A 72,089-nucleotide genomic window follows, 5' to 3' on the forward strand; every position below is an offset into this window, starting at 1 on the left:
TCACACTAACAATGGTCGAAAGTATGATATCGGAAACGAAAGAAAGTAACAACTAAGAAAAGAAGCAGAAGAGTAGAATGGACGAAAGAAAGATAAAAAGAACGCAGTTCTTATATGGAATAAAATTTGATAAAAGCAGTATTATTTCTGAACAATAGCATAAGAAAATGGAAAGTCAATAAAATTCTTAAAAATGGTAACAAGATTAATCTTTATCAAGATTAATAATTATTGTTGTACGTGGTATGCGAAAAACTAACAAATTTACTTCGTTGGGGGCTTCAGCCCTATAGCCCATCCCCTAAATACGTCACTGAGTAGTAGGAAAAAATAGAACATTTCATGAGTTCCTAAAGGTATAGAAGTGAATTCAGCATGTTAATTCTTCGTTAAGAATAACTTCAGATATGTTCAACGTTTGCTACGATTCCGCTCTTAAGGAGGGCAACGATACAATTGGTTCAACAACCAACATAATTGTTAAAACTTCTCTTCACTTACAAAATGTCGAGTGTCAGGATTCTGATAAGTTGTAGGTTTAAAATTTGGTATATAAACTCTTAATTAACATAAAATGAATAGACATATGTTTTAGCGTATTCCAAAATTCAACTCCTAAAAGTGGTGTGGGACGGAGGGAAATTTAGAAAATATTCAGTTTTTTTGTTCTTCCATTCAAAGGTAACTTCGTCTCTTATCACCGTATATTATTACTGTTATGTCCAATGGGTTCTTCAAAATGTATATTCTGAACGGTATTATGTTATTTTATTAATATTTTATTAAATTTAGAGTACGCATAAATGTATATTTACTTACAATATGTTCTATGCAAGTAAATATATGGAAAAAAATGGTACAGTAAGTTCACATACTTTTACACCGCTAGTTTAAATTTATGTGTAAGTGGATATTCTAAATTTAACTCTATTATTAATATCATAAACATATTAAACTTTTAAATGTTATAAACAAATTAGGTTTGGTAAGTGTTAGAAGACACATGTCTCACCATCTATCAGAAGACACATTTGCGCATATATATTTATGTTCACAATATTTGCAAGATCCTGACCTACTTTTATAATTTAGCACGTAACATTGCCACACACGACCTTTCTTCCTACCTATTTCTAGAAATTTCATGCGTTAATTCACATGTAAGAGAAGTCCGAGCACCTTTTCAGAAATTCGAGTCAGAGAGAGGAGACAGACCGACGTCTATTACTAACGGTGGTTTGGGGTGTATTGATAGTGCTTCATCTCTGTTTCTAAATAATTTCTAGATTACTTTACAAACTAGTTCCTTTTCATCATTTGTAAATTAGTACTTTGCTACTGGAAATGGAACCTAAAATATCATATTATTAGTTAAATAAAGTAGTCAAATAATTTTAAACTTTTTAACCTCCAAATTTCTTAAAACCTAGAAGTAAATTATAATATATTAAAATAAAGTAATTAAATATGGGTCTTATAATTTGGAAGATAAAGTAAAGAAACGGAAATAAATTCCTTCCCGGGAATTTATGGGCCAGGGAAAAAACCCGGGAATGTTTCCATTTTTTATATATATATTATATGTTCGAGATTTCCCTGTTCCTCCTGACCCTATCCACACCTTTACCTTTGTAGATGATACTGCTTGCCTTGCCTGTGGGAAATCTATTCAGCATATCAATACTATACTTCAAGAGGCAATAAATAAGTTCTGTGACTGGTGTAATACTTGGCGACTCCGAATCAACTCCACTAAAACACAGGCACTTGTCATCATACCATCAGGACGTACCAGTACGGTCCGACGCAATAGATCTCTTTTACATCTTACCATAGCAGGCACACGCATTTCCGTCACACGTACAGCGAGGTATTTGGGTGTTATCTTTGATGATCACCTTTCATGGCGTGGACATCTTCAGCATCTCATATCTCTAGCGCAAAATAAACTAAATCTTCTGAAGAGATTAGCCGCTACTTCATGGGGCCTTCAACAAGAGACTGTGTTACATACATACAAAGTCTTCATACGACCATCTATACTTCATGGACACATCGCATGGCTTAATGCCAGTAACAAATTCTACACCTGTCTACAGATAATTGAAAGACATGCATTACGCCTGGCTTATCGCATCAAACTGCCTAGTCCTACCCGGCTACTATACGGTGGTATTCCATTTCCACATCTTCTTCTTCATTTAGAAAAACTGCGTACCAGGTACATCACTACTCGTTGGAGGCAAGGCCATCCCATCCTTCGCAATAGTATACGTATAGATGCTGAACAAGACGTTCCACCTCATCTACAACCTACACCCCTTCAGCATTTAATTATAATGTATGTTCTTTCACATCCCGACGAACACATAGACGACTGTCTATTAGCATATCAACCACTAGATTTATCACCCAACATCTATCCATCTTTTGCACCTTAATTCGCAATAACAAGGGCATCATACTGTCTTTCATTATGTGTCGAGTCGCCCCGGCACGAGAAGATAACCCTTGATCTGTCTAACTAACCAATATCACTGTGTTGTGGCGTCTGATTTGCACTGCATCTTTTCATGCATACATCATGACAAATAGTGAACATACGATGAATGACGATTATAAATCAATTGATGCATAAATATTCCCATCTAATGGATGAATAAAGATATCAAATAAATGAAATAAAACCTCTTTGCATTTCCACTTTATCCTTAATTACCCTACACTTAAATTCACTCCCAAGAGAAGGTATTCCCTTCTGCGGGTTTTGCATGATAAAAAAATGGCTGGTGTTGAACTGACACACAAGTAACACGCTAAAGAGGTAGTCATTTTGTGTTATTTCAACACCTCATTTTTTGCTGTGTACTTCTGGCGTTTTCTAACCCTTGCTCCCAAAGTAACAAAGAGGGCAATAATTACTATATTTATTTTTTATTTTTTTTTATTCAAGAAGTACTCAATGTAAAGAATTTATATACTCGAGGTGTGTAATTTGGTTAAAAAGAAAGTATTATTTAAAGGTAGGAGAATACATAAAAGAATGAAATGAAATCTTTCAGCTTTACGTACCACAGTTATGCCGAGCTATAGGCTATAGGAGACTATGATGATGAGAATGAATAAAATGGTGGAATAAAGAATGTGGGAAGAAACTAAAAGATTCCTCAAGAAATCCCACGCGCACGGTATTTGTCCACCACAAATCCAACATGGAACGAGCTGAGATCAAATCAGGAACCGCACCTACTAGAAATAAACACTCTACCTCTGAGTCACTGTGGTCTGTGACGGAATCCGTGTTTTAGCATTTTGAAAAGTTCCGGAAGCGGTGGCTCGGTGGTAGAGCGTTCACTCCGGTGCTTTGGGTTCCTGGTTTGATCCCAGCTCGCGCCGTGTTGACTTTGTGGTGGACAAATACCGTGGTCATGGGTTTTCTCGGGGTCTCCCGTTTCCTCCCACTTTCTTCATTCCATCATTTCGTTCATCTCTCATCATCACCGTCTCCTTTAGATTAAGCGGCATAATCGTGAGACGTAAAACTGAAAGATTTCATGTTTTTCATTTCATTTTTTCAAAAATTCCTCTTCGAAAGAGAGAATAGGGGCACTTTATACGGCACTTATTCCAAAATTGGTCATCCGCCTAGTTTTTGGCTAAAAACGTAATAATTGTGAACAGGTCTTCTCGGGCTAGCAGCCAGGTGAATACTGTTATATCTTGCGATAAGACCTGTTCACAATACGTCGCCAGGAAAGCTTCAATAGATACGTAACAATTGGTTCCAAATTTTAATATTTAATTCACATAGTATTGCCAAGCAAGCGTTAGCGAGGGAAGGCGGGTTATAGCTGTTTTCTGTCTTTATTACAGCTAAATGTGAAGCGGGACCTGTTTTGCTGCCATGTTGGTTATGTTACTTATTCCAAGTTTCTTTACAGTTATTTGCTTAGCACTTTTTCTACAATTTATTTTTATATTTATTAAGCCATAATTTTACTTACTTTTAATAGATTTTCCTAATTATCACCTTGTTGTTTAACAAACTGTAATAATGTTACCTCTTATCCAGAGCTTCGTATATGTATACGTGCAGCCATGTTTACAAAACAAATGTGCATTACATTCCCACAATCCTAGCATGCAGTAACCTTGCACCAACTAGTTCTCTCCGCTTGCCAAATAGTTCCACGTTTAGAACCACTTAAATAAGAAAATAAACACAACTTTCCCTCTCCTTATATAGTATTAAGCACACAAACAAGCAAATTATTCATTTTCTTCCTGGTACATACAATTTCAAATTTTTGCTATAGAGCGTCCCACCCTTAGATTGCAGTACAGGAGTAAATGGCAATGCTTTTCCTTATGCCCATTGTTGCCAAACTTAGCCTGAATTTTAGAAATAGTTTCTTTTACTAGGTATGAATAAATTATTGTAGAACATTGTATTCTCTACCAAAAAATCTGTTTTTCTCACATCGAGAAGAATTTTCAAGTATTGAAATACATTGAAAGAGTGAAATCTTGCTAATGGCAAATTCTAACGTCGCGTTAAATATATCACGTCATAAGTTCGGAACTCTAAGAGATACAACGTTGAAACTTATACAGCTATTAACACCATATTCGGTGCCAATGTTGGAAAAGTTTGCGTTCAAAAAAACTTTTTGAATTTTAAAATAAAAAATAAAATGTTAGAGAAAGTGCGTATACTATTGTAATGCAATATCTAAAAAGTTGGCTAGTGAGAAACTTTTTTATTTTTCAGGTTAGATGGGGGTGCAAAGGGAGAAAAATATTGAGAAAGGATTGAAGTTATTTTTAAAACAAATTGCAGGTCGATATCTTTCTTTATTTAGGTTTTATGACTTTTAGTGTTAAGAGTCAACTTTCCAAAGCGCGCGCATCTGACCAGAAGAAAGGCAGTGACAAATCTTGCCAATGTTATTTTCCTTATGTTTGTTTTAAAGTTACTGATGTAGAGTATTGTGCTATACCGATGAGTGTTTACTGTTGATGCTATGCAAGCACGAATCTACTGCTTAACGGAAGCATATTCGCAAAATCGAATCCTGGACCTCACCTACGATAAACATTGCGTCAACTCCACTCAATCTTAAGTTCCACTACTTACTTCCCTTGTTTTCCTTGAGTTGCACGCACGCAAGCACGTACACACACACACACACACACACATATATATATATGTATATATATATATATATATATATATATATATATATATATATATATATATATATATATATATATATATATATATATATATATAATATGGCAAATATCTATTAATAATAAATCTCATTCCTGGTGATAAAAAGCTATTAGTTTTATAATTGATTCATTATGGTTCGCATATAGTCCTTAATGCTGTTTCAGATGCTGACAATTTTGACAATAAAAGTTGGTTTCGTTTGCAATTCCACTTCTCTTATTTACTTTGAATATACAGATGAAAATGACAAAAGCGTTCATAACAAATAACTTTATGATCTCACAAAGCAGAATGAAATGCCTCTTTATTCCCCCCCCCCCCCATGCTTCTTTAGGAAGTAGGGTTTGATAATTCTATTTGGTTTTGTTTCCTCGCCCAATGATTTGTATCTTGTTGGCTGTCACTATACGTGATTTAAAGTCACAACTTGCGCGTTTGTTTAGAACGGATATAATGGGGTTTATTTGCATTCTTCTTCTGTTTCCAGACTGATATTGTGTGTCTGAGGTGTCAGAAGTGAGTATAGAAACTAGGAGGTTCAGTTCCTATTCACCATTGCATGTGTCATCATTATCATCATCATATTTTATTGGCAGACCACTTGCTGCAACTCAGAAGCTTCCATGATCCACAGTCTTCGGTTAACCTCTTCGTCTTCACGTATGATTTTTCTATTTTGATATCGTCCAGTAATTGTAGTCTCTTTTCGTCCCCTCCCTCTTTTTCCTGCCACCATACCCTCTAGCACGTCCTTCATGATACAGTCTTAAACATCGGAAGTGGGGAGAAGCCGCCTTCACAATATACTTTATTATGTAACTTGTTTGACAAACGGAATTGGATTAGCGGATATTTTGCGTACACAGACGAATGAGCGTTCTCGTACGTCACATTTTCTCGTCACTTATCACTATTACCCTACTCCAGTTTTCACTCTTATCCAACTTCAGTAGCAGTATCTTACCCATTGTTATTCCTTAGTTTTCCGCACAATCGGTGCAGGAAATTTCTGTTTAGAGCTGTTTAGTCTGCCATTTATTTCAATCATATGTTTTCTATTCGTTTCATATGTTCTCTCGATTTCGTATTGCTTCCATCAAAATTTTATTGCAACGATTTATAAACCATCATTAAAAAAAAAAAAAAAACTTCTAACACAATTGTTAGACTGTTATTTCGTACCCTCCAATTCGCCGTTCTAAATTAAATTGCGCGATTGGAATGACAAAAGAGTTGAAAATACATGAATTTAAGAAGAATTTATTTACAGACTCATCACTCTTTCTTTCTTGTTCTTTCTTCGAAAGAAAACATACGGCGGAAGAAATGCGGCAACAGCGCGCTCCATTTACTCTGTACTGCAATCTAAGAGTGGGACGCTCTATAGAAACGGACGACTAACTTTGGAACTTAACCCCTTTATACCATATTCAAAATTGCAAGGTTTCTACTGATTTGACATTAATCATTGAAGTACATAGGGCATTTTTGCTAGTATATATGGTACTAGATACCTAGATATACAGAACAATAATCTTAAGTTGTTACCGAAACAGAATCCGCTTCGCAAATGATATGAGAGTGGAGCGTTGCCACCGAGTTTTTCTATCAACGAATAAAATTCGAGTTTTTCTATCAATTAGTTTCTATCGAGTTTTTCTATCAACGAATAGAATTCGAGTTTATCTATCAATTAGTTTCTATCGGGTTTTTCTATCAACGAATAGAATTCGAGTTTTTCTATCAATTAGTTTCTATCGAGTTTTTCTATCAACGAATAGAATTCGAGTTTTTCTATCAATTAGTTTCTATCGAGTTTTTCTATCAACGATTTCCTATGTTCAGTATGTAACAAATATTTTCTAAATTCTAGAGTATTAACCATACATAACAGCAAATGTCACAGTGATACTAATAAGGATAAGAAAGTGGCCGATAGTAGTGTGAATCGTAATGCAGCTAATCAATTTCCTTGTACACAAGACCGGAATACAAGTGACAGTAATAGGGATGAAAACGCATTAATTTCCAAATATAATAATATTTTAGTAAGATTAAAATCGTCAATAACCATGCATCGAAGAGTCCCACGAGGAGCAAGACATGCTATGACACAGGGCCGCCCACAGGGGGGATGTATGGCGCAAGCTGCGCCATTGAGAAAAATTTTGGGGGGGATTTTACTCTACTTTCGAACTAGCAATTTTACTGTCGGAATAGCATTAAAACACGATTTTGAGAAGTTAATTTTCAAAAATTTTCCGGGGTGAACCCCCGTACCCCCTGCTTCCATACTCGATGAATGAAGTACCGCGCAAGTAGCCGTATGAAAGGTTGGTTCGTTTTAAGAGAGAAGAGCCGCCCACAGGAGGGATGAATGGCGCAAGTTGTGCCATCGAGTAAAAATTGGGGGTAATAAAAAAAATTGGGGAAGAATTTTACTCTAATGTCGAATAAGTAATTTTGCTGTCGACAGAATAACATTGGAACACGATGCGATTTTTTTTAATCTCGAGAATGAATCCCCAAAGTAGTTTGACATAATTGTGAGCTAGTGGTAACAATACAGACAACAGCCAAGTTTGAAATCTAAATTTGAAGTGAGCCAGTGAGTGTTTGTAACTGTTGTCCACCAGAACTTGGCGCCTATTTTTGTGATTTCAATTCTTTTTAAGGCCACTCATACTTGGCTCTTTTACAGGAATGTTTTTTGTTGGATATCACTTCTTTTTGTAGGCTAATTTCGAGGATAACATTTTCTTTTGGTATCAAACTCAATAACTTGTAACTTGCGTCTTACTTTTCATGTACAAAAGAATGTAAAAAAAAAGAATACCTGTGCCATACACAGTGTGTAGAAGTTTTTATACCCTTCAATATCCTTATAGAACATATTTAGTATTGTACACTACCAAGACTACTAATAAAGTAATGCCATTTTTATAATTACCACTGCCCCTACTGCTACTACAAGCATTCTATAATACTAATACATTAAATGAAAACAACAACAAAAATAACAATTACTAGTACTATAAAAACTACTGCTACACTGGGCAATTGTTTTTAGAGGACTTGAGTTTTGAGGAGGGAAGAGATTATTAGTTTTGGGGGGGAGTGCGCCATCAGCTTTGGGGGGGATGGGCACCCCTGCTATGACAGATGCGCTATATGAAGTTCTTCAACAGATAGTCATATCTAATAATCTTGAATCTTGGATTAATCTCTTGTTCTTCCCCTACATAACACTTTCTATGCCTCCACCTTCTGCTAAAGCCACCAATCTTACTACATGGATGAAACAGATAATCCAACAATGATCAAATAGTTGCTGTGATGATATAACAAACGTAGCAAGTTTGAAGAGAAACACAAACTAACGTAACAAAATTACTAACAAATCATCCAATGACATCTTAATCAAGCACATAGAGAATAAACTTGCAGAAGGAGACGTGCATGGGGCATTTCGACTTCTTATTCAGAAGATACCTTAGTCCCAATAGATGCTGCCACATTGAAAGTTCTAAAGGAGACACATCTTGCACATCCTTGTGGGTTTATGTTACCTGACGAAGCAGATTTGAATACTAATGTTAAGAGAGTCAATAGTTCTTAGTTTCGTTTCTTTCTATCCGCTTGTTAAATTGTCCAGACAAACCGGAAAAGAATAGCGTTATGTCTACATATGTATAAGTTATGTTGTTTGTTTCCTTTGTATAATTTCCGTGTCATGTAAATCTGTGTATGCAACAAATTGTTTAAAAAAAGTTTAAAAACTTCTTAGTTACTTATGCTAATGAACGTATTTCTCTCAAACTGACACTTTTCTGCACATGTCGAGATTTTGGATTTGAGATGCCACAGGATAGTTTTCCACGTTTCAGTACTATCTCTTTCGTGATATATGAACTGAAGACCTCCTACTTTCAGGCAGTTCAGTCTCTAGCATGGTCATCCGTTGTAGCAGACTAGCATCTTAACCTTTCAAAGATAACCACCCCACGACATAAACGTCGGCAACACCTAGTGGCCCACTTGCCGGTAAATATCGATCGTCGATATAGCGACGCATCTAAGGATTGCCGCTAGTGTGCCACTGGCGGCAGGGTTTCGTTGAGTCGAAACACATACCTAGATGCGGGGTGTTGAAGCTACCACCGCGTAGCGGCGAGGACTTCGTTTCGGTCCACATTCCTTCGATTCGATCGCGAAGAATCGCGAAGGGATCAACACGAACCATCGCAGTCATGTGCATGCGGTCTTTATTATATATTAGGTTTTCTCGACGAATTGTTCCTAAAGTGAGTTGCGGGTGTCAAGAGTAACCCCTGAATTTATATTATGAAGTGAAAAATCTTGAAATGAGTGTGTATATTAATTATATGACTTTAGATGGCAACTGTCGCCGATCATTTGAAAGTGAATATGGGAGAACTATGGAACGAAGTAAATAGACGTGCTTCATTTTGTTATAAAATTACATCGCGAACGCATTTCAACTTATCCCACACGGTTATCGTCGAATATACACGGTTAAACAAGCACTCTGATCGACCAAATTAAAAAAGAAAAATACCTCAACAATTTATCCCTCTACATGCGAGGTTACCTTCTTCGTTTCCGTGGTGAAGTGGATAGAACACGCGCTTAGTATTAATAAGAATTAGTGATTTGCGCCCACCCCCAGTACTTCATTTTTAGTATGTTTTGAGACTCATCTTAATGTAAACAAATTACATAACACATTTTCGGGGGAAACTTTTCTGGTTCATTGGCGTTTCGTCAGGTCTCTGCCGCTGGTGGAATAATTTTCAAAACGGAAGTGGAGCGTTGTCGCTGCGGGGCAGCCAATTTTTGGCGATATGTTGCTAGTTGCTCATCGGTGGTCCACCTATGCTTACGATATGGGGCAGCTGAGTCCTCCACGCTAACTCTGAACTCAATCTATCGAATGAGAAGTAGCACCTTTAATTACCATTTATCCTGATTCTAAGTTCAACTGGGTAAGTAGTGAATCCAGCGAACTTCGCGCTTAGTCTCATTTATCAATCTACAAGGATGAGCTGTTTCCAGGTTCATAAGAGAGAAGTAATTTACCTTATCAACCGCAGGTTAGAGAGGAAGAAATATGTTCATTGCATACACAAATTCACTACACTTCATTCAACATTCTACATTTCCTAAATATTCAATGAAAGACTACTAAACTCAACTATAAAACATACTTCTGAGTCAAGTAATTTATTTCTGTGAAAAGACTAAGACTGTTAATACCAGATTGATAAAGTAAATGTGTCTTTACGGCACTGAATATCGTAGTATTTAAGCTCTACCTTCATCCTTATAACAGTGTTATTCAGGCGTGTTTTCAATAGCGATTTTATAGTACAGTCAGAAACGACTGTAGATTTTTTTCAAGGAGCAAAAGACTGATACATATTTCAATTCACTAATATACACACTGTAATGCCCTTAATGCTTCACGTTAAACAAGTATTATTAACTAACATAGTATAACTTTATTGACTACAGTAAATATATTAAATAGGAGGTGCTGCCGAATGGTTTCTCCACTCACACTGAATTGTAGTCCGAGTTCCTCACATGTATGTCCACTGTTCGCCTCAATTGCTACCTGAAGATCTTCGTTTTGTACATGTGTTGGTCTTCCGGCACGTGATATCTTCGAGTGTTTCGTCCCCGTCTTTAAACTTGTTTTAGAAAAAAACTGCTGCGTTATCCGCGTAGACATCAGACCCTACCAAAGGCCTGGCATATCTTCCGCCCCGCTGCAGTGGCATTTGGACCCACTTTAAACTCATACAGCATATCCGCCCTTATGACGCTCTGTAGAGGTACGATGTTCACTCTGTCCTTACGCAAGTTCACCGTGTAACTAGTGATGGGCAAATTCCCGGGAAGATATTTTTCGGGAATATTCCCGGAATATTTATAATCACAAAAAATCATTCTATTACTTTATTATGATTTCAAAGTTAAATTCGTTCTTTTCTTTTGCCACAGTATATTATTACTGTTTTCTCCAGAGGATTCTTTAAAGTGTACATTCTGAAAGGTAATATGTTATTTTATTAATATTTGTTATATTTAGAGAGCAGGCATAATTGTATATTTACTTACAATATGTTCTATGCAAGTAAGTATGTGGAAAAAATGGTATAGTAAGTCCACATACTTTTACACCGCTAAACAGTTTAAATTTATATGTAAGTGTATTTTCTAAACTTGACTCTACTACTGATATTAATAACATATTAAATTTTTAATGTTATAAATAGAGACCGGATGTTAGGCAAAATGCCTATTCTTTAATATTAAAGATATGATCAAAAATAACGTTTTAAAGTTTATGTGGGGGGTTATAGTTTCGATTTAAGCCAATTTTATTTTGCTTATTTCGACCTTTGCTGTTTAAATAATTGCTTTAGTGCCTAATGTTGCCTATTCTATGCATTTTCTTTAAAATAAGCCTTCATTGGAAAAATATATAATTTATACAACATAAATAATATACACGTATATACGTACGATATTAATACTCGTATAATAAGTGTTTGTAAGTACAAGCAAGTGCTAGGTTACAATGTACATACAGGGTGAACTTCAAAGATGTGCACATACTTTGGAAGGTGATTAATGACATCAAAAGAAGACAAAAAGTCCTGTTGTATTTTGTCGAATTCTGCGTCGTGTACGAGTGGCAGTGGTGCCAACTTGGAATCGAAAATCGAATCTTGACAATTGGAACGGAACAGATAGATGTGCACATACGTTGGGAGGTGATTCGTGACATAAAAAGAAGATAAAAAGTCCTGTTGCATGTTGTCGAATTCCTCGTCGTGTACGAGTGACAGGGGTGCCAACTTGGAATGGACAATTGTGCACATACTTCGACAGATGATTCGTGACATGTAAAGAAGACAAAAAGTTCTCTTGAATGTCAGGAAATACCTCCCGAAGTATGTGCACACTTTTATGTCTTCACTCTTGGCGAAGTGTACTGAGTGAACTGCAGTGCACTTCGCCAAGAGTGAAGAAAATTTCTCTCAAAACATACGTTAACATTGATAAATAGCTGCTGTACTAAACTAGCATTTAATGGCATTGATTCAATATTCCGGGTGATGTTTGGTTTGGTTTAGTTTTTTTAATTGACTTGTTTTAAATTCAGTGACTAAACAATTGCTTCCAAAGTATGCTGTAATTCTTGTTATCACACAGCCTAAACTAAGATTCCGGTTGGTCTGGTGGATAACGCACGCGCTTAACAGCCGCGCGGTGTGAGTTCGAATCCAGGTCATGTCAGAGGTTTTTATTTTTTACTAGTTTTGACTTCTCGTATTGTTATTATAACCATATTTTCTGATTTCTAAGACAATACGGCGCGGTTGTCACTTTTTCAACCCAGAATTCTGGGTTATTCCAACTATACAGTTTTTACAGTGCGTTCCAATTGTCAGGATTCGATTTTCAATTCCAAGATGGCACCCCTGTCACTCGTACACGACACGGAATTCCATAACATGCAACAGGACTTTTTGTCTTCTTTTGATATGCATCATGCAACAGGTCTTCTTTTGACATTACGAATCACCTCCCGAAGTATCTGCAGATCTTTCAGGTTCACCCAGTATGTATGGAATGCATAACAAGCTTCGTTTTTATGTGTACAATAAAAGAAGATATTAACAAACAAATATGTTTCTATATTCTTTGAACATTATCTATGACCTGAATCTATTTTTTAATGGTATTGAGTATTTATCTTCATTATTTCGAGTTACATTTTAGTGCCTATTTTACTGCCTATTTTTTAAATTTTAGTGCCTATTTGCCTGCCTATTTTACAGGTTTTTAGTGCCTAAACATCCGGTCTCTAGTTATAAACAAATTAGATTTTGTAACTGCCAAAAGACACATGTCTCACGATTTCATCAACATATGCGCATACATATTTATGTTCTCAGTATTTGCAAGATACTGACTTATCTTTATAATTTTGCACGTAACATTGCTACACACGACTTTTCTTCCTACCTTTTTCTCGAAACTTCATGTGTTAATTCACATGTAAGAGAAGTCCGAGTGCATATTCAGAAATTCCAGTCAGAGACAGCAGACAGACCAATTTCTATTACTAACAGTGGTTCGAGGTGTATTAATAGTCCTTCATCTCTATTTCTACATAATTTCTACATTAATTTACAAACTGGTTCCTTTTCATAATTTGTCAATTAGTTCTTTGCTACATTTTAGTGCAAATGGAAATGAAACTTAAAAAATCATATTATTAGTTATATGAAGTACAGTCAACGAATTTTAAAATGTTTTAATCTCCAAATTATTTAAAAACTAATAGTAAATCTTAATAAATGAAAATAAAGTAATTAGTCATATGGTTCTTATAATTTGGAAGATAAAGTTAAGAAATGGAAATAAATTCCTTCCCGGGAATTTATATGCCAGGGGAAAAAACAGGGAATATTCCCATTTTTTATTTTCCTTCCCACCGGCAATATTCCCAGTACCCATCCTACGTGTAACTGAAGTGTCACAACCAAGTAGTATGTTGGGTATATCCACACCAACAAGTGCCTACCTTATCTCCATTCGCATTCAACTCATGGTGTGAGGGCCAATGAAACACAGACCTCTACAAAAAGCGACAAAACTTTAGAACTTTCTTTGTTACCTTTATAAAATTCTATACCACCAGTATTTGGTTCTCCATTTCGTACGCGGCTGGTATTCCTACGGTTCTATGGGTTGATGCAAAAAATATGGATTCAACACAGGGATAATGTTCAAAGGTTACGCTAGTTGGTGAGCGATATGTCTATTTACATGGAAGCAGATTATAGAAAAGGATCTAATTTCAAAATGAAGAAATAGAAAAAATAAAACGGAAAAGAAATGATACGGAAGTTTGTTAGGAAAAAAACCGATACAATTCTAAGGGGTAGGTGCTCCCAACCCTATTTACCCTGAAACCTCGCCACTGAACGTTAGCTTATATACGGAATCATCAAAATCCCTTTCTTGCCATTCTCAACAATATATATATATTTAGTTAAATACACAAATTCCAATTATTATCAGTTTTCTTTGATGCACTTAGTTGAAAAATTAAATTGAACTTTCTATTTATCTCGAACTCGCAAGGTCAAAAATTATTTATCAACCAACTATTCTCTATCAGTTATATAACGTTGATGTGATATCTCCTCTTTTGATAAGTGTTTGTACTTATTATGTCATTCAATATCTCAATCCCTTTTATTTGTTTGTTTTTTAAATTCATGATTGCCTTTTACTTCTGAACACTGAACAAGTTATTTCTACTGTGTTAGGTCGTGTAATATAGAAAATAGGTAAGTATATAAACATACATGACGGATTGGTGCATGTTTCAAGTTAACTAGTGTAGAAATACGTAAGCTAAACACAATGTCAATTGGTTCGTTGTTTAAATTATTATCATTGTGTGTATAGTCACGTAACAATTTGCAGTCAATGGCCTAACTCAATACATTTACAATATTAATGAGTATTTGAACACATTTTTAAGTGTTTTTATGGAAACTAAAATTCCAGAGTAGTAAGTGCAGCTTTCAGGCAACTTTTTGTTGTTAGAGCAGTGGTTTCAAACCTTGTTTACCTGGTGCTTCCCTTCAAATCCTACATACACCGTGTTTCAAAAAAAAAAATAACCAGATTTTGGACGAAAATAACTACGGAACATGGGACATGCCGTATGAGTGTTGTTTGAATGGGCGTAGCCTAAAGTTTCAGAAAGTTGCCGTTAGATGTCACTCAATGCGTCTTCTCAGTTTGCAGTCAAAAGCAGTGATGCCAACCCGTGGGAAAAATCCCATTTGGTGAGTCTTTTTGACATTAAATTAGGAATGTTATAAATGGATTTTTCGTTGAAATTAACAACACGTGGAATTTTTCACTATATGTATAATCCATGTCACAAGATTCTTTACGAGCGAAAACCAGACATAATGAGTCATCAATAAGCGTGTCAGTGTTGTCAACTTTTACACTGAAGCTTTTTTTTCTTTTATCGGCAAAGTCTATGCTAGTGAGAAATGAATTAATCATACGTGATTTTTAAGAATCAATTATCAAGAAACGAAATACGAGCTTTATTATTTGAAGAAAGAAACACAACAATGAACAAATGCAAGAAAGAATGTAAAATATCAAACGAGAAACAATTATCTCCAAACATTCGACACGAAATGTATGGAGAACAAAACTTTTCTAGCATCATTTGTTTCAGTATAAGGTGATGAACGATGGTGCCATGGAGTCGCTGCATTTATGACAACATAACAAAATGTACTTGTTCTCGATTAAGGAAAATAGTTATTCACGTACTATACTATATACGAAGAAAATCGAAATTTATTGATAATTTACAATGAAATTAAAAAAAAGTAACATACGTCATGCCTCTATATTAATAATAATAATAATAATAATAATAATAATAATAATAATAATAATAATAATAATAATAATAATAATAATAATAATAATAATAATAATAATAATAGAACGTGGGGAAATTCAGATGCAAAATGGGATATTTTGCTCTTGAGATGGGATTTTAGAGTGTTTTAGATTGGCATCATTGGTCAGAAGTAAGATGGCGTTCGCTCAACAGAAGGCGTTTTGTGGGCTGAAATTTGCAAAGACTGAGTCAGTGATTTTGGTCCAGCATGCTTTTCGTCGGCGTCTTGGCATTGATCCGTCTGGCGTTCAGTCCCCTTTACCTCCTGACATAGCAGAAGTGAAGAAAAGAATAACAGCCACCATAACTGCTGTAAACGAAGGTACATTTTGTAAAGTTCATGAAAAATTTAGTTATCGTCTAGATGTTGTTCGTGCTGCTGGTGGTGGACACATAGATCAGTAAAAACTTAAAGATTTTGTGAGTATTTTGCAATTTATCTAATTTTTGCAGTGTTTTTATCAATACATTTGGACTTTTAAAATCATGTAAAATCTTTTTGAAACACCCTGTACTTCAGGCTACCATCCTTCCTGCTCGTTGGTCTGACCTCTTTTGGGATTTCAACTCCAGCTTAGAATTCTCATATTTCAAATTTATAATAATAATAATAATAATAATAATAATAATAATAATAATAATAATAACCACTTTATAGCTTTACAGTAAGATTCTGCATATCATTGCTGTGCAATATTCTTTTTACTAGCTTTGTTCTTAATGGAACCAGTTTTTATTCAATAGTTACTTTGCGTTGGTACGGTATTTAATTTAACGCCTCACTCTTACAACATTCGTAATATTGCTAATTATGAATGTAGTTTATTTCTTGGAATTACGATTAGGAATTGGATTTGTGGGCTTCAAACTAGGGATGACCATTTCTGGAAAAATGATTTTCCGGTTTCCAGAAATCACATTTTCCGTTTTCCGATTTTAGGGAAAATTTTCCGTCTTCTATTTTTCCGGAAAATTTTCCTTCTTCCGCTTTTCCGGAAAATTTTCGTCTTCCATTTTTCCGGAAAATTTTCCGTCTTCCGCTTTTCTGGAAAATTTTCCGTCTTCCGTTTTCAGGAAAATTTTCCGTCTTCCGCTTTTCCGGAAATTTTCCGTCTTTCGTTTTTCAGAAAATTTTCCCTCTTCCGCTTTTCCGGAAAATGTGGCCATCCCTACTTTAACATCTATGACCATATTAACTCGTTAAGTATATGGGGTCTAAGGAATAATATCCCTCGGCAGTCACACTGCCCGGGGAATTGGGGAGGAAAAAAGGAATGGGAGAAGGAAGTAGCATGGGATCGTTATGTGAGGTACTATTTCGCCATTTTCCTGGTGGCAATGAGGAAAACTCAAGAAAATCTCACTCAGGATGGCTAGCCTGAAAAAGCTTTCACACTTCTTCGACTGAGTGTCTCCACTGGGAATCGAACCCAGGATCAGATTCCAAATATAAGAGCGTTAGTGAAGTTTATTTTTGTCAGTAGCTTGTGCCTCCTTTGCTCACTGTTCACTGCTCACTCACCTCCATTGATACCCTGACGAGCGCCTTAGATTGAGAACCACTGGTCTAGAATATGCGTATCTTCACTCGCAGGCGTATTGTAACTAAGTTATTATTTTCAATTTCTTAAACAGTTTATAATGGCGCTTCAAGGGAAAATAGCACTGGTTACCGGAGGTGCTTCAGGGATTGGATTGGCTACAATAGAGGAGATGCTGAAACATGGAATGAAGGTGAGTAACTTCTAACGTTAAAATTATTATGATTTTTCTCTACGTGTGTTTTAGGCTTAACTACTAGATATATGAAACAATGCATTTTCATAACTTTATGCATACTTTAAAGTCGTTATCATTTCTTATTTTAAGTCCAATTTCATACACAATATAATACTGTTATCAAAAATTATAGTTAGGGTTGCAATATTTCAAAAAATGGAAATCCGGGACGCTACTAAATTACGAGAATCATTGAAATTCTTATAATGAAAATAAGTGTTATATACTAATTTACTTTTTTCCATTAGATAGAGTTGTTCAAGAATTACGTACCGGTAATTACATTTTTAGTCATTTTAGCAGACGTTCTCCTCCGTAGTTAATGAAACGTAAGCAGATTATTTACCTCCTCCCCCTGGGGTAAGCATTTTTTTTTTAGAACGGTTAATTCATTGGCTTCTATTTTTTAAAAAGAATACTTCAACATTACTCCCATTGTTGTCTGTTTTATTAATTGAAGAATATATTTTTCTTCTTGAATTATCAGCGAAAAATTACCAAAAATATCAGTCAGGGATTATAGGTTAAAATATTTCAGAAGCAAGACGCAGATTGAAATAGAGTACTAAAGATAATAATAAGATTGAGCAGTAAAACCTTTTGTCCTTCGACAAATGAAACGAATGCTTCATTCAATGTCAAAGTAGTTAAATATTGAACTTAATTAGATCCATGTTTTATGTATTCAAGTTTTTTTTTCAACTTTCGAATTGCCATACTCACAAGTTGAAAAAAAATGTATATACCTAATCCCCTGAAAAGAACAAACTATAATATTCCCTTCCTTTCTTGTTCACTGAAACCAAGGATATTTAAGCGTTTCGAGAAATATTTTCGGGACGCTGGGACGCAGATCTCGATTACGTCACGGCAGGTCCTATCCAGGGGGAAATCTAGGGGGCCCGAGCCCTCCTAAAATTTTCACGGTAGGCTTGCAAAGAAACTATAATACGATGATAAACTATAATATAATTCGATCGGTCCTCCCTAAATTCAGCCGCTCCCCCCTACATTTTTGGGCTGGCTACCGGCCTGCGTCAAGGTCCCGAATTTTCCGGGACGAATGGCAACCCTACTTATAATAGATCTATACTTCTTAATTGGTATATAAATGCTTTATAATTATTATTACTCCCAACGTAATACATCAATATATATATATATATATATCGTAAGCATTGGGCGGCTGCACAAGAATCCAAAAGATTAGTTTTCAGTAAATCGCTGAAAGCAAAACTAACATTTTGTGTGTTTGGTCATACAGAAGAACAGATTCTAATTCAGGTCAGTGTGAGGTGTTCGCGGAAATAAAGATCTCCGATTAGAAACAGAAACGTGGAAATCGTCAGTAGCTTAAAAGTTGTTCCGAAACTGCAGAAGGAATATCATATTAGTGTCAGAAATAGGCTTGAAGTAGTTCAAACATTGGCCATGATCAGGGCCGGATCCAGGATTCTCTGATGGGGGGTGCACGAACAACTACCAGTACATTTGAATTAAATTTGAGTTTTTTAAAATGCCTTTAGGCACCTGTGATGTGAATGACGAATTCCTTTTGAAATGCTGTGTGTCTGCTGTCGATGAATTCCTTTCCTTCAACCTTCAGAAAATTTACTAAAACTATTGATTTTGCAAAACTCACTGCTATCTTCTCACTTCGTATATTTACAACGAAGGGAGGGGGGGTTGCACGTGCACCTTTGCATCCCCCTAAATCCGGCCCTGGCCATGACCATCGAAGGTAACAACGAAATTAGTATTGAGGAAATGTGGGAAAATGACCATAAGACAGTAGAAAGATCAAATAAAATGACAGTTGTAGTTTTAAGTCCTACGATAATGGCCTTTAGACTAAAGGAAACAGACTAGTAATGAAAGTGAATACTTATGAAATCATTCGTGGAACGATAATTTCACAGGAAAAGGAAAGACCTTGAGGAAACCCACGGACACGTTTCATCCTGCAGTAAAAGCAGTACTGGAAGAACGTTGGCAATATAATCGTTGTCATTATTAGACTTCCAACGTCTGCAGAAGTATTGTAGAAGAATTCGTATGTCCGTTAATCCTTCCATCTACATATCGATAGGTTTGAAAGCAAAACAATAAGGGGTAGCGAGATAAAAAGAAAAAAGAAAAAAGAAAGAAAAGAAAAAAGATTCACTATTCAAAGTATTGGTTTTACCTCCTCCCTTAACACTCAATTTACACTGAAAGTGATAGGACGTTTCTGTTCTAATTATCACCACTTGAAGAGTTAAACAGGTAATATTAGGTACACGCAAGGTTTCCACCCAAGGGCGCCCATCAGGGGGGGGGCGATTGCCCCGCCTAGAGGAAATTGTACTTCGGAATATCGAAAATCCAATAGAATTTTTAGAATAGTTACAGCAAAATTTGAAACTATATTTGAAATGTCGCTTTTCTTGCACCCCCTTGGAAACTACAACAACATGGGCGCCGTTGTTCCTACTCGTTTTTTTCTAGAGTAGAAGTACGAATAGCAGATATTGTAACTTAAGTAGTAGTCTTCCCGGCGGGAGCTCATGTGGTTCGGATTCCATATTAATCAGCAGGTTCTGTCTTATATAGCCTCGCTGCTGACAGTCGAAGACCTATTGTAAGGCAGTTTTCCCTCCATTTACGTATTTTTTTTTCTGGGAGGCGGTGAGCGAAGGAGTTTTGCTATGCACAAAACAAGTGCTACTCTACAGTGACCAAGTAAGAGAAATAGAGCGGCTGCAATAAGACATCCAAACAAGCCCATTAAAGTTTTACGTGTTGTAAGCACAAGTTCGAGGTTTCATGCCTGCTCTAGGATGTAACTAAGAAATATTAAAATAATTTGATTTGATTTTCAGTTTAATGTCCCTTTTCAACAGCGAGGCTATTTGAGACGTTAAGCTACAGCTTAACGTGGGATCCGAACCACATGAGCTCGCGCCAGAATATGAAGACAAATCACAGAAATTACATTAGTGAACAAATTTCACAGCTGGTCTAGTGGTTAGCACATTCGTACTTGATATACATTGATCCGGGTTCAATACTTATTGGAAGAGCACTGAAATTTAAAGGCACCAACTGTTAGCATTCCAACTGTAGTTCTCATATAGTCATGGCATTGAAAAAGGATACCAAACTACGATACATAACCAAACAATAACGATTTATGCCGTCTTGTGCATTTAAACACACATGTTTCATACCTGTTTAACTTTTATATCTGAGAGCAATGAGCAGAATCACAATATTGAATTAACATTTTCCTGAAGCGTCTAAAAATTTCTACATTCATACACAATGTATCATATTTCCAGGTTTCTTTCTGCGATGTTAACGAAGATTTAGGCCGGAAGGAAGCTAAAAGACTCCAGGAGAAATATAAAGCTGAAAATGTAATGTTCGTAAAATGTAATGTTGCAAGCGAGCAAGAACTTGAAAGTAAGTCCTTTATATAAGGTTCATTTTTGGTTCCTTTCTCTTGTTATTGGTTTTGCTGATTGCAAATAATGAAATGCTCTAAATAATGACTAGAAAATGACTTGCAAATAATGATTATAAAACGCACTGTGAAATAAAATACTGCTACATACAATACTCTGATTGTTGTTTCGGGGTAGGGCCGCGGTGGCTCAGTGGTAGACCGTTCACGTTTGGTGCATGGGGTCGATAGTTCGTTCTACCGTTTCATTCATTTCTTAACATCACCGTCTCCTTTAGCCTAGCCGGTATAACCGTGGGACGTAAAACTTAGAGATTTCACTTCATTTTTTCTTGTTTCGGGCTGTAGTGCCTCAGTAGTAGATTCACTTCTGATGCATGGGGTCCTTTTATCGATCCTAGCTCGCGCCAAGTGAACTTTGTGATGGACAAACACCGTGTTTCGTGGGTTTTCTCGGGGTTCTTTCGTTTCCTCCCACTTCATTTCAAAATTTCATCCATTTCTCATCATCACCGTCTCCTTTAGCTTAGAAGGCATAACCGTGGGACCGTAGGACGACGTGAAGTTTACTTTGCCGGAGCAATTTTTGTTTGTCCGTTGCCACATCATCGATTCTGGTGGTTAATGAGTCAATTTATCCTTTTGAATATCTACCATAAGAAGGTTAAACTGCTTTCCCTGACGAAAGACTGCACAAAATGTTTGTAACAGGGCTAATGTTTTGTATCTCCTAGCACTGGCGTCTTAAGCTTTTTAAATTGGGAGGGGGGGGGTCGGATAAAATCAAAATCCTCTTTCCGACAAAAGTTATATATACAAAGTAGTATAGTTTCATTAAATATATTTGACTAAAATCTGGGGGGACGCGTCCCCCCGACCCCGCACCCGCTAATGACGCCCATGCTCCTAGATGCCAGAAGAGATTCCGTTCAGTGGTATTAACTTATTGACAACAACGACTAAACTTACCGATCGCATTAGCAGTGTCAGTATAGTAGAAATGGAAACTATGCTACGTAAATAATAGGCCTATATTGAGCACTGTCATTGTAAGCCAAGAATGTAAAAGATTATTTTTCATTCTTACAATAGAGAAAGATCAACTTAAATACCATCGAATGCAGCTTCCAAGCACAGGTGCCATATAGGGGGCGGAAAAGATATAGAAACTTATGATGATCGGGCTAAGATCATACAAACAAATGAAAAATGTAAACACTACACACATAGCTACTAATTTACTATCATATGACTGAATAAGGAATGTTACGAAGTGATAATGGAGGTTAAAATTGTTTGATAGATCTACATGCGAGTAGTAAGTGTTCAAGAGATGACACTGTTAAGATAATTTAGGATTAATAAAGACATGTGTTTGTAAAATAGTGTTACAACTTCTTTTATTTTTTTTCTCTAATATAATTTCTAAGTTTGGCAGTTTGGATGCTGTTTTCATAATTGAATCGCTTTATGTTAAAAGGGCGTATGTAACATTATTCGAAATTTTAACATTTTTAAATAAAAGAATACTTCAGAGGTAGATGTAACAGTTTGTGTTAAAAGGGCGTGTGTTTCTTGAAACGTTTTATATATATATATATATAATATGGCATTTTTCTTTTCTTCCATCAACAAAACCACCTCGTTAGAAAACAGCTTTTATCATTTCCCATCATTTTTTTTTTTTTTTTTTTTTTTTGTACATACGCCCTTTTAACAGAAAACGATTCAATTCTGGAGTTGTAGACGAGATCAACTGGAGAAGAATGTATTTGTAAAATAATGTTACTAATTTTCTTCTATTTCATAGATTTCTTCTCTAAAACAATTTCTAAGTTTGGAGGTTTGGACGTTGTTTTCAATAATGCTGGAATTTTGGACGAGGTGAACTGGAGAAGAATGTACGAAATAAATATCGTAAGTTTCAGCAGTTTTCTAACGTACCTAATCTAACGCTTCAGTTCTTTCTTACTGGCAAGTTTTATAGAATACAACTTAGTAGTTGCCGTGGGAAACCCGGGTTCGATTCCCGGCGGGAGCTCATGTGGTTCGGATTCCACGTTAATCAGTAGGTCCACGTCTCATATAGCCTCGCTGCTGAAAGGGACGCTAAACTAAAATCAACTCAATTCAACTTAGTAGTCTACGGCCTCAGAGAAAACGGCAAATGTTCTGCATTTACTAACAACTTTGAAACCTAGAAGAATACCAAAACAATTCACACATAAAACAATTAACCATGTTGATAAAGAAGTGGTGGAATATTTCAGTCACAGAAAATTTAAAATCTTATTTCCTGCTGATCATACTTATAATCTTATTTCACCTTACTTCCTTGTAAAATGCGAGGGACCAATTTACCTGTAGTATACACGAAAAGTGATTGTACAATGTTTGCATTACTAAGTTACGCTTTTGACGGTACGTAGGCGCTTTGTAGTTCAAATTACACTTTACGGTTTGCTATATTAATAGAAAAGCAAATTTGTTAGTTGCAGAAATGTGTTTGGAACTTAAATTCATCTCCCGAATTTTCCGTCATTGATGCACGACCACCCTGTATACTTCCCCGTTTGAATATTTGTAGAACTCTATTATCGAAGGTTTTTATTTTGGGAGAAAACTTTCTTAACTAAATTCAAATATTTTTCATTACATAGAGTCCGCCAGAGAAATGTATACACTATTTAAGAAAAAAACCTATAGGCCACATATCATATTTCTTAATTACATTAATTATTGTTCATTATTGTTTGTGTTACAAACCTTCAAGTAAGCATATGTTTACATTAGATGTTCAAAATGTTTGAGAAATTAACAGAGTAAAAAGAGAGATAATAGACTTTCAAGAGAAGTTAATAAAACGTATAGATAGCAAATTTCGTCAAATGGAAGTTGAAATACAAGAAAGTGAGATGCAGGAAACAACTAAAGAGAAAAATAAATTCAACGAGTAATGGCACAAAGATGCAAGAAGAATACAGTGAAGAAGATAAAATCTTGGAAAAAGTAGAGAACGAACACGATGATGAGAAGTCAGAAAAGGAATGTGAATGTAAAGATAACGAAGAACTACAAAAGATGGAAATCATTGTAACATAAGAAAGCCGGAAAGAAGAGACAGAACAGCATATGTCTGGAAATAGGAAAGGTGCTAGAACTGAGAGCGTACAAGAAAAAAGGAAGATGAAAAGACAATTGAAGCAGTAGATACCTCACAAATTAAGAAAGATAAGAATAAGATGGTCATTTTTAGGAAAAGGCAAAAGAAGAAAGTTTATATGATTGTACGATGTCGATGTATGAAATATAAGATAATTAGTTTCAGAAGATAATAATTATATACAATAAAGCTGTACAATCGTATGCAAAAGTAAATATTCGTGCAGCTAAAAAAGGTAAAATAGAAATTTAAATAATTTTGTTAATAATAGAGTACGAAATTTAATAATATATTGCTAAATAAAAGCAGATTCGGGGCGACACTTTCTCTCCCTCAATGCCTATCATGTTTACTACTCGTGCTCTTATTCTTATCTTTTTCCTTTGAGTGTCTCTTTTCTTTCGAGCATCCATCAGGTCTTCTCTTATTTAGTTTTTCCTTTTCTTCTAGCTTCTTTCTATCTCTAAGGCTAGACTTTAATACTTTTCCTTCCTCTTTATCTCTACTACTGACTCGTTTTGTTTCTTTCTTCTTATCTTCTTTATCTCTTTTACATTTCTCTGCGTACGTTTTCTGTTCTTTCTCGTTTCGTTTACTTTCACTGAGACCCTTATGTCTTCCTTTATCTCTTTTCCCATTTTCTTCCTTGTTTCTTTTATGTTTTCTGTTCTTAATGTTATTTTCTTTTAACATTATTTTTCACTAATATACCTCGGATTCATATCTGCTGCTGCTTCCAACTGTACTTTTTATTCTCTTTTGATACTGCCTTCACTGCCGGTGTGTTCTTCATCTGCACTTCAAAGCCATAGGTCAACGGTCGCCATTTTCTGTAATGCACCTACTCTCACAGTAAGTGTTACATTATTAGCTTAATGTATTTTCCTATAGGTGGCTCGATGTACGGATGGAGAAATTCCCACACTAAAGTACATAATTATTCTCTTCGTAACATACAAACAGAAATTATGAATACTTAAACTGCGCGTGAGAGTACGTAAAACAATTAGATTATGCAGTACTAATTCTGAAGACCAATATATAATCGACATCAATTCTATCAACTCTTCAACAACCTTTAATAAAATTATATATCACTTAATACATTTTTCTCACATATTATTATCCTCAAATATTTATTCTTCATAATCCATTAATCATAGTATACATTTATTATCTTAAAATCCTTCATATTTCATTATATTTTTAACACTAGTTTCCGTTTAGGGCTGCTTTTAAGAACCTAGAATTAACTGCTCAGTATAACCATAATACATTATTAACTAATTATTGTTTACTATTTTTTCTGAAAAACTGCATATCGTAGATAAAGGATATTGTCATAGTTGTTACTTCAATGAAAAAGAAAACTTAAGTACGTAGAAGCATATTTTGATGAAACATAAAGACGTGGTGCGTCTTAACGGTTATTTATCAATTACCTTGAAAACTTTTTTTCAAAAAGCGTTAACAAATTCTTTTCATTAATATGCGATATCCGTTTATCAATTAAACATCAGTACAGTGCTTGGTGACATATTTTTCGTTTGAATACAACGTGCAGTAACTTGCTTTTTTCTTGCAAAATCATGTCATGGAATTCACTATAGGTAAAATTATAGTAACATTTGGTTATTACTAGCTATTTAAGTATTCCAGTTTTTAACTGAGATTTTTCATCAGTCCACAAGTTATTCATTTTGTGGCAGGGAAGAACATACTGAACTACACAATATCATATACTTGGGAATATGGAATAGAATTTTCTTCAAAATACTTGAATAATTCACTCCATCTTGAATCTACCCTCATTTGACCAGTGGTCTATTCTTTAATTTCTTTCAGAAGTAGCATACTTTTTTACATTTGTGATCTCATCAAACAGGTAGGAATCCTTTACTACATTCCTGATTATTTATTAATGTACTTCAAACTGATGTCGACATTATCGCATTCAATTACTGAGTTAAGTCTCGTATACCTGCCTTACTGATATCCCAACAAGATCTTCTCAGTGAAAACAGTGTATTCCAAATCAATTGTTCGTTTATTGTTATCCTTTTCTAACAATAATTTCTTGAGGAGTGTTGAAAAACAGAGGTTTCTCATTCAGAAAAAGAGTGCCTATTCAAAATGTTTTGAATGAAGAGCGAAACATTAAAACATTGCAAATAAGTTACCTCAGGACATTTCGCAGGACATTTTAAAAATGAAGGACATTTCTCGAGTTTCTAGGCTTCTTCTCAACAAGCAGGACAGCCTTTTAGATAAAACAGTACTGTACCACGAAAATCAGTACGTCTGGTCACCATAGGTTAGTGCGTAAAGGAACAAAACACCGTAGTTACCGCAGGTAATTAACCTGCTAGGAAGTAAGCTTACTTTTTCGAATATATTACTTTAGTGTTAGGTCATTTGTATTGGTTATTTTAAAGGACGTAAATTTGGCGTAATAAATTGACCTCTATGAAGATGAAGGAGGCCAAGTCCAGTCACGACGGTAGAGCAGGATACAAAATTGTAGGGAAAGTAGTTGGGGAAATTCCTATTCCGCAACTGAAAACATCCTGAAATGGGTAAATAAAGTGACACAAACGCTAGAAGTTTGCAAAATTATTGGTGGATTTACAGTTTACATATGCTGAAAATTTAAAATTTACGAAGAGATATGAAACATAATTTTGAAAACACATTTCATAAGGAATTTAAATATGTAAACCCTTACCTGTGAGGTCCATATTTCTTGACAAATAAGTTGATAAAAGTTGCATTACTCAAGCACGTAAATTGTGTAAGAGACAACCGCATTTATTCCGAAGTTGGTCGTTCTGTTGGTTTTCGACAAAAAAGTGTAATAAAAGCCACGAAAATTTAAAAAATCATTAATCTTAAATTCACTTTAGTGGCCGCCATCTGAGACATTTTACCCGAGCTGAGTATAATAGAGTGTGGACGTATGGCATAAAAACAACAGTGCATAAAACATGAGCCTACATGTGCTAGGTTTTACTGAAAAGCACGAATGCTATCTAAATGCATCAGGAGCCCAACAGTGAGAGCAGCGAGGGGATGCGTATGTAGCACTGATTGATTTTACTGTAGCGTTTTTACTGATCGATTGCAAATTTTGTGTAGATTATTCAATTCTAATTGATTTTTTTAATGGCCGTTATTTCTTTATCACATTTTTCAGGGTAAGTCGTTCCATGATTTATTGGGTTGAGTAAAGCTGGACAGAGGGGGTTCTTATCAGTGGCGGATCTAGAAGATAAAAACAGAGGGCATTCAGAGCCCAGATAATGATAGGTATATCATTAGCTTGCTATAAACTTTCAAAAAATATGTAAATAATACCTTACTTTTGTCATTCAAAAAATGGGGTGCCAAGATCCCCCTGGCTATGGGCTAGATCCGCCACTGGTTCTTGCTTTGAAATAACCAAGGTAAGTTGATTCCGATTGTTATTTACTTACTCTTTATAGACTTGGTCTCATTTCCTAATTGCCGCACTAATTTTTTTCTATTGTTTTTAAGAGTTTATAGCATATTAATGTTACCCAATTCGTTGCACAAACAATTATCTTAACGTAGTATTATCTTTTTCATAGTTTGGAGGAGTCGTTTGTATGTTGTTGGCTCTGAAACATATGGGGAAGGACCAAGGCGGTAAAGGAGGAGTCATTGTAAATACGTCCTCAGTAGCTGGGATTATGGGAACACCTTTCAGCCCCATATATGCAGGTTCAAAGCACGCCATTACAGGGATTACACGATCATACGGGGTAAGATATATCTAGTTAATTTTAATTGTATTTAATATTAGACATAAATTCGTAGGTGTTTTATTTATAAAGAAGAATTAAAAGGAACTACTACGTGTATCAAAATTTGGTTGCATTCTTCAAATGTGTATATTGTCACGGACGCTCATCGATATCATCGTCAAACTTTGTCTGTGATTGTACTTTTAGTTCAATATTCTTCAAAGGACATTCAACGAACAGCGAAAGGAAATGATGCTTATTTCAAAACTAAATTGTGATTAATTAATGAATTCTTTATCTGTAAAACTGCTATGTAATTCCGTCTTTAAAATCATTGCCAAGCACTGAAGTGAGCTAGCTTTCGCAATTCAACATGTAAGATCCATGCATTGACAAATATGATGACAGAAGTGAATTTCAGAGGTTCACGTCTTACGTATTTCACCATGAGTACAGGAAGTTTCCTAACCTCGTCTCGAGTTGAATAATAAAACTACTGGGCTTTTCCAAAGTCAGGGCAGTAGTAGATTCGAAGACCTATCAGAAGGAACACCTTCTTACTAGTGTGGATCATGTTGTTCATCTAGACGACATCAATAAGAAGAGGTATGTACCTGTTCCATATTTGTCAACGCCTAGTCATAAGTCAGTGCTTGGGAAGTTTCAAGTAGACACTACTGATCAAAATTACACACATTAAAAACATTCCCCACAGATCCTATTCTTTTATTTCAACCAAAATGATTAATCACGAATTTATTGGTGTACAAATTTATCGATGACTAGATTGTTAAGAAAGTTTTGGTTATTACTATGACACCTCTTGCATACGTCCCATTTTATGTAGATCATAGATAACTCATAGCATAACCGCAATATAAACACTAGAAAGTGATAGTAGCAAATATTCGGATATTATAAATTTAATATATATATATAGGGTGTCTCAAAAATCCCCTAACATAGTATTACTGTTACTATCAGAGTTAGCGCATAAAGAGCGTACAGCCCAAACGGCTCGTCCGATTTAAACAAAAAATCTTTCACTTTAGATTCAAGACATCATATTTGGAGACGGTTTTTCCTCTTAATTTTATAGTAACTCGGAATAACAGTTACCCTATGACTTACAGTTAGAAATTTTCACGATTTTCTTAGCTAACTTCTTTATTGATGGAATCACTTATATAAGTTTCTAGCCCATCATTATACTCGACCGAAGACATAAAAGTACGCAGCTTTTCTTCACTTCCTACCCAGCTCCATATTCTTTTCTACCTTCTGTTGTTTCATAATCAGGAAATATTTTGACTTTCAGAATGTATATTTCGTCGCACATTAAGACAATATATATATATATGTCTAAACTATTATCGATGCAAAATATATTCGAAATTAGAACTACAGTGCACATTCGTATATAAGAAAGTTAGTTCAACCAATCTTCAGGGAACATTTTTTACCGAAATATTACAGATTCCATGTTGTTTTCAGAAGTCATATAACGCGTTTTTACTGTATATAAAGTACTAGTCAACATCGGTAAGTCTTTTCTTAAGGTATTCAAGAGTATGAAATTGGCATTTCTTTTTCTCAAACATTTGTGTTGAAGGACAGAAAATTAATAACACATGACAATTATGGCAAATTTACTTTGACATCAAACTTTGTCTACAAAAGTAAGGCTTAAAGTGGGTCGGCAAGCACCAGAACTTCATTCTGATAACTCGGTGCTCTGTCAGAACACAACTGGTGTACGAAATTTGTCTTGAAGCAGCATTTGGACACTTCTTTTAGTTTATTACTATTATTAATTGCAACTACTATTACTAGTTTGTTTTTCGCACGGAGAGAATGATACATAGAAAAAATTGAATTCCCTTCTTTCAATTTTAATGAAAATATAGTGATTAAAATCCGTAAGATACTTTAATTGGGTGTAAATTTTCAAATACTATTCTTATAGAATACCAGCTTCATTTTAAATTGATGTGAACCCACTTTGAGACAGATATTATGTTCCAAAACGTGTTTCAAACTAGTCAGCCATTCTCCTAGTCACGAAAAACCAAAGATTTGACACTATTACCAGTCATTTTGACATTTTTCTTACCCCTTCTTACCTACCGCACCTACCCCTTCCGGTGGGCGCTGAATGTGAACATATCCGGCATCAAAAATGTCAATATTCGTCTCAGCGATTCGGAAAACTATAGATTCGGCACTAATATGGGTCTTTTTTTTTTTTACTATTTTTATATGTCACCTCCTTCCCGCTCCCACCTAGGTGTGCTAAGGGTAACTAACCCCCACTGACGACATAACGGCTACAGGAGTGTCAGTATTCACATCAGTGACCCTGAAAAAGACGGATTCGAAATTTCGATTGTTTTCAAATGTCGCCTCTTTTCACCCCACCCCTAGTAAAGGTAGAGGCATGTTACATTACAATATTTTTTCATATTGTAAACCGTATGTGTACTAAGTTCGGTTCAAATTGCTCCAGGCATTTCAGAGTTATGGTGGAATATGCACACATAAACACAGCATATTATCATATTCTTCCACATACATAAAAGTGACCAAGAACGTTCTGTCGCTTTTTCACCCACCACCTTCGAACATCGATCCACCTTCTGCCAACGTTCTGGAAAGCTATGGATTTCATCGCGGTAGAACTTGGTGGGCCGTGAAGAAAAGAAGGTATCAAGTGTATTTTGCACCTATACTAGGGATTTGAACTGGCGATCTCTGAGGTGACTGTCCAAGGAATGGAACAGGTGATAATCGGACGATCCAATGTCGAAAGAGTATGGTGGATGCAATAGTGTTCCCCATCCAAGGCGTAAAGTGTTGTCCCGCTTCATCCTAGCCACGTGGGGTTTAGCTTTGCCCTGCAACAAGAGGACCCTTCTGCGATTCAGAAGTGCTGGCTCCAGAGTTTTGAGTTTTTCTTAAACACGGCTCAACTGCTGACAGTACTCAGTTGCATTGATGCTCTGACCAGTTGATAGCAGTTCCCGATGGACGACGCCGCAAGTGGTCCACCAAACACACAGGTGGACCTTCTTCTGGTGCAGTGCTGGTTTCGGCTGTTATGGAACCGGTTCATGGGATAGTAACCAATGACGACTGCGCCGTGGAGCTTCATACAGGACTCACTTCTCGTCACATGTCAACATCCTGTCCAGAAATAGCTCCTATCTGAGGCGAGACAGCAAAGAAACACAAGTGTTTTCTTGCGTTATTTTCTGGTCCAGAGTCAAATCATGTTGGACCCATTGACCCAAATTGTAGTGCTTCCCAAGTTGATGGAGATGCTACCAAATGATATCTTCACTCACAATGAATTTTAGTCCCAGTTTCTCACATGTCTGTCCACTGTTCGCCTCAATTTCTGCCTGAAATCCTCATTTTGAGCATGTGTTTGTCTTCTGGCACGTGGTGCGTCTTCGAGCGTTTCGTCGCCGTCTTTAAATTACCCAAAACAACGCTGCACTGTTCGCGTTGTCACGACACCCTCATTAAAGGCCTGGCATATCTTCCGCCTCGCTGCAGCGGCGTTTGACCCCAGTTTGAACTCGTACAGTATACACACCCTTATGACGCTCTGTGGAGGTCTCATGTTCACTCTGTCCTTAAGCTAGTTGACGGTGTAACTGAAGTGCCGGCAGTATGTTGGATATACCCACACCAACAACTAAGTTTCGCCTTACCTTCATTCGCATTCAGCTCACCTTGTGAGGGCCTATTGAACACAGGCCTCCACAAAAAAGCGACAGAACTTTCTTTACAAAAATAAAGAATATAGTAAAATAAATAGCAACGATCAACTTTTTTGGACCCAGTAAGTTCTCGAGTCAATTGACATACCTCTTCTTGGTTAACATGATCATAAATGTCATCAGGATTGAAACCTAACAGCTTAGCGATGTCGGAAAATGTGGATTCGACAGTAATCTTGGTTATTTTAAACATTTTATTTTTTACCACTGCTCACCCCCATGTCAAAGGGTTGAATTTGGACTTTAATGATATCGGAAGTGTTACTATTCATCTTAGCAACCCAAAACACTATGGATTCGACACTAATATCGTACAATATTTAAATTAATTCTACACGTTTGAACCTTCCCACACTTGTTAAGGCACTAAAAGTATCTTACCCTCACTAAGAGCTGAACTTGAACTAATGGCCCGGTGCGGCAGAAATGTTTAATATGAAACTGACTACTGTTATTAACTATTTAACTACTAGCCATATTAACTCTTACTTACTTCTTGTTAATTGCTTTCCTTACTAAGAACAGAACTTGAAAATGACACAAAAATTTGTAATTACGAGGGGTGTTAAAATAAAAAGGTACGAAATGATACTGTAGGTATAATTGAAATCTTTATTCAAACGTAATCGCCAGAGGCCTGAGGACAACTATCCCACTGTTTCATGAACCGAAGAATTCCTGGTTCCCAGAATTCCTGTGGCTGTGACAGCAGACAGTCCTCCATTGTGTCCTTCAGTTCGTCGTTCGAGTTGAAGGGCTTCCGTTTGAGATGCTCTTTTAGCGAAACAAGCAGTTGGAAGTCGCAGGGCGACATGTTCTGGCTCTAGGGCGGATGCTCAAGCTGCTCTCACTTGAACTTGTTCAGTACACTTTGTAGCCTCTTCTCTGATCAGCACTCAAAGTCTCCCGGGCTTCACGGTAACGTCACTCCACTTTCTCACTGACTCATCGGACACACAGTTTTCCCTGTATACAGCCACTACCCAGCAAAGAATATCAGCCGCTTTAACCTCTTCCGCAGTCAGAAATCTGATAATCTCTCACTACTCCTCAATCGTCGAATTTTTAATGTAAACGCCATGGTTTCCTCCCATGCACTGATGCGTCAATTGGACGGAATACACAACTGCCTGATTCTCTCCTGTATCATGTGAGAGGCACCCATGCATGTGCACAACCACGCCTGACACTATATTATCTTCTCTAGGTGTCGCACTACGTTATCCCAAAACGGCATATTCCTATTTCAACCGGTTTGGTTTGTACGACGTTTCGTACCTTTACATTTGAACACACTTTGTATTAATAAACACAGCTAGATATATTCATCATATGACTCCAAATCGTTTTAAGAATATAGACAAACTCTGCACATATGCTTTAAAGAAAATAAAATTTACTTTGATTACTTGTAAGGAGAAATATCTGTCAATGCTTCGTGGGTGAGATGTTTAGAAGCCATCTGAAATTGACGCTACAATCGTTATCATCCGATATTAAGGATTGCTTTGCGTTACTGAAGCGCTAAAAATCATGAATTCTAAGTTGGATTTAAAATGAATATTTCCAATAATATGTTAATAAAATATATACATTAATAAATACATTTTAATATAATTCTTTTTCTATCTTCGTTTAACAGGTACAAAGTTATTACGATGTGACAGGCGTACGATTTAACGCTATTTGCCCAGGACCAACAACAACCAACATCGTACCTTCTTCTATGTCTAATATGGAAGCTAGACTTCGTCGGAAAGAGGATGCTCCGAAATTTGCTAGATTCATGGAAATAGGCCAACCGTAAGTTTTACATATGTTCCTAGCTCTCTATACTATAAATATAAATTCCAGCATAGATACCAAGCTTAAAATATGCTTTTAAATAAGGATATTTTGTATGAACTCTTAATTCCGTATATAAGAAGTTTTTAAAAAGTATGTTCCTTTTTCTGTTAGCTTCTTCCTTTACCACGGGGCTTCCATTTTAAACCCCTTATCAACATTTTGTACCAGCAAGTGAGCTGTGACGTCATTCTATACGGCAGGCTTATATGTTTGCCTGGCTAAGTGATCGATATCGTTTTATATGTGTCCTTTTCAATGTTCCAGAATTCCAGAAAGCAACTAATAGTATTTTTTAGACTTCCGAACTATGCTATGCAGAAACAGTGGAAATTGGGTTAATTATCACTATATCCTTCCTTGGTCGTATGAGCAAAAGCAGTGCGAGATATGGACAAATGGTTTTCTGAAACGGTTGGGTTGAGTTGAGTTGAGTTGATTTTGAGTTAAACGTTCCGTTCAGCAATGATGCTATATGAGACGTGGACTTACTGATTAACATGGAGTCCGAAACACATGAGCTCCCGCCGGGAATCGAACCCGGGTCTCCCACGCCAAAGGCACGTACGCTAACCGTTTAGTCACGAAGGAGCTCTTTTCTGAAACGGATTCAACGTGCCAAAAATAGGTTCTATCTTTCCTTATCCTCTATTTCAACGAAAATGGTAAAGATCAACCATTTTTACTTCCAACATTAATTGCAATGAAGCAAACACAGCAAAACGTATCGAGAAACAGCTTTTTCTAAAATGGATTTAAGTTATCAAAGATAGAGCTTTTTTATCCTTCCTTTTCTGCTACTGCTAAAACGGGAAGTACTTGAAATCGGAAGTAGCTAAGTGTTGCTAAACGCCTAGCGACTTCATTTAGCCCCTCTTAAATTTGCAGTTGTTTGCATTCTGTATACACACAAGCACATAGAAGACACTAGTGAGGTAATCGATCTCCTAATGGGCCAACACGCCCACATCCTATCTCGGATTGCTCTCTGGAAGAAGAGTTTCTAGCTCATTTGTTTAGTTTACATATGATATTTCTCTTATTATGATGTTTGAATCGGAAATTAGAGGGGAAAAGAAAACGCCTCTTTTGTCGATCTGTTGGCTTATTTGTACAAGAAAAAAAGGTAATAAATTCAGCAAGATATAGACATGTTCTTGAAATAAAAAATTAAACTGTAGTCTTCCAATTTATTCCAAAAGTAATTTGTGAATTTACTTTTTGTTTTCTCCCTCTCTCTCTCTCTCTTTTAAGGCCATCTGTCGTTGCGGAAGCTGTTATTAAAGCAATCTTAGAAGGGAAAAATGGAGAACACTTTGTAATTAATGAAAGTAAAATAACATCATATGAACAACCAGAAGCAATGAAGGATCCAGAATAATTTTTTTTCAAGTGAAAAGTAATTACAAAAGACCTACATTTGCATTCTTATGTACATCAGAAAATTGTATTAATAAATTGTAAACTTCTCAGTCTGTATGTCACGTGAATCCCAATACTTAACACCCACACTAATAGATGTCGTTGGTGTAATTTCGAGTATTACACTTTGTGGGCAATTTGCCCCGTTTGGAAGTATTAGGCTTATAACTGTATGTGTATTAAAGTCAAATAAATGTAAAATTGAAATTGAATATATATATATATATATATACTTTTTAACTTCCTGATTTACACTTTCTACCGAAAGTAACAATTTGAGACCACTGAGTACTGGCGCCATTGTCTACAGTTCCCCTGTTTTATTTGAAGAAGAAGAGTAGAACTGTCAAGCCTACCTCGGATACGCAAAATTTCGGATAATACAATTATCAGCTGTTATTAGATAGAGTACTGCGTACTGTGAATGACAAAACATTTTTTATTTAGGAATCGTTTATTGCAGTATACTAAACCTTATTAAAAATCAGTATTTTTGCATACAAACAGTGTCATACAAAATTTTCTTTCTGTACATATTTTCCCTTTTAAATACGTTGTAATAATAAGAAATGAGTAATATTCCTAGTTCCAATTATTCAGTTTAAAATCCATAATAACTATTATAAAATTTAGTACAGATCCAAAGAATCTTTTGTAGAGGTTTGGATGGTGACACATTTGAATTGGTGTCAAGAAGAGACCGTTTTTAGCCATCTTCGGAATATTCTCACAAGGCAATGAAATGTAATTTGAGAAAATGTTTTTTTTTTTTTTTTTAATGAATAAACGTGTTAAAACATAAAGTAACTTATGATGAGGTTGTGTTCATCCTTTGATTATAAAGAAGTTATCATTGTAATAAATATTCTACGTGGCTTAATTGAGCTGAGCGAATCAAAGTTCGTATACACTTATGTAGAGTTTTATTCAGTGTAGGTATCTTAAAAACCAAATAGTTGACGAAATTTCAATTTTGGTGTGATAGGGAATATTGGTTACAAAGTTTGCAACTAAACTATCGCGGATTAATCAAATCACAAGAAACACTGACCTAAAATCTACATTTCTTTAAATTCAAATTCGCAGTGCAGAAATGCATCAACAAAATACATGAGTGTATTGTTAGTTTCACCAAGGTTTAGGAATTTAGATACAATGTTAAATAATAATTCAATTCTTACGTATTTTTTAAATTGATGGGTAGGCAGGTAATGAGGGGGAGACCTGCTGTCAAGTCTACCAGTCCAGCAGTAATTTTATTTTATTTTACACTAATACTTTAAATTTTAAAAGAATATGAAAATAACAGTTATAATTATATACACTAATCCCTCGATTTTTAGTTTAACGAATTTTGGAAGTGAAGCACAAAATCTGGAGGACCCAATTCAATCTGAAAGTCCTGGTTTTAAACCAAAAATGTTAAAATTATTATTTTATAATGTATATTTAAAGTGTATCCGGTTTTATACACGGCCAGGTTGGATAGCGTGCTTCATTAAAAATACATATTGCTGTATAATTCAGCTTTCTTGCGCAATGTGATTGTAGATATTAGCCACCGCAAGCATTTGCAGTAGATATTACCCACTGCAGAAACTTACAGACAATCGGAAACATTCGATCACTTATGCTCCCTTTTTAAACGACTTAAGAAGTAGAGGAAGTCCATCAAAATGAGGGATCAGAATGTATAGCCCTATAGGGCAGATTTTGTTACTTTGTACAAAATATCTTGGGAAACAAGCATCGGACGAAAAATAAACGAAATAAAAAATTAATATTTTGCAGGGAGAAATTTACCTATGCTAAAATTATCCTCTCGCTTTTCCTACTTAGGGGTAGACGGGGAAACTAAAAAAAATATAATGAAAACCCGTCATTTTAGTTGCAAATTCGAGTTCTACGTGAAAAATTCGAAACATTTTTCCGAAACATTTTTTCAAACCCTGTATCTTCAATCAGATTGGTCAGATAGAAGTTTAGGATCTTTCTCAGCACGGAGGCTATATAAAATGCAGACAGACCATTTAATGTGGAATTCGAGCCACTGTAGATCAAATGTCAATATTTCTCACTGGGAATGGAATATTTTACATGTAGACGTTACCTTATTTGTTGCAAATTTTACTTGAAATAAGTTTAAATTGTAATTGTATAATATGAAAACAGCAAAGTAATACAGTTGTACTGCAATGTAAGTCAAACATTATAAAACTGTCATTTTTGGTATGCAAAAATATTCATCTCCCCCAAAAATGTCTCTGCCATCCTTTGCCCCCTAAGAAATCAAAGCTGGTGTCGTCACTGTTATATACTATATCATATAAGATGCATACGTAAATTGAAGTAAACATTTGAGGCGCCCAGTATCAAAGACGCCAAATCCATTTTTTTACCGACATTGAGTTCTATATCGCTTGTTACACATTTGATATAAAGGAATTCCATGGAAACAGAATTTTGTTAAAAACCTTAATATTTCACACTAAAAATCTACTTGCAGTTCAAATATGGGACTTTGTCGCTTCACTGCACGTTTTGCGAGATTACTCGAAACTAAGCGAAATGGATGTGGTTGATTTTGATATTAGTCGCCTCATTTATAATATATACAAGGTCCGGCAAAAATGTTACAACTAGTAGGGCATACATAAACATTTAATATACTTCTTCATCATGTGTACCAGAAGTGTTAATAGAGTGTATCACCGTAGAAATTCTTTGTTGAATATCACGTATTGTTACTTTCATACATTCGTTTATCATTCCTCATAACCAGAAATCACATGGACTAAGATATGGATATATTGGCTCCTATTGTAATGGACCACGCCTGCCAATCCATCGTCGACCCGACACCCTGTCTAGGTTAACTACGAACATCCGCATAGTAGTGTGTGTGGCCATCTTCTTGTTGAGAGCAACCACGTGTAAGAATGGCTATTGGAAGGTTATTTTCCACGTAATAAGTTTATATGTCCAAATAGGAGGCTTAAGTTACCGTTGTAGTATTTTAAAAATAGCAAACCACTATTTCCAACTTAGAAACCCCACACCATTCGTTTATCTGGTTGGAGGGCAATGTTTGTTTCCTCATTTTATGTGGATGTTCAGTAGCCATTATACAGTTATCTTTGTTACACCCGACAACAGATATGAAATGTTGTCTCGTTGGAAAAGAAAACTGCGCACATGGATCGGTTTTTGTCGTTTCCACTAACACGTCTGCCATTGTCATGTGGTCGACTTTATCAGCGTCAGTAAGTGCTTGCACAATTTGGATGTGATAGCGTTTAAAGTCCAAATCATAATTCGAAACGATTCGTCGAAGATATCGTTCAGATTTTCTTGTTTCATTTCTAACCGAGAAAGTGGCTTTTTTTCGGGCTATTAAGGATAACTTGATGCAACTTTACGATATTGTATTCAATTCTAACTTCTGTAGAGTCGTGCACTGTTATTTTTTAATTACTGGACGCAGAACTAGTTTGTTCAAATTTCTCATATAATCACAAGCTTGTTCCTCACTCCTGTAGTTGGTTAATTCACTTCCGCCCACATTGGAATCTTCCTTCGTTTCTCGAGACACAATCGTGTTGCCATGTTCAAAGAACTTTTGTTTGTAGGGTCATCGATTGATGCAAGAAAGAAAACTGCGTGGACGTTCAGCTTCAAAACATTTTTCAACCATGCCTTTCTCTTTCTATCGTTCTCTCTTCTTGTGACTAATAGGTTGTAATCAATAGCTTCTTAAGGTATCGAGGCATCCTATCTTTGTTTTCGAGCGTTCAATAAACAATTTTCTCTCTTGGAGAAAAGACACATGGATTTTTTTGCGTATGGTGTCTCTAAATGCTAAAACATGAACTCTTTCACACTGTGACGTACACAAAATTTCTTCTAGAGGAGGGAATTCAACCTTCCAAGGTTATATCGTTTTGAAGCTTATAAACCATATACATACGATAAATATCATATCTTATTGAAAAGGGTGTAAATCCCAGAAAACTCTTTTGCGTATAACACTACATTCACTTGTCCTGTTTGGTCAGTATCTGTGAAAAAGATCTACTGTGTTGAAGAATAAGTAGATAGCTGAGTACGTACTACAAAAATCATTATAGATATTTTTAAAAATACGCATTTTTATGGGTACTTTACGGTAGATCTAGAGTTAGTTTGGCTTCCCGAACTGGCAAAGCTGATAGAAAGAAAAATATCTTCCCGTAAAGATCAATTAGATAAGAAGCTACCATGATTCACCCTTAAGAATTAATATAGTGGAAGGGTGGGTAAAGCAGCCACCCTAAAGAATTTTATTTTATTTTTTCAGTCCTATAGGAACATAGTAGGAAGTAAGTAAAAGTTTAGTAATATATTTCCATCCTTATGTTTTAAGATATATTTAAACAAACCTGGGTTGAAGAAGCTTACAGAGTAATTATTGATAATTTCAAGACATACAAAATGTCCACTTTACCCGACCTAGTGAGGCAAAGTGGACATTCTTCTCACAATGTCTGTTGCTTATCGGGTATCATTTACGGCGCCATGACAGGATGTCAGAATTTATGGATTACAATTGACTTGTTAATTTAGGAGGTTAAAATGCATCTTTATATCCAACAGTCATCTATTAAGAGTCCACCTAATCTGAAAGAATGGCAGAAACTGTTATTATAGTAGGTTACCTGTAGTCGTAAGAAAGTTAGCTAATACTTAATACAGATAATTCAAATATAAGCCACCAAAACCCCACCTTTGAAAATAGTCAAATACATTTACTGGTTAACAGAACAAAATATATTATTTCGATAAAGAATATGGATCTAAGTCTATATGAGTGTACGTAGCATTGCAAGTACATAATAGGTGAAACTTAGTTTCAATACTAAGTCTAATTTATTACATAATTTAGCAATATTTGGATCAACTGGAAACGTAGGGCAAAGTGGCAACAGGCACAGTGACATGGTCAGTTTACCTACCTCTTCTACTGACCACTTTGCCCGATTGCACGCCATACTGTACATTTGTTTTTTCGCTCTGAACAACAAAACTTAAACACTACTAAATAATAGAAAAATTATTAAGAAGCATTACAGTTGGTAATTAAAATATTACCGGTATATAGTCATCAAGTAGTTGAAAGAAAATCATTGTTAAACTAATACTTAGCCTTAGATCAACAATAGTTGAAAACACAATTTTTCTTCTTACAAGCAGAAAAACAATTGCCTCTGGCCTCCTTGTCGTCTAGAACTACAATGGCATCTAGCGCAACTGATTGGGCCTACTTGCGATAGATATCACTTATTTACAAGCGAGAAAAGTGCAATAAAAATTTGTTTTCGCTAGTGTCGTTCAAATTGGGTTATAGTAAGACCAGTAATTATCTCAGCTGAAACTGCTATAACACAACGGCAACAAATATACGCAAAACATCTCCTAACAAACCTACAAAAATCAGTAATACTTGTCATATGATCAGGAATTTCTTTGGAGAAGAAGAATTCTTCAAATAATCTGCACTTGCCAGACGTCCAAGGGCGCCGATTTCTCTCTATTTTTTTTTCGGGGGAGGGCACTCAGGTGCAGAAAGCATATATGAAGACTTTAAGACAAATTGCATTCCAATTATGCCAAATATTATAAATTTACAAATACCATGAGTGGGCCCACATGAGGTTTGGGGGGCTGGGCAACCTCAGCGCCCCCCAGGATCGGCGCCCTTGCAGACGACTATCAGGTTATTAAGCTAAAACCGCAGAAAAGGGAAGATAGAATAAGGAAGAAGCTTCTTTAAATGGTAGGACACTCAAAATTGCTGCAAGAAGTTGATATGGATCCGTTTCGTCTCCATTACAGTATAAGAGTATCTTTCTTTTTATGGGTCCTTATTGTTTACTTTACCAATAGAAAAAGGTTATTAGTTATTGTTAATATTGCATTTATGCCATTATTTCCGTTATTTTTATTGTGTAAGTTAATGTACGGTTAAAATGAATCTGCACCACCGTTGTACTGGTGCTAATGGCCGAGAAATTAGACTATAATCCATTATCTTATTTTTCTTCTATTAAATCTAGATTTTCTGCTGCTTTTACAATTAGGAATGGAAATATAAGCAACTCTGTATATAGTAGCGCTGTTCAAGAGGCGAGAACATGAATATGTGGTACTAGTTTGAATAGTCTGGAGTCCGTGAGGATTTCGTAAATGGATTATCCTCTGTTGTGTTTATAAATAATAACATTGACGTCAGGAAAAGTAATGTAGGTATATATTACTAAGTTCATCACGAAGGAGCTAACAGATGCCTGTACACATTCAAGACCATGCTTGTTTAATAGGTTATTACATTTTTCATACCGAATGTTTGGTTTGCCCCCTGTAACTAAATGATCGTCCTTTTGTTGTTATATGATAAATTTATATAATATAGTTGTATTTATGATGATATGACGATTTTAATTCAATTAAATGATTACATATGTAATGGACACGATGAAGTACATGAAATAAATATTAATTACGAACAATAATGGATTATTCATATCTGAAAGAGGAGTGCTAATTACGTAACTTAGATGTTGATATGGATAAATAATGATATTCATGGGGATATTCTAGTGCAATTCTATTGGCTTAAGTGTATAGATTGTAACTCATATGATGAATCGACAACAGTTTGTGCGTTATATGCAGCAAGAATATCAAACGTGACCAACACTCTAAAGCTGCACTTGATTTCATTGTCATTTATTGCGTACCCATTCCTGATGTATTTTACACAATTCCTGTGTTCTGCTTTTCTTCCTTGTTGAGCTGTCCTGCGTTGGCAACGTACCAGCAGTCGGAAGTAAGATGCAATCAGGGCCGCAACTAGGGGGGGGCAAAGGGGGCACGTGCCCCGGGCGCGTGGTTGGAGGGGGCGCCGGAAAGAAGATATATCATTTTTTTTAAAATCGCACCCTTTCCCTTGAGGAACTTATTCTAGAGGTTAAAAGAAATCAAAAGTTTTATATATATATATATATATATATATATATATATATATATATATATATATATATATATATATATATATATATATATATATATATATATATATATATATATATATATATATATATATATATATATAAGAGAGAGAGAGAGAGAGAGTCTCATCTGAATAGGTGTAATGTCATACATTAAAAACCTAGTATTGCATGCATTTGTTCCCTTGGGCGACCACAGAGAATCCGCCCCCTTTCCTTTTCCTACCACAAGGAGCTGTTTGTTTGTATAATTCCATTGAGAACAGCTCTGAAGTTTAAAACGCTGTTATCAATAGGGGCGGGGGCGAAAAGTTCCCGATTTTTGTTGCTTGCTGGTGGTTGAAGAGTTTAGCTCTGTAATGTTACGCAATTGCTGTAATGTTTTTAAACTAGAGGGCAGTTTTGTGGCGGAAAAGATAATTTACCCGCCTCGGTGTATTTAATTGTTTCTTGTACGCCTACCAAGAGATTTTGCGAGTGAAGGCTGTATGAAGCTTTATCTATTAGTTTTGCTTGAGAGCTCTTCGAGGCATTTTGAATCGTTATCTATCAGTCCAACTTATGCTTTATTATGCTTTATTGTTAATTTCAATCATTTTTTTACATTAATTGTTTATAATGTATAACATTTACTATACATTAAATAATCTAAATATCTTGATCTATTTATTAATATTTTATGAAGCAATTTCTTTCATATTCAATGAACTTTCTAGTTAATGCACTGTAAAGAGAGATGCTTTGCTCGAATCAGTTTTTTCTATCACTTGTGTGCACCTTAGAGGTGCATATATACAGAAAGAGAAAGTATACAGAAAGGTGCCCAAAAGGTACAGAAAGTGCTCAAGTTCGAGAGGTACACATAACAATATAGTGTGGAGTTCTTGTGTGCTTCATTGTTGATGGAAAGTTTTCTTCTTTGCTCCACATCAAAGGATTACACCGAGAAATTTACAGAAATAAAAATAAGCTTTTCATTGTTGCATTGCTATGTTCTCAATGATTTTGGATCGTAAATATTGGTTTTAAAAACATTTCTCATCAGAATTGGCATTTTGCAAACTCATTGATCATCTGATCAACACTCAAACTATAATGAAAAAACTTTGACGCTTTGGAACACCCGTGACATCAATAGTCGCGCGGGCTACAGATGTAGCCCATGAAACTTTCAAGCACAATAACAATGAGATCCTTTCGATTTTACGTTTGACCACACCCTAAACACGCAGAATGATAGTTGATAGAAAGGTACACAGAACCCTTTGAGTTATCATCTCGAATTACTTTGCGGCAAGGAAAATAAAAACGCTGGGCTACAAATGGTAGCCCGCGCGCGTATTGGAGGGTTAAAGTACTTAAAAATCGATATAACTGGTTTCATTAAGAATGTTATTTACAGTTGCAATCCATAAGTGATACTTTTCGACTAAACCTTGGGGGGGGGGGGCGCCGAATTGTGTGTTTGCCCCGGGTGACAGAAACCCTAGTTGCGGGCCTGGATGCAATACTGTTGAGTATTGACCGAACGTATCTCTATGCATTTTCTAGCTGATTCTTTATGAAACGTGCATTCGACAATATAGGTGGAAAATTAGTAAGGTTCACACAGAACTATTTTCGTAAGGTTTGATCACTAGGTGTTCTCAGTGCTATGTTAAATGATGCTTGAATAGTGCGGCGTTGCCAGGTCGTGTCGAGTATTTACTGGTGCCAGATACTAAGGAATTAATCATGGAATTCTGTTTGGGTACTTACTGGAGAAATTAGTTTTCGGCCCTTACCGCAATTCACAGCTAAGTTCCGCTTCTCGAACTGCAATGCTACAATCCAGGAATTAAACATACAAATTCGGCAACAACGCATTATGGCATTCTGCGCAAGTTTCTTCTCAAAATCTATTTCCTTAAATGTAAATTAATATTTAAATAAAATGTGAAACATAACACGAAAAACGGTCAAACAATATATCTATTTTGTAATAAGATCGTTACTTTAAAGTATTTTACACATTCAAATAAACATTTCATAAAATTAAGCACTTCCAGTAAGATCTAATGGCAACTGCCATCTTCTGTGCTCATCGTAAAACGAATCAAATATTTTCTTTTATTTGTTACCTTTCTCGATGTCAGAAGATATATCCAAATGAATCAGTGTATTGTGTAGTAGCTGAAACATAACTCTATCTTATAGTACAATATTTATAATATGTAACGTTTCATTGCGCAGTAGTTAACGGAATGAGCTAAAATATGTACTGACTTCCGGGTGGTGATCCACCTTAATATCACTAGTAGATGCTGAATACTTTTTTTTCATGCTGGGAGTTAGATAATCCGATTTGGAGTATTGTACTTATGAGCCTTGGCTCAACATGACATGATAAACAACACTCATTCTTGGATTACCTGAGCCGTACCAAAATGACGAAAGAGAGGGCATTACAAGGTCTCTGGTTCAAACTCCGGTCAAGTTTTCCTTCTCTCGTTTTCTCGTTCCTCCAATTATTTCAAAATCGTACACTTTATTTAATCATTTGTCTGTTTCCGCCGGAGTAACCGCGGGATGTAATAATGATTAGACTGAAGAGGAGAAAACGAAAAAGGAAGTAGCCAAATATCAAAAGAGGTCAGTATTGTTTTCCTCACAATGTCTACCGAAACTCGTTTCATGTTTATGAGATCTCAAACGAGGAATAGATATAGCCAGTAGTTATAACATCACAGCAGATGACAGTAGCAGCTGAGCACTGGGAACTGAACCTACTGCTTAGGTATATATTATATATCTACATCACACAGGTCATTCTACCGACTGATATTCTATAAGTTACAATTTCAGTCTTGTAGTGTAATATTTCTAATACTGACATTCATCAAATATGCATTAATGCAAATCTATAAAAAGCGCAGACACAGGATGTGATCTCACGCCAGGAAAGTTAAACGGAAGTATTATATCATAATAAGATGGAAAGAAGGAGGAAAAGGAATATACGTAGTTTGCTTCAATCAAGGAAAACAGGATGAGGTATCCAAATACTGTAGATGGATTAATTTCCTCCGCGTATTTTAAACAAACATAAGTAATACTTATATAAATACAGAAATACTTTGTACAACGTGGGTTTTGCTTTAAAGAGGTTTTCCTTATTACACATATTTGTGAATCAAGAGCGTCATTTAGGGGAAGCCGGGAGGGGCAATTGTCCCCCCCCCTCTGAGCTTGAGATTTTTATAGATTTTATCAATAGAATAGTAGCAATTCAGTAAGAAATGCCGAATTTTACTCATATCAAGGAGTTTTGACCCCCCAAGCAAAATCTGAAATGGCGCTCCTGTTATGAATTAACAACAGATTACCCAATTCAATTTTTTTAGAAATATCCAAATAAAGGCAGTAATTGATAAGTGTGCATGGTAATACTGTGCAAGTCAAGTCAAGTATTGCGTTGTGATATGGCGATGTTAACTATATACAATTGAAGAATGGCGGACCAAGACTCAATGGTGCAGGTCTTACCTTTGGTGCAAGAAATCTCTGGTTCTATCTCAGGTTATGTCAGTTTCTGGAGGACTATCATGTTGCTGGGTCTTCTCGTAGTTCCCCATTTCCTTTTACATTCTCATCCCATGACTTTCCTTCACAAGCATACACTTCCGTTCACTATTCGTCTTTTCTAGCGCATATCTTCTAAAAACGGTATAGTTACATTCAACCATAATTATGGTTGAATATAACTATACAGTATTTGTATTTATTTTGTACTGTTTATTACAAAATTATTTATATTCTACTGTTTATTACAAAATAAGTACAACTATTATTTAAAAAGTAGTTAATAAGAAACCAAGACAACACGATAACCCATCAATTATACTTGAGTTCATTTTACTAGTCGCTGCCTTAACCTAGATTTTTAAGTAATTCATATTCTGGCTACACTGTAATTTCTATGGATGACAACAATGAAAATTCTTTTGATTCGTATTTTCGGATATAGAATAACGTTATCTATTACATTGTGGTAAGTTACATTTCATTATCTCTTTTCACTTTCGAAAAACGAGCAAAAAAAAAAAAAAAAATGGTTAGCTTTTGTATCATTTGTAGTAGTCTGTCCCCAGATAGTAGTGGTCCCAGATAATTTATATTCAGCAGTATCGATATCAAAGGTAATATTGCAAACGTAAAGAAAATAGCCATAAAGTCTATCTGTCTACAAGTCATGTGTTTTTTCTCTTTACTTTGTAGCCGTTATACGTAATTATGTACCCTTATTGTAAAGAATGGGCGTGGCCAAGGGTAGTAGTAAGAAATGTAAATGGGCGAATATTAGCCATATTCTAGAAGTAGGTATCAATTTTTCCTTTAAAATATTATACAGGGTGAGTCAAAAGTCCCCGGACACCTGCATAAGTTTGAAAATCGACGGGAAAAGTAAAAAGTGATGATGGGAACAGAGGTTTGATGAGGGGCCGCAACTTTTGGAGTGTATGCCATCCATGGCCGCCATCTTAAAATCCGCCATTTTGGATCCAAGTCATTTTTTTTAAAATGGGAAGGAGGGTTTATGACACATCAAATAACACTAGCTTGAGCTCAGGAATTTAGTGCTGTAATTTGTTTCTTTTTTCTCTCTTGTACAGTTTAGAAGTTAATAATGTTCAAAGGTGGGAAATTATCTTGTATATTTGTACTCATGGGGGCCAGTCATGGGGTATTTGTACTCATGGGGGCCCATCGGACCCTGTCCACGAAAATGATTTCCTGAACCCTTCAAATGATCAGCTTTTAAGACATCGTCGTAATATTACCTCGCTTCAGTCATTTAAAAATAACAAAACTTACAAACAATTAATAATTTACGGTGAATTATTTACCGATTCTTACCGATCGAAAAATAGTATGGTATCTCTTCCGTGTAAAGAATGAGCAAATGCACAGCTTGCCACTACGTCTGCTACAATCGATTGATATAGTGATTTTTTGCTATTTGGTATAAAAGAGAAAGTGAGTTATAGCTATTAATAAAACATTTATGGTGTTTTCAGTCAAGAATACTAAATAAATAATTTTGTCAGGAACTCTTTAAGAAATCAAGTGAAATTTCAAAGAAAATTAGCCTTATATAGATAGGTTCTTTGTACAAGGGCTTAAATTGAAATAGTGATGTACAAAAGTATAACGTTTGGTCCGGGGCAGAGTTCTTGGTTTAGCATAATAAAACCTACCTGGTACATAATATTTATGGAGAAAAAGAAAAAAGCTAAAAACAATGTTTCTAGTTTCCTGAAAACCAAAATTTTCGTTTTTTCAGGGCTTAAAATCACTAGCTGTAACACTTTTTTTTTTTTTTTTTTTTTTTTTTGCTTTGTGCATTGTAGCTACCCCCATTAAAAACGACGGGCCCTCCTAGAAAATCCTGCTGGCTACACTCCTATTGTACTATTTTATTTGTCCCTGGAGCTCATCAACCTAAACATTCGAGATCTTATATCGTGGATACTAGCTACACCTTACCATGATTTACATAGAAATGCTGTTTGAGTTAATTTTGCGATTTCTACCTTATCACTATGTTTAGAGGTGTGCTGGCAGTAAAAATAACTTTGTGAATTGCTAAGTTTTACTCGTAAATTTTCTAAATAGTGATCCCCATTTTTTTTAACCAACCCCTCTTCCCATTAACTTTGCTTCATCTTGAAAATAGTCTACAATTGTGAATTATTTTATTGACATATTTCTTGTCTACACTCAAGAACGCCGATTTCTCTGTAACTTTGGGAGCCCATTCAGATGTGTGTTTCGTTCCAGATAAGGGTCTAAAAAGGCATATTTGAGGATTTTTTTTAGATAAATTGAATTCAAATTATGCCAAATATTGTATATTCATAAAAAATACATATAACAATAAATATACATATAAAATACAATTCATAAAAATACATGAGGACCCACATGGGTGCCCTTTTGCACACTAGATTTTACAAAACACCTTTTGCTTCACATGTTTCTGTAGAAAATAAAACATGTTTATTAGCAAGGTAACGGAGAAGTGACGACATTATGATTTCAGTATATTGGTTTATCACCCATGTTTGAAACAAACAACATAGATACATTTACAACAATAGTTGTAAAATGCAATATATATATATATATATATATATATATATATATATATACAGTATATATACCACATTTCTTCTTCCAAACAGTTATATCCAACCGTCTGATGTATGGTATACGAACAGAGTTTTGAGAATGGAAAAATAATTTGCAAGAAATAAGCGGAGAAAAGGAGACGAGGACAAAATGTGAAACTCAAAATTAAAAAAGGAAAGATGATATAGGAAAATTTTAGTATAACTGTACTCCTAAGAAACTGCATAAAATCATTAGTACAAAGATACTTAGGAAAATATGAGAACCGACAACAGAATAAGAGTTTTAAGTCAATAACAGTCGATGATATGTGTAAGATAAATATTTATAGTCATTACGATTATTCGCTAGTACTGTGCTTCTAGACAAAGTAAGGGAGGATTGTTTAAAATTTAAGAGTTTCAAGAAAATACAATCTATTAACGCATTGAGAGGTATTAGTTTGTCTAAGGAACATTATTTATAGTCATTATATGGTAAGTCCATATTCTAAACGTGTGCGATTTCAGTTACTATATAAAGAACCTTCACAATGATTGAAGAAATAGCTTTAGGGTCATTGCCCCTATGATGGCCATTGTTCACATGATGGCCACAATCACGTAATTTCAGCAGTAATTACAGAACGTCGCTAATTGTGAGTTTTGTAAATGAAGAGAGCCACGCTGATTTCGAGGTGAAATTGTCATCGTTGAAATGTAAGTATTAACTCTCGTACACACAACGTTTTGAGAAATATGCATGTTTTAATACTTTCTTATAACATTTGAGTAGGTTCAACAGGGATGCCTGTCTAGCTAAGTGTGTTTTTTGTAAACAATATTATTGGTGTCGCTTTAACCTTTCTTCTAGTTGAGAGCTCCTCCGTGGCTAAGCGGTTAGCGTACGCGCCTTTGGCGTGGGAGACCCGGGTTCGATTCCCGGCGGGAGCTCATGTGGTTCGGATTCCACGTTAATCAGTAGGTCCACGTCTCATATAGCCTCGCTGCTGAAAGGGATGCTAAACTAAAATCAACTCAACTCAACTTTCTTCTAGTTGGTAAAACACGAAAGCTTAGCTGTCGTGTTAGAGTCATCTGCCCTCTCGTCAGTAGTGAATTAAACAAGTGTGTTTGCCAATGACGGCCACAAAGTTCAGTTCCTATGATGGCCAGAGAAGTTAGGCGTGTTCATCATTGGCACAGAGCCATCGCTCCGTCTACTGACACTGGAAAGTACAAAATCATTCATTTAATGGCTTACGCAACCTGGAGATTCACCAGCACAGAAGTAAACGTTGGCGTCAGACTTTGAAGAAGTGAAGAGTATAGTGAACATTTTTTCCTGTTACTAAATTATTGCAATACTCAGAGTAAGCAGTTATATATGAAGGCCATTCTATGCTGATACACGGCAAATCTCTTGACGTTTGGCGATTGCCAATAGAATTCACTTGCGACGTTGTCAGATTTTTTTGTATGTTAGTATGTGACTGAAACATCTTTTTTGAAGTGCCGTTTCAAGTTTATGCGTGAAGTGAGTCAATGCTACTATCTCTGTAATTGGCTAGCCTAATGAAGGAGAGCACGCTCTAAAAGTCAAGAGATTTGGCGTTTCCTTTATGTAGAGATGCATATAGAATAAGAATTTGAATGTAAATTAGCAAAATCAGATTTAAAACAAAATTCCACTTGGAACGTCAGCATTTAGAGAAATAGTTTTAATCTACATTGTTATTAACCAGACAAGTAAGAAACGTTATGACTGGGTTGTGAAATCAGACCTGCTTGTATTATCGATAGCATTAATCTCTAAGCGAGGGCGGATCCAGAGAAAGGATGCAGAGATCCCTCCACAAAACAGAATGAAAAAAATTAAATGAAATCTTTAAGCTTTACGTCCCACGGTTATGTCGGTTAGGCTAAATGAGACGGTGATGATGAGAAATGAATGAAACCTTTAAAACACTATTATAACAAGGCAACTAATATTTAGAAAAAAAGACGCCATCCTTCAGAGGCTTTCACCACGAGAGGTTTCCCAGGTGTGTTCTTCGAAGTCTGGTCGCAAGCAGCGACTGTATCTAACGGTGTCAGAGACTTCGAAGCATGTGGGATTTTTCCAATCAATCCTGATAAGATTCCTCCAGAAGGATATTCTTTCAGTCAAGATTCTGGTTCTGTGGACACAGAGACTCACATGGAAACATTCGAAAACCAACAACAAGAGGAATGCAGTGAAGACAGTCAACAATGTAATTAAACCAGCTCTCCTCAACCCAGCACATCCACTGTATCTGACTCACCACCGGCACCCAGATCTGTGAATTTGCCTAATGATATTGATTGTACGACTATTCATACACAACCTGATGAACAACGATAAGTGACATTTGAAGATATTTTGTCAATCTCTCAAGTGCAGCCTGCCAACCGAAAGAGGCCACATCGTAATGCTATTTACAATCCATTGTCTCCGTCCAAAATCCAACACATAAAAGAAAGAGAATCACGTGCCGTGGCACAAAACCTAAGTTTTCTAGATCTCTTCATCGTCAGAAATATAGACCCACCAATACTAAGACTTCCAACGATACATCGGACATGTTTAAGCCTGGGCCTTCTACTCGCGTGATGACTAGGGAATCATCTAAGGCAAGGAAAGTGGACAGTGTAACGGTTATTATTATGATGACTCTGGAGAAGCTAAAATCTGGATTCAATGTACTTTTTGTAGTGCTTGGGTACATGAAACCTGTAATCAATCATATGGTTGAATGACAAAAACTAGATATATTTGTGGTGACTGCTTTGATGGGTAGGTAACCTATATAAAGGATGTAATTATAAATGATGAGTAGGTAACCTAAATAAGTGATGTATTTCTTCTGTAGTTAGCCATGTCCAATATCTTAGTTAAGTAGTAATTTGTGTTAGACCCTATTTAGTAGTTAGCCCTTACATATAATACTTGTAGCCTAGCTTGTATATCATTTATCCAACTATGTACGCCAGGATGTCCAATTATTGTGTATGTCCATGTGTATGTTGTGAATAATATATTGTCATAATACTAATATACGATGGAAATAACATTCTTCTTATTTGTTCACGCAATTTATTCGTTCTTTCGATCTCAGTAGAAGGGAAAATAGGCAGATCTTAATGTGGCCATATTAGGAGCATACCTGTGGCCATCAAAGGAGCGTGTGTTCCAATGATGGACACTTTGCATCCTTTCAGTTTTTTTGTAATAACTTAGGATATACTAAGTGTCTTTTTTGTTTCTTGTGGCTGTGTATAGTTGAAGTGTGTCACTTCGCGTACACAACTTTTTGTGAGTATCGTTGCAATATCCTGCATGTTATCGAGCAAACAACGTTACAGTGGCCATCATAGGGGCAATGACCCTACTATTCTTTTATTGATCAGGATCACATAATGATCTTAATGAACCAAAGACACATTTGTACAAAGTACACCATGACACATTATCAATAATGTTCATGCAAAACCTCATATTAATATTTTATTTTGATGTAGAGACTAAAATCTGTTTTACCTACAAAATGAAATAAATTTTAGTAGAAATTGTGCGACGTTAAGTATTTCAAGTTAGGTGATTAATGCATTTATTTCTAGATCTTTTAGTTATAGCTACATTTTTTGAGTTTTAACAATGTCTTATGCATTTATTGTAACTCAGTTGAGAATATTACGATAAGAATTTTGTACGATAACATTTCAAGACAACTTTTTAGAGGCAAATTGATAACATATTAGTGCACATCAGTTATGTAATGCTAAAATTTTTGATAAGTATACGCTAGAACGTTTTCACAAATAAAGCATATATTCACCCTGTATATGCTCGTTATTTTATACATTTAAGGTAAGCATAAGACAGACTATAAAAATATTAGTTGGATATAGCCCCATTACATTCGTGGTGCATAAATATTGATAAGAATTTGTACTTGTAATTTTATTATACTTTAATACAAGTTGTAACTAAGTAAAGTGAATAAAGTCTAATATGTAATAATTGTGTATTAAAGTAGATTTGGAGTCCTACCAACAACACAAGATTTACTCTTTAGCTTTTTTACTAGGTATGTTCATCTTTCCGTAGCGTACTACGCCAAACATTTTTCAACAAATTATATTTCCAGAATGAACATATTTTATTTAAAAAAATCTACACTGCAGTCTCATGTGTGATTGAAAAATGAAGAGATCTTGGTAGATGAGTAATTATCATTCTTCTTAACGTATTGTATGTGAATATTTCCTTGAATGTTTTTCTGTATTCTGAACTGGTTATACAATAAAGAACAAAATTAACTGCACTGTTGGTGAATACCAATTACTCTCAATGCTTTTCGATAGCAATCATTATTAGGAAAAGAGTTAATATGAAACATCAGATAAATAACGGAAATTGGTAAGTGTGTTACACAATAAACAATCACAATAAATAAGAGTGTAATGGTTACTTGGTTTGATTTCTCCTCTATAGATGCATTCGGATCATTTAGCCTCAATGTACGCGCTCTTTGCTTCATCTTCTTAACAGCAACAATAAGTAATATACATAAAATTGTCACAAGAACTGGGGACAGAAACTTATTAAACAGAAAAATGATTACATCTAGGTTCTTCAATGTTCCGTAATAACTTTGTTGAACCAGTTCCTCAGAGTTGATGATTGTGAAGGCAAGCATGAAAATGTTTTGTGTTGTGTTCATCGATGACAAGCAAAAGAAGTGGTACAGTCATTAATACTGAAATGATACAAACTCCAATTATTGCTATATAATGAATGGTTTCTGGTGACGTTCAGTACCTTACTTCTAAGTGGATAGTACAGTAGTATGACTCGCCACGTACCAATCAAAACAGTCATCCATGTCGAGATGGTGTGAAAGAACCATTTTAAAAAATGTCCTCCGATCAAGTCGTAGTATATCCATCCATAGTTTTCATCACTCTTTTCATTTGTATGAGTTTTGCAATGTACAAGCAATGGTATTTCATTGAACAAAAATAGTAAATCAGCCAAAGATAGAGCTATCAAGAAAATCTTAAATGATCCTTTCAGATGAGCTAGAACTATGATGTTTATCATATTTCCAACAGTGCCTAGTATCAAAATGACTAACTCAATTGGAAAACTAATATTATTATATGCATCTAAAAATTTAACAAAACTGCGAGTACAGAGTATATTATCTTCAGTTCCATTAGTACTGTTCATTTTCAACTTATCCGGCTCCTTTTACTTGTAAATCATTAACTTAAACACAGACAATTAAAAAAATATCCGGAATAAATCTAGGCATTGCTTGAAGTTATAGTTTCGAACTTCTGTTGAAAATATTACATCAACACTAAACGTTAGTAATTAGTAACTATTTATTTCAACAACTAAAATCTTGTTGATAACATATGTAAGATTTTTTTTAATAAGTCAATTGTAACTCGATTGCTTGAAGAAAACTTGAGAGAATACAAGTTGTCAGAAAAGTGTTACCATAACGCATTTCTTTTCCCTGAATTTCAATCACCTTATCCTGTTAATATTGTTTAAAATTCACATGATTTTCATTCTGACAAATCTGTTTCACAAAATTTGGAACAGGAATTGTATTATTGTTGTATCTACTCAATTGTATAATATTTTTTATCCTGTAAAAAATAAGAATAAAAATATAAGTTAATGAGAATGCAAAATCAAGTTATGGAAATGTTATATATATTTTTTTCTACAAGACTTGAAATAAATACTTAAATTTATTAAGATTCAGTGCTTTAGTAGTGGAACATCTGAACAATCGTCATTACACTGGTCACTATTTGTTTTTATCAATTTGTGAACATGTCATAGCAGAACTCTTACATAAATACAGGGGAGTCCGGAAGTGGGCGTAACCCTAATTAGTGTTTTAGACGGCTTTAGGTTTTACCCACCTTTGTTTGGTAACATTGCTTGGCATTGTCTGGCAACATTGCTCTTCATTAACTTGCAACATTGCTATTGATGTTCATTTGGTTTCTGCTTTTTTCTGCTAGGTAACAGTTATTTGCAGTTTCCTGGCCGCCGAATAGGAAGAGTTTGTTCATCTTCAGCAGCTCCCTTTGCCTGGCCCCCAAGAAGTCCCGATCTGACGACAACAGACAATGCTCTCTGGGGTTTCATAAATCAACAAGTAAGAAACACTCGACATCACACAACGCAGGAATTACGAGCAGCTGGGGAACACGCCTTCACCCTCGTGTCTCCGGAGTATCTCCGCCAAACTTCTGCGAGAACTTGGTGCACAATTCAGCTGTGTTATGACATGGATGGTGATCATACCGATGTTTATGACTCTTAAGACTCTTAAGACTTCAAGGTAACTTTGTACAGACATTCCACCATAACTAACACTATACTGTTGAAACTAAAGAGGAGTACGCCCACTTCCAGACCACCCTGCATATTTAAAAAGTTAGTTTCGTTTCACAGTGTGAAACTTCGGTAGACTTCCAAACTAAGCGAATTCAATACTCAAACTTGAAGTAGTACATCTAAAACTACTGGTTGAAATAGGTTAATAAGAGTAAAGATAGAACCTGTCCTTGTATGTCGTTTTAGTGTCACAACAGTCACTGAAACGAGTGATAGATTAGTTTCACATGGAAGAGTTTATATACAATAGGTATAACACGAAGATGATAATAATAACTGCTCAATTTACAGTACATTTATATCTATCTCTGAAACTTTGAAGAATTGGAAATTTGACTTTTCTGAAAGGACTTTATTTCGGAAAATTCACATCGAATTATGTACGTGGTTAGCAATACCGTTTGCAGTAATTTGATATCTCAAGCCATTCGGAAGATATTTTTAAAAAATGTAAATTTGATATATATAGCTTAAAATGGCGTGTTTGTAAGGAACTTTTTAAAATAAATTTTCATTTAATTTGTTTCTTTGACATTATAAGAATACTTTTTGGTAGCCATATTTACAACACATTCTCCGAATTACATAATTTAAAGTACTGTTGCAAACTTTTATTTTTTATTTTATTTTTATTTATTTATTTATTTATTTTAACCATATTTCCAGAACGGTTTGAATATCAAATTGATCTAAACGGCATTGTGATCTTCACATCTATCTATGCAATTAGGTGAGGCACTTATCTGAGCAGTTTTCTCTACATAAAGACTTTTGAAAAAAGTCACATTTTTAATCCGTTAGAACTTCATTCATATTCATTCGAAATCCATCATATCATAATCATAATATTACCTAGTTAGATATTAAAGTACTTTAGGTGTACATTGTCCCGTCTGTTTCATTTGCGTCATTACTGCTGCAGACACAAATAAAATTTGGATGTTCGTGATTGCTTTAGCATCCCTAGTTTATAACACTGAATAACAAATGTAACATTGTTAAGTTTTCGTTTGACGTGTAGATTTGCAATATGTTATAATCTGACGTATCGCTATGCTATAACACCTCTGGTGTATAGCTGTTTCATTTGTATAAATTTTGTTGGTAATTAGATTAGTATTTAATATAATATTAGTATCGATATGGTAGTATAGAAAAAATCCTTGGCCAAGGTACTTACGTACGTATACAGTGCTAAATTATGCTTTGCTTTTATATATTTTAAAATGTTCTGATTTTTGTGTAAATATATTCTTGTTATGCTTCTAACATAATTTTAATTTAGCAGTTTTAGAAAGTTACAAAAAGAGCTCTGGACTTGACTCCCCTATACGCCATGGAAAGCTTCGCATTCTATTTACAGGGAGAAGGGGGAAATGGTTTGGAAAGCTAACCACTTGGGGTGAGGCATGAGACTATATAAGTCAATTCACCCCTTCTTCCAGGATTCACTTCTTTTAAGAATTTCTTCGGGGACTCTCTTGCTCTGGTAAGATAGTTGACGCTATGTCCAGTCATAGGCAAATAAAGTATTATTATTATTATTATTATTATTATTATTATTATTATTATTATTATTATTATTATTATTATTATTATTATTATTATTATTATTATTATTACTTTAGGTATTCTTTGGACGGAGCAGGCGGAATGAACTGGTTCTGAGTTTTAAGCAGGTTTCTAAGTGATGAAATCTGCGCTTCGTCAATGATAGCTAGTTTTTTTTGTTTTTTTTAAAGGGACACAGGCCAGAGTAACCCGCACTGGTTCTGTCTGAGAGAGTGACTTGAGCAGTTACCTTTTCGGTGCTCGCCGGGATGAGAATTTGAATGAGGTTCTCTGATGATTGAAGGGCTCGGGAATTCGCATAGGCTGGAGTGAGGCTTGAATTCCTGTTCGAGTCCAGGGAAATTAGAGAAACTCGATAGGAGACAGCAGGCATAATAGTGCTGGTCTCTGCCTTTAGGAGAGCTTACGGGTTACAGAGCGAGTAACCCCACGGCACAGACTTTTTTTTTTTTTGTTTGTTTTAACTAGTCAATAAAGAGTTATCCCAGAGTAATTTCTGGCTTTTATTTAAGTTGGTGCTTTTTTCCTTTTTGCTCTATTAGCCGACCTTAGTTTTATGTTTATATTTTCCTCGATAGGCTGCAAAACGAAGAAGTATTGCTCCAGAAATCTTTGAAGCTTGGTTTCCTTTTCTTTTTTTCTTTTTTTAGCATACACCTAGACGAGCTAAAGAAGCAAGATTTTCTTGCTTCTTTTTTTGTTACTTCTGTGGATAGAAGATGGCGGATGGATAGGGAAGAAGAGAGAGGGTGGGTTGGAATAGCAGCTATTTGAAAAATACAACTCTACTTTGGGTTGACAAAACTGTTAAGCTTGTAGTATCATAGAATACGCCAAACAATGTCCTCCTACCGATATTTACATGGTACAAAACTTAAGCATTTTTGTCTATTATTTTAAAATTTACAATGGCGTATCAAGAAAAATGGTCCCCGCTGTATATATATTCTAAACATATGCTAGTGTTGGTATGGGTAGAGTTGGGTTGATAAATTAGAGCAGTGTCGTCGCCTTGTGCAATTTGCAAAAGCACGTGAACTACCAAATATCTTGCACTGTTTGTTGCTCCTTAACACATTTATAATATAAAGAATATACGCTGGTGCAGAAAACGTCACTTCCGCTTCCTGTTTAGCTAGCTGGTTACAAACAAACCAGCTTTGAGTTGGTTGTATGAAGATGTTTACATGATACTCGCCTATGAAACTGATTTGTTTCGCTTTCGGATGTAATCATAACTGTTTAAGAGTATATGCAATACTGACTACAGAATTACTAACAAATCAAATCAAATTAGAAATATTGTAATATATAATATATTAAAGAGAAACAATAACAAAGTTACGCTGTACAACAAGCGATATAATGATTAATTATTTATTGGGCGAACAAATATACCTCGATCTTTTTGAAGGACAGTTTCTCTCTTTGGACATTCTGCCAGAAAGAAATTAAAATACATATATTTTTACCATATATTTTTGACAATCAGATAGATATAAATGAAAACGCAACCAATGATTTTATTCCAAATCAGGAATCGTTCTAGAAACTACTATCATAGAAAATACAGTGAAGAAATCAGGAAGTGTCAAGTTACTATAGTTTATTCAAGGAATTTCCAGTACCTTATGTAAACAATACACGTGGTCAGTAGTGATGGGCAGTGGGAATATTCCCGGTGGGAAGGAATTTAAAAATGGGAATATTCCCGGTTTTTTTCCCTGGCCTATAAATTCCCGGGAAGGAATTTATTTCAATTTCTTTACTTTATCTTTTAAATTATAAGAACCATATGGCTAATTACTTTATTTTAATATATTATGATTTACTTCTAGGTTTTAAAGAATTTGGAGGTTAAAAAATTTAAAATTATTTGACGGTACTTTATATAACTAATAATATGATTTTTTAAGTTCCATTTCCATTTGCACTAAAAAGTAGGGTAATTGTTTAGTATTGGAGGCCAAAACTAGCAAAAAGTAGGATGATTAATTACGGAAGAAATGAGTTGATAGTGATGTTCAAGTTGTCAAGAAAGTATCGAACATATTTTTTTAAGGCAGTAGGGGATTTAAACAAACCGTAAAGGTAAGTGGAAGTGATTTATGTGAGAAAAGAAAATAAATTGTTGGTAACAAAGATAGAAAACAACGTGTCATGCAGGACTCTAACCCACCTTCATTCCCTAACGCTCGCTCTGCAATGCTGTCTGAATTTAATGTTGGTAACGTAATTTAACGTATGGAACCATAAAACAACCGCATCGGAATAGAATATCGCAAAAAAAAAAAAAAAGTAGGTGCAAAAGATGGCGTGCTAAAGAACTGCCAAAATTAGCAAAGTAGGCCACTAATTTACAAATAATAAAAAGGAACCATTTTGTAATGTAATTTAGAATTATGTAGAAATAGAGATGAAGTACTATTAATAAACCCTGAACCACCATTAGTAATAGACGTCGGTCTGTCTCCTCTCTCTGACTGGAATTTCTGAAGAGGTACTCGGACTTCTTTTACATGCGAATTAACGTATGGAATTTCGAGAAATAGGTAGAATGAAAGGCCGTGTATGGCTATGTTACGTGCTAAAATATAAAGATAAGTAAGAAAGTATCTTGCAAATTTTGTGAACATAAATATGTATGTGCAAATGTTGATAAATTGGTGAGACATGTATTTTCTAGCATTTACCCAATCTAATTGGTTTATAATATTTATAAATTTAATGTGTTTATAGAGTCAAGTTGAGCAAATCCACTTACATATAAATTTAAACTGTTACTATATAATTTACTATATAATTTTTCACACATATTTAATTGATAGAACATATTGTAAATAAATACACATTTATACGTACTCTCTAAATATAATAAAGTGTTAATAAAGTAAAATGTTGGTAACGTAATTAACCGAATACCGTTCAGAATATACATTTTAAAGAATCCTCTGTGGACAACAGTAATCATATGCTGTGATATAAAAATTAATTCAACTTTGAAATCATAATATAGTAATAGAATGCAATTTTCTTTCTGATTGCACATAAATTCCCATTTTGGGAATCTTCCCGGGAATATTCCCGAAAAATATCTTCCCGGGAATTTACCCATCACTAGTGGTCAGGTACGTAGCCAAGGGGGGGGGTCCGGATCCCTCCCCCCTTCGAGACCAGAAATGAAAAAATTAAGGAAGGATAAAACAAAATGAAATGACAAAAAGAAGGATCAGCATTAAAAATTAAAAAGAAAACTACAGGAAGCTTTTGCTTACTCTTTCTTATGAGGAGATTTGTATTACTTGCAATATGGTGGCGAGGTAAGCGAGGTATTCTGGAAGAATTTGAAATTTCAAGAAAACTTATGGAATTCTCAGAATTCCTGCTACTAGTCAGGGAGATTTCAAGCTTTCGAAAACATAAGTGCCGTTGTGTAACAGCGTGGACATTTTTAATCATAACTTTTCGTCATCGCATTCTTGCAGTATCAAACATGTTATTTCAAGGACAATTTTCTGTTGCTCCTTTAACCTGTCATTTGGGACCCACAGTAGTTGACGGAATAATAAAATAAAAAAAATATGTTGAAAGAAAGTTCTGTTAGCATTTGATTCTACAGAGAAAGGAACGCATATATTGTAAAACTAGCTGAATATACACATGCTTCGCACAGGGGCTGTATTTGGAAGTCAACGCCTATGGGAGTATCACCATTGATCTCAGCGACCGCGAAAACTATGGATTTGATATTAATATCGGTCATTTTGGGCAATTTTTTTACATGTCTCGGTATCCAGCCCCCGCTGACTCCCGGCCCGCATACTTGCAAGTCATCGCTAATGGAAGTGTCACCATTGATTTCAGCGACCGCGAAAACTATGGATTTGACACTAATATCGGTCATTTTGGATTACTTTTATATGTCTTGGTATCTCACCCCCCTCTGGTGACCCCCGGCCCTGAGCCGAATAGCGTGAATTTGGAAGTTAATGATACTGGAATTTCACCATTGAATTCAGCGACCGCGAAAATATGAAATCGACACTAAAAGCTCAAGTGGTAGAGCGTTGGCTTCGCATTCGGGAGGTCGTGGCTTCGAATCCCGCTGCCTACCATCTTGACTGAAGTTTTCCAGGGTTTTCCTCAGTCCTACCAGGCAAATGCCGGGATGGCACCTACTAAACAGGCCCTGGCCGATACCTTCCCAAATCCTTTCCTGGTTAATGCGGTTGTTGGATATCCAATGTAAAATGGCCTCTGAGCTGTATCTGGTGATTGTTAAATAAATATCGGTCATTTTCTACTACTTTTACATGTCCCGGTAAACGCCCTCCTGAGACCCCCTGGTTCGAATTTCGACAAAAACGTTTAACTCTGGTCTGAAGCCTGGACTAAGTATTCGTGACTAAAATTTGGTAACTCTCGGTCAATTTGTCTGGTTCCCAAGCCGGTTCCGGTAAACGCCTCCCTGAGACCCCACTGTTTCGAAATTAAAAAAAAAAACGCTTCGTCTTGATCTGGGGCCTGGGCCAAGGTACTCCTGACCAAAATTTGGTAATTCTCGGTCCACTCGTCTGGTCCCCAGGCCACACACAGACAGACAGACAGACAAACTCACAAACAAACTCTTTATTTTATTTATATTAGAAGATAGTTTACAAGACAGTATTCAGTATGTACTTTTTATAATAATTGAGGTCATAACGAAAGGAAAATTGTTATATTTGAAAAAGCAGAAGAAGGACGTAAATATTGCAAAATCTTTTTCAATACTTTTTTTTTTTTTATTATTTTGCTCGAAATTTCTTCATAGTTTGTTATTAAAATACTTGCCAACATATCCTCATTTTATTGTCCTAACAAACCAATATATGTTGACAGTAAAGTAGTTTAGATTGATCGAGCTCCTGGGCCTTCAGAATTTCATGTCACTCCCCCCCCCCCCCCTTCGTTACGAAATCCTGGCTAAACGAACCAATATACGTTCCAGTAAAATAGTTTAGAGTGATCGAGCCCCTTTTGTGATGACCACAGTATTTCATGTCACGGACTCCCCCCCCCTTCACGAAATCCTGGCTACGTGCCTGACGTGGTGATTGTTTCATTTTATTAGTTAAAGAGTCATGAAACATCCATGCGACAGAAGAAAAAATAGTACATTGTTAAGTAACCTGTTTCTCAATGTTTTTGTTGCTTATAAGGCTCATTAGCAGAAATGAAGTTTCCTTATAATTGAATAACAGAAACAACTCTGTATCTAAGATTTAAATTGAATTAATGCAATAAAAGAGAGTACGCACGAATGGAAAGTGCCTTTAGATCTGTAATCAAACTTATGACCTTCCAAATAAAAAATGGACATTTTAGCATAGCCCAATTCCCCTATATTAGCGATTAGTGAAAGCGATGCAATAATTTGACCTTATTCTTGAGCTCTCATAATCTAATATTCCTGTTCCCGCTTAATTAAAATCTGAAAATTTCAAAGGAAATTCTGTATCATTATCAATAAGAATGATTGCAAGACATGCTACCAAGCATTTTCTTGACATTAATTTTTTTTTGATAAAAGAGCTTTAATACATGCTCTTATTCCGACAAAAGTGCTACAACTCAAAAATCGTCAATTTTAAGTTATTTATAGGCTATATTCGGACTTGTGAGCCTGTCCTTTACCGGGCAGTACAAGAATAGTGGCTTTAGCTTTACTAGAAGCGTGAAAGTGCTAGTTTCACTAGTGAACACTGTTGCCAGAGCTACTGATTTTGCAGGAGATCTTCTTTTTTCACGTTCTACTGATCTACTGCGAACGAAAATGAAAAGTTAACAATATCCTGCTTTTTCTTTATTTCGAGAAGTTAAAGAAATATATTATTATTAATATTGAATTTTCATTTTTTCCTTTCATAAAAAGGTGAAATTTCTCTATATGCATACACAAAGATCTGTAGAGCATATAGTTATAGAGCTTTGCTGTATATAATATGAATACAAGGATACAACTGTACGTCATCTTCTGTATGCATGATGATTGATGATCTTTATGGCTTACTGTAAAATTTACGAGCACATGTTGTTTAGATTGGGACTTGGGTTGGAAGAGTAGCTTAGATCACCTCTCCACGATCGTTAGCAAAAAATCGTATTACGTCATGATCACGTGTGACTGTACCATATAGCTATACTATCGCTAGGTGCATGATAACCGACATTTTCGCATTCCACTTTGCTCTTTCACTACATCTTACTTCACACGAATGTGTATAAAATATTATTGATATAAAGGGCCATGAGGGTCTTTCTACCTCCAAAAGATTACCTAATCATCGGATACATGAAATTTAAAATTCAAATTTGTTTTGTATGTATTTTTTATTTTCTAATGAAAGTAATAATGAATTCTGGATTCCTTGATTTGACCACTGTCCCCTTAATTAATGGCAAATTTTTGCCCTCCCTCGATTTGCACTCAAATGACGCCCCTTTATGTTTCTACTGCTTTCTCCTGTTTTTTTTTTTTTATCTTTGAGTCTTCTGCTTTTCCATCTAATCGGTCTGGCAACACTGCTAGTGAATAACATTGAAGTGAATGTATTACTAACACTTTGAAATGCAATTTACTGAAAACTAACTTTTTTTTTTAATTGTAGCACTCTGTCTTTCTAGAGAATTGCAGACCTTGAAGTTTTATCAAATACAGTACATTCTTGGGTCACTGTGATTTCCTGATATCCATCTTTGAAGAATTGGAATTATTGGGAAAATACTTGAATACATTCAGTCCCACTTCAAAATTATGTGATTTATTCCATGTTGTGTGATTAGAGATGGTATTTGACTCACTTATCATCAATGATTGCTCTTGTGCTTGCCTTGCTTGGATACTTGCTTTACTACTTTCATTGGGCTTACCAAACTGTGCTTCAGTAAACGTAATATCAGTATTTCTTTTTATCAATACTCAAGAAGAGACAGGCGGGCCGCGGTGACTCAATGGTAGAGCATTCACCTCTGGTGCATGAGGTCCTTGGTTCAATACGAGCTCAAGCCAAGTGAACTTTTTACGCGGGACGTAAAACTTAAAGATTTCATTTCATTTCGAAAAGAGACAGACTTCTGCAACGGACTTCCCTCTTGAATAAGTATCAGTCTACAGGCCGGTAGCCAAACCAAAAATGTACGGGGGGGGGGGGTGCGTGGAAGTTAGGAGGGCCCGACCCAACCATATTCATTTGCAAGTCTATACTGAAAATTTTAGAGAGGGCAAGTAAAATTTTGGCGAGGCCGTCCTTGATCCCCATGAATACGGGTCTTACACTCTAGTGTGAATTTGTTAACAACCATCTCGGTGCGATTAACAGTTCTGGTTGCATTGTTCAATGTTATAATGATGGTAGTTTGTAAGTCGAATTGGAAAAATGGGCTAATGTGTGTGAGTCTGTTATACTAACTGATGAAATTTTATATAACAAAAAATAATACTGTTATTAGATATAGTATTATGATGGAGTTCCGTTGAAATAGATCTGATATGAATAAATTTGGTTGTACTTATCTACATATTATGAACAGAGAGATATTTAAGGTATATATACCCTATTTACACTAATTATTTTAATACTGAGCCACTACTAGCTCATAATTCAAAGTAAACTTTTACATAACAACAATCATTATATGCACAATCAGCCGCATATTACTTGAACCGTCAGTAACTTAGGAACATCGAAAGTTTATATTTGATTTAAAGAGTATTTACTTTTATTACAATTGTACTGAAATTAGCACTTAACTGAGTCCGAAGATTTCCTGAAAGAGGTTATGTAACCAGCAGGCGAACATTTACTTTATTTAGCGATTCTACCACGAACACACAGGATGTAGTTGCCTGAAAAGTTCTGTTCCTTTTTTGTTTGAGAAGAAAATTGATTGACTGATGTACGTAGAAAATAGAAATATCGAAAAGAGCTGGTAATAGCTCTTTCGCATCACTTCCAATTCAACATAGCACAAGAATTTTGAACTTTCTACTATCAACCTGAAAATCCTTAGCTGCAAATAAATTAATAAATACTTAATAATAGCAAATACTTACCAGTTTTAACCTTTCCGTTGCTGAGCTTCGAAGTTATCTTCAACTCTTCAAACATCTCATGCAAGCAATTCTTTGTTATATCATGTTTTATATTGTTAGAATGACTATCACACTATAATAAAGTTTTGCTACTAAAGAGGAAAAATATCACAAATAATATATTTCGTATACCGGGGATATATTTTACATATTGCAAAGAAGTGGGTTTTCCGTTTGGTTAACTACCGCAAACCATATCCGTTTTATCTCTTTCTAATGTAAAATGCCCTTGACTTACGTAATGTGAGTTCAAGAAGAAATCTGATTTATGATTAAATGTTTGAGGTAATGAACACAAGGAAAAAAAGTAAACAAATCATTTGTTAATATGAAAAATCTTTGATGGAATGACTTCAAAATTTTGATAAAAGTAGGGGAACTTCAGGTAAGATGAAAAACCATTTTCATTTGCTATAGCATATCTAGGATTAATTGTATATTGAAAGTAACATTCAAATAAATGTATTCTATATTTAGTTTACTTTACATGTCTATAATTTTAATGAAAACGCAAGTCGTATTTTAAGTTGGAGTCGAATCCAGGATCTTTAAATTACAAGTGAAACTGCTCACCCTATGCGTGTTATGTGAACTTATCCGTAAATATGATATAGTCAATTTGCTCGCAATTTGTATTCTCTTTTCCTATGTGGAGCTCCTCCGTGGCTAAGCGGTTAGCGTACGCGCCTTTGGCATGTGAGACCCGGGTTCGATTCCCGGCGGGAGCTCATGAGTTTCGGATTCCACGTTAATCAGTACATCCACGTCTCATATAGCCTCGCTGCTGAACGGGACGTTAAACTCAAAATCAACTCAACTCTCTTTTCCTGTGATACTTGATGTTATCAGTTACGTAGCCAGGATTTCGTAATGGGGAGTCCGTGACCTGAAATGCTATGGTTATCATAGCAGGGACTCGATCATTCTAAACTGTCTTACTGGCTCGTTTAGCCAGGATTGCGTAACGGGGGGGACATGAAATACTGTGGTTATCACAGCAGGGATTCGATTATTCTAAACTATTTTACTGGAAACATGTATTGGTTCGTTAGAACAATAAAATGAGGATATGTTACTGAGTATCTTAATAGTAAACTATGAAGAAATCTCGAGAGAAAGAATATTTTTTTAAAAGTATTGAAAAAGATTTTACAATGTCTACGTTTCTTCCTCTGTGCATTCAAATATAATAATTTTCCTTCAACAACCATTTGTCCATAAATTTGCCTTTCATAGTAAAATAATTTAGAACAGGGGTTTACAACCTTTTTCACAGTACAACGAGATACTTTGTATAAATTGATAATTACTTGTATTTTTGGGCAGAAAGTGCTTCTACATAAGCACTATACCAGATATAATGTTAATTTAAAAATAACAAAAGAAGAATGTTTTTAATATATGTAAGAAACATACATTATTGTATAATTAGTTGCTATGTGGTTGTTTATAGAAACCTAACAAACATGTACGATTGCAAGACAGTCTATGTGCATATTCGTTCAAAAAGAATCAACGAATAAAATTGTTTAATACGTATCATCGTTTTGTAATTTCAGTATAAAAGGTGAGAATACTAGTAAATGTAATCACGGAAGATATTTTAAGGTGTGAATAATTACTACCACTAAAAATTTACTTATATTATTAGCCGAACCAGGGTTAACGATTACCTTTGGTGAGTCGTTGTAAAAATTTTGGTTTACCTCACCCGGGATTCTTGTAAATTCATATCCCGAAGTAAAGTAAGGGTGAATTTACTTCTGTAATAAGGTTAATGACTACGAACTTGACAAGACTTAAAAGTGGTAGAATAATCACAAGAAAAATGAACGGTGAGGCAATGGAGAAAGAAATCAGTGACAGTGGTAGCGGTGAACAAAATCCAGCACCAGAAATGACATTAGAAGATAGAATCATACTAGCTTTACAGCGGCATGAACAAAGCCTAAAAGACGATATGGAGGCCATGAAGCAGGAATTAAAGCAGATGATACAGCAGAAATACGAGGAATCCAGTAGACAATATGAAGAAATTAAGACGTTGCTGATTAAAGATTATGCATGTCATAACAACATGGTTAATGATTGTGTGGAAGTTCCTTGTTCACAAGAGATGACCTCGCCTTCACCCGTATCTGATGAGGACATTATTTTGGAAGAAATCCATCCGAAGGATGAGGACATTGTTTTGGAAGAAATCCATCCGAAGGATGAGGACATTATTTTGGAAGAAATCCATCCGAAGAATACAATTGAGCGGAAAAGAGACGGTGGATCTACACATAACGCCGTAGATAGGAATGGTCACTCAACAAGAACACGGAATGATAAAAGGAAGGTAAAGTTAAGCGTAAATATGAGTGAAATACGTGTTATGAGTAAATGCATTGGTAAATGTAACGAAAATGCTACTTCTTTCCTAGAAAAATTTCAGGACGAGTGCAATATAATGTGTATAGATAGATCGCAATGTATGAAACTAATCCCTCATTTATTACTCCCACCAAATCATCAAGCGGGAGTAGATAAAATTAAAAACAATTCAGATCATTTTGTACCTGTTCGGAATCTAAATATCCGTAGTGTGAACGATACGGAACACAACCTAAACCGAGTAAATTCAAGCAATCAGAATGAGCAAAATAGGCAAAGCTGTGTTGGGAATCAACCTAACCTAACCAATCGTGACAATAATTATGTCAGATCACTCAACCGAAGTAGACACAAAAACAATCGAAATACATGGCGAAATTCTAGAAATGCTACAAATCCTATGTATAGACATAATCGTTGTTCAAGAGATGGCACTTCGTATCAAAATCAGAATCACGACGCAATACATGTACAAAATAGTACGGAACCTAATCATGATTGTGCAGTACAATGTACTTTATTAGAATCATATGCAAGTACAAATTTAAACTGACTCTAGTTAATGAAGTAAGGGTTAAACCCATACCAGCTATAGATTCTTATGAACATTTATTTTTAAGTTTATGTGTTAATATCAATAATGAAAACAATTCTTATGACTTTGAAGTACAACACATTAAAGGAGTAGTTAAATATTTTATCACATTTGTTTCAACAAATGATAATTTTCAAATGATTTTAATTCTTTCTTGTTAATATGAAGAATTATAGTTCGATTCATTAAAAGCAAAGGTTGTTTATAGTATATTTGATTTGTGTTGAAACTTAATTGTCAAAGATTATGTTAAGTATAAGGTTCATTATATTAAGCTAATTATCCGACAACTGTCTTCATGCGCCATCTTATATGTTACTTGAATAAGATTCTTCTATATTCTGACGCCTAATTAATACAATGCATACTGTAAAATATCATTTAAAGTAATTACTATATAATGCGCCCTTGATCATGGTGACTCATGTTTTAAAATGTAATTGCTTCTTACTATTTTGAATTCGTACCCTTCGTTAATTATATAAATAAGCGACGACGTTTTAATAATAAAATATATATATTAATGTAATAAAAGATAAATGATAATGAAATGAAAGATTTATTATAAATATATTTATATGAATGAAAATAAATAATGTTATATATATGCGAGGGTCGATCAAAATGTATAGGACATAATTAATAAAATGTTATTATAAACGGACCAGCGGTTCTTAAATATAAAAGTCAAGCTCCCTTGTAACTTTTATATTCAGTCCCATCGTCGGGCGACATTTTATACAACGAGATACTTTGTATAAATTGATAATTACTTGTATTTTTGGGCAGAAAGTGCTTCTACATAAGCACTATACCAGATATAATGTTAATTTAAAAATAACAAAAGAAGAATGTTTTTAATATATGTAAGAAACATACATTATTGTATAATTAGTTGCTATGTGGTTGTTTATAGAAACCTAACAAACATGTACGATTGCAAGACAGTCTATGTGCATATTCGTTCAAAAAGAATCAACGAATAAAATTGTTTAATACGTATCATCGTTTTGTAATTTCAGTATAAAAGGTGAGAATACTAGTAAATGTAATCACGGAAGATATTTTAAGGTGTGAATAATTACTACCACTAAAAATTTACTTATATTATTAGCCGAACCAGGGTTAACGATTACCTTTGGTGAGTCGTTGTAACAGGCGTACCACCAAAGCATATTAATTATTGATATGACCATAAGCCGTATGTATCACCAAAATCAGCTCGCGTACCACCAGCGGTACGCGTACCACAGGTTGAGAAACCCTGATTTAGAAGAATGCTTAGGTATATACTTGCACATATACAATACTTATTTAAATCCAATCTTCGTCAATACATCGCTTTCATTTGAAGAGATAAACTTGTCTTCTTTCTTATCCTTATCCTTCCTTATATAGTCTTCCGAGGACATTCCAACTTGATTCTTCTTCTCTTCTTTCTTCTTCTTTTTCTTATCTTCGTTTAATGCCGTCAATGATAGCAATGAGATCTCTTTCGGAAGTGAAGACATTCTATAAAATAGATTAGTATTACAGCGAAATTGAAAATTTCTTTTAACAAGTGTAGCTAGAACCTACAGTATGTTGCTATAGCTCATATTATTGGTGATTGCGAGTATTTCTTAAGTTCTACCTGAGAGTCTATTTGATAGAATCGGTTTATCGATCGCCGTTCTATGTAGTCTATGGGATTAGCATGGAGCTAGATGGAATTCGGAATGCTCCGTTATAATAATATCCATTTTCAACTTGACCGCCCCCCATTTCCTTCACACAAAGTTCATCATGAGAAAGTATAACCAAACGCTTTTTTATTTTTTATTTTTAACGCTGATTCTTCTTTTTCTCGTTCCCTTTCGTTTCATCCTTTCTTAATATTTTTCGTTTCTGGTTTCGAAGGGGGTGTCCAGACCCCCGGACCCTTCCCTTGGCTAAGTATCTGATTTTTTTGATCCTGTCTGATCCATACCTGATTAGCCCTTTCGGGTACCTGGTTTTTGGGGGTATTTTTTAGACTTTCAGTCAAGCAGCTATTGCATCATCACTATTTATCCTAGAATCATGGTTCATACCTCATTCTCTTCAGAATGGAGCTGGCTTTCAAATGGTACCACTTGCATGCCCATACCATATACCAGGAGAGGGAAAAGTGATGTCAAACGGAAAATTTCGGGGGGGGGGAAATTATTTTCACACCTTGGGCCCTTCTGGAACGGCCCTGTGTGAACGTAGAGATCTCAAAAAAATCTGATAAATAGTACTTGGTAGACTGAATGGGTGTGCCAAATTTCAAGTTTCTATTTTGGATACTAAGGAGAAATTTTATCAAGAATCCCCACAATGCCCCAAGTTACCGCAAAAGACCATGATCTCAATAATCTCAGATAAAAAATTTACTGAGACATCTCTATTTACCCTAGGACTATAATCCGCCAATCATTCTCTTCAGAATAGAACTGCCTTTCATCCGGCACCATTCACATGTCTCCATCATGTATCTAAGGCGGGAAAATCCCGAAAAATGGATTTTTTTGGTCTAAATATCCCTTTTTAAATTTTTTGCCCCTTTGGACCCCCCTGTTTTAACGCAGAAATCTGAAAAAAAAATCTGTTAAATACTACTCGGTAGACTAAATGTTTGTGCACAATTTCAATCTTCTAGGTGCAAAAATAAGCCCGCAAAAAAAAAAAAAAAAAAAAAAAAAAAACAGAAAATGTCCAATATTCCCCTATACAGAAGTATATTTTGATAAAAAATTTCCTGAGACATCCCTAATTACCCTAGGGTCATGTTTCGCTCATCAATCTCTTCAGAGTAGAACTGCCTTTTAGACGGTACGACTTACGTGTTTCCATCATGTATCTAAGGCGGGAAAATCCCGAAGAAAGGAATTTTTTGGTCTAAATATCCCTTTTTTAAAGTTTTTGCCCCTCTGGACCCCCCTGTTTTAACGCAGAGATCTGAAAAAATCTGATAAATACTACTACGTGGACTGAATGTTTGTTCACAATTTCAATCTTCTAGGTAGAGATGTTTACCCTCGCGAGGGTGGCCCTCTCGAGGGCATCCTCACCCTCAAGTTCCCTCGCCCACAGTGACGCGAGGGCGAGGGATCGCGAGGGCGAGGACAAGTTTTGGCCGCGAGGGCGAGGGTGCGCGAGGGCGAGGACAAGCTTCGATGGCGAGGGTGAGGGTGCGCGAGGGCGAGGAAAAACTTCGGCGAAGAGGGTGAGGGTGCGCGAGGGCGAGGACAAGTTTCGGCAGCGAGGGCGAGGGTGCGCGAGGGCGAGGACAAGCTTCGATGGCGAGGGTGAGGGTGCACGAGGGCGAGGAAAAGCTTCGACGAAGAGGGCGAGGGTGCGCGAGGGCTAGGACAACTTTCGGCAGTGAGGGCGATGGTGCGCGAGGGCGAGGACAAGCTCGATGGTGAGGGTGCGCGAGGGCGAGGAAAAGCTTCGACGAAGAGGGCGAGAGTGTGCGGGGGCGAGGACAAGTTTCCGCAGCGAGGGTGAGGTTGCGCGAGGGCGAGGACAAGCTTCGATGTCGGGGGTGAGGGTGCGCGAGGGCTAGGAAAAGCGAAGGCGCGAGGGCGAAGAATTCAATAACGAACTTTTTAAATGAATTAAATGTAGACACTGTAAATTGATAACACTTAGTGTAATCCATTTCATCAAAGTCAGTTATTAGTTGATCAATAATTTTAATTGATCTTAAATTAGGATTATCTTATAAATCACTACTGTTAATGGTTTAATTGAATTGTCAATTTTGTAAATAAAATCTCATTCTAAGATAATTACGTTAAGTGTAGATCGCAACTATCTAGGCCAGCCCACAAACTGTTTTTAATTGAAATCCTATCCGTTTTCCAAGTACCCAGTTACAAAACTATTAAGTCAATACTGAAAACTAAAAACGAAAATATTTATTGCAATTAAACGATTAACACGATTGGTATTATTGGACGGGAGCACGTTGGCTCAGTGCTACAGCCAATCTCTGGTTTCAGGGGTCACTCGTTCGATCCCAGGCCAAGTGAGTTCGTGGAGGACGATAGCGTATACTTGGGTTTTCTCGGGATTTTCCCGTTTCCTCCCGTTTTCTCATTCCACCTATTCTTTCATCATCATTCACTTGCAATTCCATCAGTCTCCTTTAGCCATCGATGGCATAACCGTTGGATGTTAAACTAAAGATTTATTTTATTTTATTTTATTTTATTTATTTATTTATTTATTTTAAGATTGGTATCTTTGAAAGCGTTTTTAATATAGTGTAAGAATATGCAGCGCACAGTCTTGAAAAGGGAGACTATTTTGGGCGTCCAGTAGGCTTCTTTCTGTGATCTGTTACCCTTCATTATCTACGTTTTTATTATTATTTTTTTTTTCGCTAAGTAGGATATTAAAATAGAATGATTTGGTTCTATATCGCAAGTTTTAAAGCTCCCTGACAACTGATATTTAGTCAGCAAAGCATAGGAAAACTTAGAAATAAAGAAGCAAAACTACCTGAAGTATTCGGCTATGGTTCATCTAATCATGGGCGTCGTAACGAGGGGCTTGGGTGGTCGCGTTCCTCCCAGATTTTCGTCACACGTATGTAAGCAAACTAAGAAAATAAAAACATATATTCAGGGGTGTAGTCGAGAGTATACGAAGGTGTATTGCTCAATCTTAGTCATTTGCGCATACTTTCTGCTTCAAGGCGTGTAGTACTATATTCAAAACTAGCATATATAACCTGTGAAATTTTTAAGACTAGCGTATACTCTGTGAAA

At 35.4% G+C, this 72,089-nt stretch overlaps 1 protein-coding gene across 1 annotated transcript; it reads left to right on the top strand.

The window, feature by feature from the left end:
• Positions 1–14,498: 14,498 nt before the first annotated feature.
• LOC145675972 (15-hydroxyprostaglandin dehydrogenase [NAD(+)]-like) lies at positions 14,499–35,197 on the top strand. The gene is made up of 7 exons (XM_081746801.1): positions 14,499–14,631; positions 17,418–17,516; positions 20,882–21,005; positions 22,817–22,923; positions 27,778–27,951; positions 33,361–33,521; positions 34,818–35,197. Exons 2-7 carry the CDS (start codon positions 17,424–17,426, stop codon positions 34,942–34,944), a joined length of 786 nt encoding a protein of 261 aa, XP_081602927.1. The 5' UTR covers positions 14,499–14,631; positions 17,418–17,423; the 3' UTR covers positions 34,945–35,197.
• Positions 35,198–72,089: the final 36,892 nt, after the last annotated feature.

The sequence above is a fragment of the Thermobia domestica genome, chromosome 18 (assembly GCF_964235325.1).
Source record: "Thermobia domestica chromosome 18, izTheDome1.hap1.1, whole genome shotgun sequence".
Lineage (NCBI taxonomy): Eukaryota > Metazoa > Arthropoda > Insecta > Zygentoma > Lepismatidae > Thermobia > Thermobia domestica.

Coding starts and splice junctions, on each gene's coding strand:
- LOC145675972 (XM_081746801.1), top strand. CDS start 17,424: ATGGCGCTTCAAGGGAAAATAGCACTGGTTACCGGAGGTGCTTCAGGG. Junction 27,952..33,360: donor GGATTACACGATCATACGGG/GTAAGATATATC, acceptor TTCGTTTAACAG/GTACAAAGTTATTACGATGT. Junction 33,522..34,817: donor TTCATGGAAATAGGCCAACC/GTAAGTTTTACA, acceptor CTCTCTTTTAAG/GCCATCTGTCGTTGCGGAAG.